General features: G+C 46.0%; 3 protein-coding genes and 1 long non-coding RNA gene across 27 annotated transcripts in view; 1 reads left to right on the top strand and 3 right to left on the bottom strand.

Moving 5' to 3' along the window:
- ACRBP (acrosin binding protein) overlaps nt 1-3,632 on the bottom strand; it is a 17,549-nt gene extending 13,917 nt beyond the window's left edge. Inside the window, exons 1-2 of the mRNA XM_021396361.1 lie at nt 3,525-3,632; nt 2,994-3,206 (exon numbers count right to left, since the gene is read on the bottom strand). Of these exons, the coding sequence (XP_021252036.1) occupies nt 2,994-3,206; nt 3,525-3,576 (265 nt within the window). The 5' untranslated portion in view covers nt 3,577-3,632. The remainder of the gene's footprint in view (nt 1-2,993; nt 3,207-3,524) is intronic.
- Nucleotides 3,617-6,871, top strand: LOC110398585. 3 transcript variants are annotated; one of them, XR_002438484.1, is made up of 3 exons: nt 3,617-3,680; nt 6,021-6,127; nt 6,289-6,866. It is a non-coding gene; the product is annotated as an uncharacterized LOC110398585 (long non-coding RNA). The 3 variants fall into 3 exon arrangements; XR_002438485.1 differs by lacking the exon at nt 3,617-3,680 and adding an exon at nt 3,733-3,815 and having other exon boundaries at nt 6,218-6,871; XR_002438483.1 differs by lacking the exon at nt 3,617-3,680 and adding an exon at nt 3,733-3,815 and having other exon boundaries at nt 6,289-6,865.
- Nucleotides 13,137-28,601, bottom strand: ING4 (inhibitor of growth family member 4). Of its 3 annotated transcripts, XR_002438477.1 has the most exons (9): nt 28,490-28,601; nt 16,273-16,344; nt 15,922-16,088; nt 15,628-15,742; nt 15,204-15,312; nt 14,722-14,869; nt 14,264-14,325; nt 13,836-14,009; nt 13,139-13,741 (listed from the first exon to the last, which is right to left on the bottom strand). XR_002438477.1 is itself a non-coding variant. In XM_021396349.1 (8 exons), exons 1-8 carry the CDS (start codon nt 22,835-22,837, stop codon nt 13,970-13,972), a joined length of 729 nt encoding a protein of 242 aa, XP_021252024.1. In that variant the 5' UTR covers nt 22,838-28,442; the 3' UTR covers nt 13,137-13,969. The 3 variants fall into 3 exon arrangements, 2 of the variants coding, with proteins under 2 accessions (XP_021252024.1, XP_021252015.1); XM_021396349.1 differs by lacking the exon at nt 28,490-28,601 and adding an exon at nt 22,822-28,442 and having other exon boundaries at nt 13,137-14,009; XM_021396340.1 differs by having other exon boundaries at nt 13,139-14,009.
- ZNF384 (zinc finger protein 384) lies at nt 31,611-59,690 on the bottom strand. 20 transcript variants are annotated; one of them, XM_021396282.1, is made up of 12 exons: nt 59,279-59,690; nt 58,879-58,927; nt 58,108-58,262; nt 57,833-58,022; nt 55,007-55,077; nt 54,614-54,854; nt 53,951-54,281; nt 41,652-41,876; nt 40,817-40,999; nt 39,929-40,007; nt 38,921-39,079; nt 31,611-38,767 (listed from the first exon to the last, which is right to left on the bottom strand). In XM_021396282.1, the coding sequence occupies exons 5-12, from the start codon at nt 55,070-55,072 to the stop codon at nt 38,492-38,494; spliced, it is 1,560 nt and encodes a 519-aa protein (XP_021251957.1). In that variant the 5' UTR covers nt 55,073-55,077; nt 57,833-58,022; nt 58,108-58,262; nt 58,879-58,927; nt 59,279-59,690; the 3' UTR covers nt 31,611-38,491. The 20 variants fall into 20 exon arrangements, with proteins under 20 accessions (XP_021251957.1, XP_021251865.1, XP_021251888.1 ...); XM_021396190.1 differs by having other exon boundaries at nt 55,007-55,073; XM_021396213.1 differs by having other exon boundaries at nt 55,007-55,073; nt 59,223-59,288.

Genomic DNA, 70,646 nt, shown 5'->3' with positions numbered 1-70,646 from the left:
AGGGCCCCATCCAACCTGGCCTTGAACATCTCCAGGAATGGGGCATCCGCAACCTCTCTGGGCAGCCTGTGCCAGTGCCTCACCGCCCTCTGAGTAAAGAATTTCTTCCTAATATCCAACCTAAATTTCCTCTCTTCCAGTTTAAAGTCATTCCCCCTTGCCCTATCACTACCTGTCCATGTAAAAAGCTGGTCTTCCTCCAGCTTATGAGATCCCTTCAAGTACCAGAAGGCCACAATGTGGTCTCCTCAGAGCCTGCTCTTCTCCAGGCTGAACAAGTGCAGCTCCCTCAGCCTTTCTTCATAGGAGAGGTGCTCCAGCCCTCTGATCACCTTCATGGCCCTGAACTTCCCTTGTTTAAAGCACAATGTAACTGCTTTCCTGAGCACCATGTGTGAAGAAACATGGTCTATACTCATGAATGCCAGGACTGTGCAGGTCCCTGCAGGCAGTGGCTAAGCTGCCTGTGTGACTTCAGCAGTGGGTTCCTGCTGCAAGGGAGATGCAGGAGCCTTCAGAGTGAGCTGGATGGGGACCAAAGAGGTTGATCTATAGACACCAACCCCTGCTGACATCAGGGTACTGGAAAGTGAGGGGCCCAGAGCAGAGCAGCAGTGGAAATGTCTCCAACCACTACCATGGTGGCTTGGTGGTCCACAGTGCTGGGCACTGCCTGTAAGGGAACAAGCAGCAGCCCTGGCTGTACCTAGCTCCTCAGCGTCATGGGCTGCAGGTGCTAGCGTTTGAGGTGGGGAGCCCAGGACCTCTCCCTGGATCTGTTAGTGCAGGATGGGAACAATTCCCCTTGCACAGCTGCAGAAACAAGCAAGAAATAGTTGCCCTCAAGCTGCAGTCCAAATAAGCACAGACATTTGGATAATCATTCATTTCATTGACGTTCATAGCTAAATATAAAGACATATTTTTTTATGAGAAAATTGCTCCTATTTTTTTTTTCTCAGAAGAAAAATACAACAGAAGTAGTCCCAAGTTTTTCAGCTGCAGAGATATAATTATGCCACTTAAATTCTCTGATGCAGGGGTGCAGGAAAAGTATGATTGCAGAGATTTAAAGGGTGCTGTTGCTATGGCACTTTCTGAACTGGGATGTTTCTTGGCTACAGAAATGTTAAACACTTTAAAAAGCAGCTTATCAGCTCAAGGTTTCTTAAAGGCCTATGAGGGCCTTCTGCATTAAACCCTAGGTCTAGCTGGAAAGTGCTGTTCATTACAGCAAGGGTAACCTGGGAGGAATACAGAGACACTGCAGAAGCATCCAAGGATGAGGTTAGGAAAGCTAAAGCCTAGATGGAACTGAATCAGGCCAGAGATATCAAGGACAATGAGAAAGGCTTCTTTAAGTACATGGGTAGCAAAAAAAAACAACAACCAGGGATAATGTGGGCCCAACACTGAAGCAGATGGGGGACATAGTTATGCAGGACACGGAAAGGGCTGAGGTACTGGATGTCTTCTTTGCCCCAGACTTTGCCAGCAAGAATAGCCTTCAGGAATCCCTGGTCCCAGAAAACAAAGGAAAAACTGAGGCTGTATTCTTGGTGGAAGATGATCAGATCAGGAAATACTAAAGTGAACTGGAACCATGGATCTCAATGGGATGAACCCTCAAGTGCTGAGGAAGATGGCAGATGTCATCGTGAGTCTCCTTTTGGTAATTCTTGATCAATCATAGAGACTAGGAAAAGTGCCCAAAGACTAGAGGAAAAGCAAATATCACTGCTATTCTCAAGAAGGGTGCGAACCTTGGGAACGACAGGCTAGTCAGGCTCTACTTGATCCCTGGGAAAGTGCTGGAGCTGCAGTCCTGGAAACAATTTCCAGATGTGATCAACTAGAAAACCATCAGGAGCCATGCTAGACCAACAAGATAAGGTTCTACAATGCAATGACTGCCCCAGTAGATGAGGGGAGAGTGGTGGATATTGTCTACCTGGACTTCAGTTAGGCCTTTGAGGCTGTCCCCTAGGATCCTCATAGAGAAGCAGTTGATGTGTGGACTGGATTAGTAGACAATGAAGTGTGTTGAAAACTGACTGACCGGCTGAGTCCAGAGGGCAGATGTCAGCAGTGAAAAGCCTACTTGGAGGCCAGTAACTGGTGGTGTACTACAGAGGTCAATATTTCATCCAGTCCTAAACAACACCTTCATTAATGGTTCACTGAGTCCAACAATGGGCCACAAAGATGATTGAGAGACTGGAGCACTTCTCCTACCAGGAAAGGCTGAGAGAGCTGAGACTGTTCAGCCTGGAGAAGAGAAGGTTTGGGTAGATCATTAGTGTCTATAAATACCTGATGGGAGGGTGGATAGAGGACAGAGCCAGGCTCTTTTCAGTGGTGCCCGGTGTCAGGACAAGAGACAATGAGCACTTTCTGGAACATAAGAGGTTCCAGCAGGCAGCACTTCTTTACTGTGGGTAACAGAGCAGATCTTGCAGGTATTCAGAAGCTGCCTGGACATGGTCCTGGGCACCCTTGCTGTGGATGTCCGTGCTAGAGGAGGGGTTGGACCACATGAGCTTAGAGAATCCTGTCAACCTCAACCATTCTGTGATTCTGTGAGGAGGAGATGGAGAGGTATTATAATATCAGCCCACAATGACTTGGAGGAGAGCTAAAGAACAAGAAAGAAAAAATCTTCTTGGGTTGCCAAATGAAATAAGAAAGAAAAATCTGCAAATTCCTGCCTGAGAGGCTCAGATTGGCCACTTTTTTTTTGCAAGAAAAGTGGCACAGCACTGGAAGCACCCAGAGAGGCAATCAGACCACCCTTGGAGGCTTCCATAACTTGTCTGCCCAAAGCCAGGGTGATCTAGTGCTGAGATTGTAATGCTCTGAGTCTTATTTTGGACTGCAGACCCCCAGAAGGCCCATCCCACCACCATTCCCACAGTCTGGAGGTATTTTGACAGCTGCTGCCTCTGGCGGTGAAGTGATCCCAGCAGCACCCCGAGGTGTTCACAGTGTCCTACCTTCAGGGACATGGCCATGGTTCTCCTGCTGGTCCAGCTGCAGGACTGCGGGGCTGAGGCAGCCATGGGTCTGTCGTAGGCGGCAGGATGCGTGGGCCTTCCAGGTGGGCCGCAGGCTGGAGAAGAAGAGCTGGTACTCATCATCAGACAGGGGGCTGCCCACAGGAGCAGGCACTGGTGGCGCAGCAGAGGACGTCAGCAACATCAGCAGTCCTGGGGAGACAGCAGGATGTATTTCCTCTCCTTTGCCTTCGGCTGGGGCCCCCCTTCTCTCCTGCATCCCCTGTACTGCCTTCCACTCCATATCCTGTCTTAGAGCCTCCAGATCCCACACTAGTTGAGCAGGACTGAGGGCTGGAACAGAGAGCAGGCCCAAGACAGTGGTCTTGTGAGAGGCATGGGGCCGGAGGAGGTGTGGGCAGAAGGAACAGCAGCAGGCACTTCTAGCCCCCACCCCCAGCCTAGGTACAGTGCCCCAAGGCCCTGCTGTGGGTCCTGGGAGGCTGGGCAACAGCCTGGGGAGTCACTCACCCAACAAGGAGGGCAACCTCAGCATTTCTACCCCTTGCCCCAGCACTCCCATCCTGCTGGGCCTTCTGCTTGGTGGCCATGGCAGCAGCGGAATGAGAAGGGGATGGCATCACAGCTGGAGCCTGGAGGGACACAAGCCCCACTGGTACCAGTGAGGTGGGAAAGTCTGGTGGGAGGACACAGGGACACAAGATGGGAAGGGCTGGTGGGGGAACATGTGGACACAAGTCCTGCTGGTACTAATGAAGTGGGAAGGGCTGGTGGGCAGACATGGGAACACCAGCCCTGCAGGTACTGAAGGGGTGAGAAGGGCTGGTGGGCACTGGGGTGACCAGTGTAGGAGACTTGAGGCACAGGCTCATGATGTGGGGGTGTGAAGGGGCTTTGGCATGGCCATACCACAGGGAATGAAGGAGATGATGCAGAGAGCAGCTTGCTGGGGACAAGGGCACAAGACAAGAAGAAGGAGCAGGAGCCAAGTGTGTCCCTTGTACCTTTAAAGCATGTCATGCTCTTCTGCAGAAGAAAGGATATAAAACTGATTCCTTTTCCACCTGCTGAGACTGAAGCTCACCTCGTGCCTCCACAGGGAGTGTCCTAGCAGCAGCTTGCTTCAAGAATTATTAGGAAATCGGTGCCATCTCTCCTGGGCATCTGTGCCACTTTGTGGATGCTTGGAGTCAATGGAGCATCCTCCAGAGGGAGTGCCCCAGGCAGCAGGGAACAGAGCTGTGCTCTGGACATCAGCACCTCCCTGGAAAAAGGAAGAATGATGTCTGTGGAGCTGGCAGAGCAGCACTGGTACAGCCTGTGAGCATGGAGAGGCCCAGGGGCGCTCAGCTACCGAGGCTGAAGCCCAGGGAGCAGACACAGTGACCATGAGCACACGGCGTGGTTGATGGCCAGCAGTACTTGGGAGAGCCTCCTGTGGCTGGGTGCCTTCTGATGTGACAGGGAATGACCGCAATCATCATGGGCAAGGAGCTCTCCAGGGTGTCTGCAAAGCAATGTCTGGCACAGCAGCCCCAGAAACTGCATCCATAAGCAAAAAACAGGGTGGCATAGCAGCTTTCAGTACCCACTGCAGCACTACACAGCCTAATCCGATGTGAGAGCTGCAGGCAAAGCAGAGTGTTGGACAGCCCAAACAGCAGGAAGTCACTGAAGATGTGGTTTCTAATGCAGACTGCAGGAGATGCAAGCAGCTTTGCTTTGTGCAGCAGCCGCAGAGAGAACTGCAGATGTGCCAGCTGCCCTTGCAGGGCATCAGCTGCCAATGAACAAAGTGGCCACACAGGCTGCCAGGGCAAACCACTGCAGTCAGGCACTACAAAGGCATCTGGCAGCAGCACAGAGCTCTGTGTCTCCCTGCAGGAGACAAGCTACAGTTTGCTCCGAGAGGTCCTGTTGACAGGCAACACTTACAAGAAGCTTGAAGGCCAACCATTTAAAAACAGCACTGAGTTTTAGGATGCTTTTATGGCATCTTTCAAACACAGTGAGCAGGAGACATTTTCTAGCTGTTTCTTGCTACTCCCATTAAAACGGGCAACATAGCTGCATCTCTCAAGTTTTTTTCCATTTCTTCTTTTTCCATTGCAGAGTTTGAGTTGCATTTTAGACATCTCTAGGGCCTTCAGCTTCTCAACCTCATGAATCACCTCTGCTCCACAGTGACAGCCAGAGGCCAGGCTGGGTTCTGCCATCACTGAGCATCTCCCTGGGGGAATGTAATGCTGACCTCTGTGGCTGATAGAAATTCACGACTGAGGAAAGCACACCAATTTGGCACGTCACACAGGGTTATCACAAGAGCTCCTATTTATGGCATATGGAAGAAGGAAACAAGAATGAGAGGGACAGGGTCCCTGAATGTACACTGGGAACTCAAACATGAGGAATATGATGAAGGAGCTGACAAAGGAAACATCTTTGGTTGATGTTCTAGTAGCAGATCCTAGGGAGAGCTACTGTGTATTTAGAAAAATTATGTTTAGTGATGTGAGGACAGGTTGGCTGCTTTGTGCTTCCCACGTACCTAGAGGCTTGCTGAGGCTGAGTCCATCCTACCTCTGTGAGCACCGAACCCTGGGTTCGGTTCAGCTCATCAGCATTCCTTCAGGGAGCTCTTATGGTCCAAAAGTGCACTGAAAAGCACTGCGCAGTGTGCACGAGGCAGGGGGATGGTGGGTGCAGGGGAAGCTGCTTGGCTATGATTGTGCCAGCTGTGACACTTATGCTGTATATTTCTGCAAAGAATATTTCATCTTCGGGGCAAGGATGAGGACAGGATAAACATTTCGGGCAGAAGTCATCAATACAGTGAGCTGCGGGGGCTGCTCCCTGCTGCGGGGTCAGCAGTTGTAGTGGTCTGCAAGGTGCAGCACAAGAGTGAGGTTAATTCCAGCATTTCCTGATATAAGGGCTATCTTGGCAATAGTAAGGTTGCACCACTGTTGCCACACTACAAGCTCTATCATTCATTCCCTGGAGCAGATTTGCAGCCTTGTTTTCAGAAGATGGCGTTTCCTGCAGATACGTTCCTGCGCTCGTCCGAGTGGAGCGGGCTGTGACCCCCAGGCCTACAGCACATCCTGCAGCAGGTACGGCCAGCAGCAGGACAGCACCGTACTGCTGCTGCTTGGGAAAGCACCTGTGCTTTCCACATCACTATCTGATCGCTGTATCCCCAGACACCACTGACAGCAGCAATGCCTGAAAGCCCAGGAGCGTAGGTCACAGACCCTTCCTCCTCTGCTACCAGGGAACAGTGCCCCTTCCTTGATGAGGCTGATGGAAAACATCACAGGATGGAGGTGAGCGCACAGAAGCGTGCTGGACACGATGTGCTGATGAAGCCTGACCAAACTCCGCTGCGCCGTGGTGGCTCTGTGAGGCACTGACGGCCTGGCGCCAAGCGGGGCCCTGCCTCTGCTGGGCAAAGGACCTGCGGGGAAAGGAGGAGCACAGAGCCAGGTCAGGAGTGGGGAAGGGATGTGGGCACCAGCCCATTGTGAGCAGGGGTGGCATCTCCAGAGACAAAAGCACGAGGCAGTGTGATGAATTAAACCAAAATGATACAAACTGATGAGTTTAATAACAGGTTACCTAATCTTCGCTCTGAGTTGCACTTTATCTTTGTAGGTTTACTGTCACTGACGGAGAGCTATTCAAACGTGCTAGCAATTATAGCCTTTACATTAAGATTAGCACTCGTTTTAACTTGGTGGATGCGTTAATCTATTCACACTTCTACGAGCACTGTACACTTATAATGTGCATTAATTCCGATACCTGATTTACATTTTACTTTGTTAGGAAATAATGAAGTATTTTTTTACTCATCATTTAGAAAATGGAACATTTAATTGATTGCAAAAACAGCATTTAAGAACGGTTTCTCGAACTAATAATACAACCTAAAATGAGGTGGATTCTTAAAAGCTTGCTTGAATGACCTGCTCTGGCCTTTTAGGAGGGCTGGCTTAGGGCAGAACAGCCTGAGCACACCAGCCCAGTGCGAGCAGGGGGCTGGGCAAAAGAGCTCCAGAAGTCCCTCCCCACCTAAATCTTTCCGTGGTAACTAAATAGCATCATTCAGGCTTTCAGAACAAGGAAATCTCACGGTCTCACACTTTTTCTGAATGCTTGTCATCGATGTGTAAAAACTAATTCCAGCCTTTTCTCCTCCCAGCCTTGCTTTCTGCTTTGAACGAGTTATCCCCTCAATGGCAGTGACCCAATCCACTGAAATTAAATTGTACAGAAACTAAATTGTGCAGAAAGCAAATCTGCAAAAAGAGACCAAAGTGGGCAACTTACAGAACATTTTCAAACTAGGTTGTAGGAGCTTAGTGTTTATCACAGGTTTGCCTGTCCTTGAGACACAGGCAAAAATGTCTTTTTTAAACTGTTTATTTTTTTAATGCATTCAGAAGAATATACATAAATTAGCATATATTAATCAAGATGCTTGACTATTTTTATAAATGAAATGCATTTTATTTGATAAAAACATCTATACGTCTCCTGATACTGCAACTACTAGGCAACAGAATTGGAGGAACTTCCTTCAGTTGTATTTGGAAAGAAAGGCAGGACACTGTTTTCTGTCTTGGTTTTGATAGTCTTTAACTCTGTTAATGCATTACTTGAGAAAAGTTAAGCACTGCAGGTCAGTTTGCAGGAGGATATCACCTCCCCATTGGAAATCCACCGCTGGAGAGGTAAGAAGCTTGAATCACCCAGCCACATGGAGTGTGTATGCTCACTGCTTATCAGTGCATTTGGAAGTCAGCCCTAGAGGTCCCTTCCAACCTGGAGCTCTGTCCTTCCTGTTCATAGCAAGTCCACATGTAGTCAAAGAGCCACTTGGAAAATTGTCTTGTGGAGATAGCAGAGTCCTTTGATTTCTCAGCAGTGGAAGTGATCTGTGAGACTTTGGTTCTGGACTTGCGGAGGGAGAGGAAAAATCCAAATAATTAACAGTGTTATTAACCTCAGAAACACAAGATCCACTTTCTGCTCGGGCATAAAATAAAACCCTTTCCACACACTTTATGCAAGCAAGGCCTTCTGCAAGATCCTTAGCCAGAAATATAAACTATCACTGACAAGACTAAGGTCTTATTTAAAGCACTGCAGAAATGAGATTGGTGCAGAGTATTGGGAGTTAATAAGGAAGGAATCTGAATCAGACAGTCATGAATAATCACAGCCAGGTCTGGTATACTGGAACATTAGGACAGGACAGAATGTAACAAGGCCTGTTTGGCACCAAGCTGGCACCAAGGCATCCTCCTACTTCACACCAGAGTTCTGAGCTTCAGTGTTTGCCGGTCCCTTGTGACCAACCCCAGCACTTCTGAAAGCATCAAGTTCAACACCAGATCAAGGTGGTCCCTCTTCTTACTGTTGCCCAGCACCAGGACACGAAGCAGTGGGCACACACTGGGACACAGGAGGTTCCCTCTGAACACCAGGAAGCACTTCTGTGCTGCGCGGGTGATGGAGCACTGGCACAGGTTGAGCACAGAGGCTGTGGGGTCTCCTCCTCAGAGATCTCCAGAAGTCACCTGGACGTGGGCTTGGGCACCCTGCTGTGGGTCTCCCTGCTGGAGCGGGGCTTGCGCCAGATGGACCCTGAGGGCCCTGCCAGCCTCAGCCATGCTGTAACCCTGACATAGCATTGAAACATATGACTGCCTCTGAAATTTTGCAGTTCACCCCAGTGCCTAATCCTTCTTGTGCCATTGCTACAAGGTGGGGATCTCCCTATCAGAGATCTGCCTCGACTTCATTAGATAACGGCATCTCCACTGAAGCAAGTTTTAAGCCATATACTTGTGGTGTTCCCAGAAGGCATGCAGCCCTGTGCAGCATTTTCTGCTGGGGACACTCTTTGTTCTTTCTTAGCTCTGACCCAAACAACTCTTCTGGCCAGATGAATCACCTTTACACTCTTTCGTTAGAGCTACTCGTCCACTTGATAAGGAAAGAAATTCAGCCCAAGTTATCCAGAGAAGCAGGAGGCTTTTCTCTGAGAGCTCCTCATACTGTCCCTTTGAGGAGAGTGCTACAGCCCTTCTTGCTTATTCCTGCTTCTTTAGAGCAGTCAGACATTGCATGTTGCCATTCACTTTGTCAGCTCCTCCTGGTTCACATGGCAGGGAGAAAGTACACCCACGGTAATTTACCCAGGACAACTGCTCAGGGACTGCTGAACCAACCAGGTCTGCTTTGCTCAGGGCCCTGGTTCCAAGTTCACTTGGAAGTTTGGATTATCACCTTAGACAATCCACCAACACGCACTTGGGACGTGAGCAGTGTGCCTTGCCCTGCTCCAGCAGAAATGAAACATCAGCGATTCCATCGCCACTTTACGCGGTGACTCACTGTGGCTGTGTTGCAGTGCTCAGTCACCTCAGCGCCCTGCACACTTTCAGTGAAGCTCCACTGAGCTGAGAGACACCCTTCACGTCCCCTTCTGGAACTTGGAGAAAGCATCACCCATTAGTCTGCAGATGCTGGAGGGGAGAGATCCCATCATCACCTGCAACTACCGCCTCCTGAGAAGGTGCATCTGTGCATCTGCAGTGAGAAACATCCTGGGAGAAGCTGGTCTTATTTTCAGCCATTACAAGCAAGCTATCTCAGGTAAATATGTTTTTCTTCTCTGCTGTCAGCTTGAGATCTCCTGACTGATTTGGCCAGCATTTGAATCAAGCCCTAAGCTCGTCAGCAACATCACCTTTCTCTTGGAACCAGGCACCTGCCACTTCCTATCTAGCTTGCCCTGCTACAGCACCGTACCCACACACCCGACCTGCCTGAGGACTGGCAGCAGCACGGCTTTGAAGGGGAAGAGGAGCCAGGTGACCTCCAGGTGTCCCTTCTCATCAGTGTTTCCAACTCTCAGATATGTATCTTTATACAGAGTCATTTTCTCATAAGAATTCTTCCCCAGCAATTTCAGTGAACGCCACCAAAGTCTGCACTCGCTCTGCCACCTGGGAACGATGCCCACTGCTAAGAAAATTGCATCGCGAGAAGATAAACAGGTCGTTTGTGTGCATGGCCAATTCTTATTAGTAAATGCGCTTACAGAAGCCGGCACAAGTCCTAACTCTCGGAGCGCCGCGTGGCTCCAGCTACTGAATCTCAGATTTGAGTTTAGTCATTAACTATGTCATTACCAATTGCTGCAAGAGGCATTTCCTCCAGCTCCGTTTCAGGTGGTTATGTTGTGCTGACTGCTATTGCAATGAATCTGCCACCTACCCAGCTCTCTTTAGAGCAGTTTGTGATGACTCAAACATAGTTTCTCCCCTTTTAAAGCATTATAATCAGAATTTTGGATGAAGCAGACTTTTTGGATACTTACCCAAGTGATTATTCCCATGGCAGGTAACTATTAAAAATGACCTTTCAAAATAGTCATAACAGATTTATTTTTTTTTTCCTAATTCTGGTTAAAATGTTTTTACTGACCTGGAATTCTCACTTGTTTTAAAGAGAAGCAGTTTCCTTATAAGTTCTGCCCGTTTCAAATCTAGGCTGGTAACAGCCAGCTGACCCGTGGCAATCCTCTTGACATCCCAGAAGTCCAGCACAGAGTTGCTGCCTTTGCAGCATTTTGAGCCTTGTCTAGAATTCCAGACCCCGACAGAGCGCAGGCCACGGGCACCTTGGGCAGCTTTCACAGGGCTATGAATTCTACTTACTGAAGATTACCAATCAACGTTGTTCTTCCCAGTAGACGCCGTTTAGAACCCTCCTTACTGTTTGCCTGGGAAATATATCATTCCAATATGACACCAGCACCAACACATAATAAATATTTTCAGAACACTTCCCCCTCCTCTCATTACAAACAATTCTGCTATCTGCAGTTGGTAATGGACATGTGCCATGTTCAATTACACCAGAAACAAAAGACATTCTAAAGAAAGCTGCTTGTGTTTCCAGCCCTGTCACTTGCAGGCTTTGTTTCCAATGGCTTCAGTTTTCTTCTTGGTCATTTCTAGCTTCCACTGATTCTATTATTTTCCCCCTTTTGGTGATTACATTTTGCACAGTTAGTGTCTTCGTTCCTTCTCTTTCGATGTTAGTTTTTCACATCCTTTTGTTGTTATCTGTCATTGTAAGCCATTTAGAAATTCTTGGTTTTCACACACATTTCTAAATTCCCACTTTAAATACCTCTCTAGCCCACACTTCCCAGAGCGCTTCCAGCTAAGGCCAGTCATCACAACCCAGAGGCCTATCTCACCAAAAGCAAATCATTTAAAACAGCTTTCGCATCCTTTGTCATTCTTGTACTTGGCCCAGATGCAGTTTTCAACTACACACCACATCCTCCCTTTGCTCTGATAGTTCAGCACTCTTATGGTCAGCGGACAATGGAAGAGCCCCTGAAGTCATCTGTCAGGACTTAGGGGAGGCCCTGACAAGCTGCCCCATAACATCCTTCTCTCCAAACAGTAAAGCTACGGATTTGATGGGTGGACTGTTCAATGGATGAAGAACTGGTTACGAGATCATACCCAGTAGTGGTCAACAGCTCAATGCCCCCATGGAGATCAAAGACAAGGGGTACTCCTCAGGAGTCACTAGTGAGACCACTGCTCTTTAACACTTTCATCAATGACATTGACAATGGGATCAAGTGCACCCACTTCAAGTTTGCAGATGACACCAAGCTGTGTGGTACAGACAACAGACCCAACGGATGGGATGCTATTCAGAGACCAAGACAGACTCAAGCTGTGGGCCGAGGCAAACCTCACGAGGTTCAATAAATCCAAGTGTGGGGTCTTGCACCTGGGTCATGGCAACTCTTGCTATCAATACAAGCTGGGGGATGTAAGGACAGAGCACAGCCCCGCCATGAAAGACTTGGGGGTACTGGTGGATGGCAGCTGGACATGAGCCAGCCGAGTGCCCTCGCAGCCTAGAAAGCCAACCGTACCCTGGGCTGCATCAAAAGAAGCGTGGCCAGCAGGGTGAGGGAGGTGATCCTGCCCCTCTGCTCTGTGCTGGTGAGGCCTCACCTGGAGTACTGCGTCCAGATGGGGAGTCGTCAGTACAGGAGAGATGTGGACCTGTTGGAGTGCATCCAGAGGAGGGCCACAAAAATGATCCAACGGATGGAACGCCTCTCCTACAAAGACAGGCTGAGAGAGCTGGGGCTGTTCAGCACAGGGAAGAGATGGCTCTGGGGAAAACTGATAGCAGCCTTTTAGTAGATGAAGGGGGAGTACAGGAAGGAAGGGGACAGACTCTTTAGCGGGGTCTGCTGTGACAGGACAAGGGGAAGAGATTTCAAACTAAAAGAGGGGAGATTTAAATTGGACATATGAAAGAAATTATGTACAATAAAGGTAGTAACAATGCACTGGAACAAATTGCCCAGAGAGGTGGTGGAAGCTCTGTCCTTGGAGATGTTCAAGGTCAGGCTGGATCAGGCTTTGAGCAACCTCATCTAGCTGTAGATGTCCCTGTTAATTGCAGGAGAGTTGGACTAGATGACCTTTAATGGTCGCTTCCAACTAAAAATTCTGATTCTAGGAACTGATAAAGGCCAGCTTCAGTAAGGAACATCTCCTCACCTGCAGACATTACAACACTTTTATTAACAGTATCTGGAGATTCCAGCAAAGTGCTCCAAGGTGAAGGTGACTCACTGGGGAACAAGCTAACAGGAGATCTCAAAAACTTGTCCAAATTTTAAGATACAAAAACTTTGTCCTGATGACTTATTTTCTTGGCTATACTGCCAAACAGCCATAGTGAGGGCTGGTCATCTATGTCCTTCCTCACTCATTTAAGAGAGGATGACTGATGAAAAAACAATCCAACAAAAATGATTATAAGCATCTTCTCATTTGTGGGGATATGACTAAAGAGGCAGATGTTTTCCACAGACACTAGAAAGCTTAGTAATTCTTTCGCAAGTGTATTAGGTGTATTTTAAAGGATGACTTTGGCAGAATGTTCAGGATTATTACATGAAAAGGCTGTGCTGCATTCATCAGTGGAAAAGCTGAGCTGAGAAAGAACTAAGAAAGAGACCAATTAATTACTTTGGAGATGACAGCAAGACAAACTGAGCCTTTGCTTGAATGAACTTTATTCAATTCTGTATTATACAAGTGGGATTTGGATCCCCAAACTTTCCATCATCAACATAATGGAGAAGCCCCACTGTACTAAAGGGAGGGAGAATTCTGGAGCCCGAAGACAGGCTAGATGAAACCATTTCTCACCACATGGCCAGAAATTCTTCTTCCTTCATACTATGTGCTTCCCAGGCCAGCAGGTTTAGCCCAGGAGTAAGAGATAAATCTAGCTCTAAACACTCCTTCTTCCTCCTCGCCCCAACAAAAGAGGCTGCTCAATGCCAGACAAAGTAGCGGAATGATTAAAGATAGGGAGTACACTAGGTTTTCAGTTTCTTAACCAAGCTACTAGATTAAGCAGTGGCCTGGTTACTCCCTCTCTCCTGAAAAAGATCCAGGAAAATAGAAGACCTAAAATGCTGAAGACTTACCTCCTTTCCTTCCCCCATCTCATAGCCTTGTTCTCTAAGCAGAGAGTAGGCAATGAACTCTGAGGAGGCTGAAGGAAAGCCAAGGAAAATCAGGGGCTACCTGGAATCCCTGGGAATCTGGTGGCTACCCTGGTGCCCTCATTCACTCCCTTTGAGGTTCAGAGACCTGTTTGGAATGGTACACAGAGAGGGGCCTCCCTTAGGGATTCGGAAGCAACCAGGGATACAGAACACGCTGGAACTGCCGTGAGGGTACACACCATTCCAGGGATGGCCCAAACCACAAACAGGGCAAGACTCCCCCTAGCCAAGGTCCCAAGGGCTGGGGGAGCTGGGACGAGGCCCTGGCAGGGGGAAGAGAGCTCCTGCAGCAGTATTCAAGGCTCATGGGATTTTACTTCTTCTTCCTCTCTTGGGAACAGCGAGGGCAGAACCTGGCAGAAAGGAAAGCAAAAAGCCAGCATTTATGATTTGAAACGAACCCTGAATTTACAGTACCAAAGGATCTTTTCCAAGATACCAAAGCCTTAATTCAAATTTTCCTTCTGAAGAAGTCTTCTAAGTGTGTGTGTGTATACATATATATATACACACACACACACACACACTTATTTTCTATTCTGTCATCCAGGACCTCCTCTTCCCAGAGACCAATGGGCCCTCCAGTATGTTTGTTTTAATCACTCACCATTTTCCTCTTGGTTTTGTTGTCAGACCCACACAGGCAAAATGAAACCATTCGATGGAGCACTGTTGAGGTGGAAAGCAGACAGTTAAAAAGCAGTTCTCTCTTGAAATCATTGTTTCTCGTCTGCTGAAACTTCCCAACATTTAATCACAAATTCTGAAATCACTAGTAGCAATCATAACAGGATCTGTCAGGAAACGGAGTCTCATACCCAATCTATACATTGTTAGTAAGCAGAACTCTCCCTTGCTGAGTATGGGGCCAAGAAAACATCTGTTATATTAGGGAAAACCCCAAAGAAAGCTGCACTTAACTGGCCAGTCCACTGCTCTTCCCAGCTGAGATAAGCCCTGCTACTGTCACTGCTTCTACATCAGGCCCCACCCAAATAGGACAAGACTTTCTGTAGGAGACTCTCCACTCCCTTCTCCCCCACTTCCATCAGTGCAGGTTCTTACATCAGGGTTGTCACAGCCAATCATCTCCCCGTAGGAGACCTGGTGGCAGAGGCAGTAAGTAGGCTCGTTGGGGTCCACAGGCATATCCAATACATCTGAAGGGTGCACATTTCCAAATGTGACCGAAGGCATCCCATATTCTGTGCTACTGCAGGAAAGAGAAATACGTCAGGTCAGTAAATCAACTAGCACTGGTTCCCTTCATGTCTCCCATTATAATGCCTTCGCTTGCCTGAGACAGCCACTCCTCTTTTTTAAGCATGTACATCCATCTCCACTGGAGTGATCTGTCCCGTCCCCCCCCCCCCCCCCCAACACTCCTTTAAGACAACTAAAAGATCTCCTTCCTTTCTTCCCTAGGAGAAAAACTCAGGATCTGGTCTGGGTGGGGATCAAATTCTTCATAGGGAAGTCTGGTTAGGTCTCCCTTGGTCTGATTTGTAGTGCTGCCCCTCATTCCACCACGTATCTCAAATGCTTACGTGCGGACAAGCTTTAGTTTCTTTTGGGCAGTCTTTGGTGCCTCCTCATCAGAATTCTTCCCTTTAGAGCGTGCACGTGCAGCTTTCTTCTCTTTTTGGGCTCGGCCCTCTGGTAACAAGAGAAAAAGTTAATGCATATCCCATTCTGTCAAAACAGACACCTGACAGTAACAACCTCTTCAGTGCTAAAATGCACGCCTACTTCAGAATGTACATTGGCTTTGGGCCACGCACGTCATCTTAATTTTATCTAGTGGCCTTGAATACGCTCACACAAGAAGAGCCCAGGTCACCATCTTTTTACCTGTCCTTCAGATTCCAGCGTAACAGTCTGTACCACTTCAGTGCCTGCCTTCATCCCCACCACTTCCACAGTCACTTGGCTGCCTCCTGTATCAATCTGCAGCCCAGTGGTGGTACTCACTCTTCTTGCCCTTGCTGGAAGAACTGTCATAGTCACTCGATTCTATCTGCTTCTCCTTCAGGTCTGCTTCAAAGCGAGCAAGATCTGTGTCCAGCCGCCGGATATGCTTATCGACCTGCAAAGAAGCCAGTGACCAGGAGTTACCGCAGAACACAGCCCAAGATATCAAAGAGGAGAGAGCACAGGGCTCGCACTAAGAGCAGAAAAGCAAGCGTGGGTGAGGCTTGAAAGAGAGAGATCGGGGTCCTCAGCACAGCCTTTCATACAACAACCACTAGACACTTCCCTTCATACCATCTCATAGGTCTGCATAGCCAGCTGAACCTTGTCATCCCCAAATTCTTTGCATTTCCCGTAGGCCTCCTGGATTTGCTTGAGAAGCCCCAGTTTTTCCTCCGACGACAAAGTCCGTGCATTGCTGATATACTCCGTGGCCAACTTATCGATCTCCGACTTGAGGTCTGAAACAAGTTTACCATTGAATACATAAATACGTGTACATACATACACACTGCAGTGTCCTCTGTTTAGAAAGATGCGGGTTTCCTTCTTTTCCCTGAGGTCCCAGTGATGAAGGCAAAGGAAGAAGAGCCAGCCAGGCTGCACGCCTCCTGTCTCATCACAGAAACCATCTCTAATCCTCACCTTCTGTTCTCTGATCCAGATCTCGCATGAGCTGGAAGTTTCTCTGCAGTTCAAAAGGCAGATTCTCAATACCTGCAGGGAAAGGAGAATACACGGAGAAGTCAAGTGCCTGTCTACCACGTCAAAACAAAGCTAACTTAAACAGTACTAACACACACACACCAGTCCAGTGATTCCCAGAACCCTCTCCTAGTTCACGCTAGCGTGCCTCCAGTTGCTGTCAACCATAAAGGAGACGGGCTATAAAAACTTGCTGCATTTAACCCAGGAGCACAATTCTACAGCACCACATTAGTTAACAGAAAACTGCCACGCAGAAAAGCATGAATTAAAATAAGCAGAAAAGCAAAACTTGTAACGCAGTCAGTCATTCTAATGCAATATATCCATCCAGGAACTCTCTTTGCTAATAAACAAAAACCAGCACAACAGCTGGTAAGTAACGCCATTCAGTTATTTCTATGCAAAGATGTCAAAACTAAAGCTGATCAAATGCTAATTCACTGAAAAGTGAGTCAGGTTTATTATTTATTTCAACAGGCAGAGATAGGAGACTCTGCAGAACCACAGAACAACTGTGAGACAGGACGGAACAGTAAGTGGCAGCCTTAACCCCCTGCTCCTCGTTCTGCCTTCTACACCAAAACCTCAGGATGGTTCTGTCCCGCACCGGGAAGGATGCTACGCATGGTGAATGACAAAGCATTTGTACATCTCTGAACAAGTAACATGAAGCTGATAGCCAATTAATTTCCAACGCACTGTGCCACTCAGCCCCTAGTCAGCACCAGATGCTCAGCTGACAAAGCTGATAAAAACGATTCTTATTTGGCCATGCCTGTCTAATCAAACTGAGGTCTACTGTCACCACATTAACCTGCAGTCTAAGCTTGACTGTCATCACCTTTACACCTAATAAATAATTTTAAACAATCTCTTGCAAGTCATCGCTGTTGTTATTAAAAGAACAAACAAACAAACAACAAAGGTGCGGAGGAGAATAGGGCTGTGGAAGGAAAGCTCTTCAGAAGCACAACACAAGCACTTCTGCTTCCTGAACCCACTCTGCAACACACACTGTGCAAATGAAGGCATCCCTGCCCCTAACCAAGGCTGTCTAACATATCAGCCCCAGCACTGGTCTCTATTTTGCACCGCCACATGTTTGTACAGCAAGAGACATTTCTGCGAAAAGCAATCACCCAGCAGGGAAGGTCTGCACGTAGGGGAATTTATTTAATTAGTTATTTTTAAGCAAGTACCATTCACACGCCACAAAATTAATTTCAACAAAGGGTAAAAACAACCGTGGCCCTCGCTGGGCTTAGAAGATGCTTCTTTAACAAATAAGTTAACAAATAAGTTTCCACACAACCAGAATGTAATTATTTACAGGGATTTTGTATGTAACTTACTAAACTACTATTTGTGTTGCCATTTCTATTTTAAATATCTAAGAAATGCTCAGATAGCAGGGGTCCTTAAGTACGCAGATATATGACCACACAGCGCGTGGGTATTACTTCCCCGCATTCAAGGTTAATAGTGCAGGATCAAGTTCTCAAAAAATGGGGAAGCAGCAAAACCAAGGTTGTCTGCATATTCCTAAATTTCGTACTTCCTTGTCTGCCCGGTACGACAGCCTTCACGCAAGGCTCAAACAGCCCACTACCAGATTATACCCCCACAGCTCACAGAAAACCAGCTCAGAAAACAACGGGCACACAATACTGAAAACCATCATTGCTTACAAAGGGAACTCATGGCAGGGATGAAATTCAGCTTGAGAATCTCAATATCACTCCTTTTTCTTCTGTAATGCCCGGCCTCACCGACTGCAAACCTTTCAATTTGTACAGCAAATGGAACATGGTCATGCAGCAGCACGCTATTTTTCACTCCTCTCCTCCAGGAGACGTATCCTCTAGAGAAAAACAGCATTTGTTCTTGCATTGTGCACAGTATGTCAAATATGCACAAATCCTAGACCATCTGAATTCTTGACTTGGTAGTTTTTTAAAAAAGATCGATGTAATTTCCTTTTTCTCCTCTGAAAAAGGAGCTCACAAAAGCACACGTTCCATCACGTACAGTTTTCCCCCAGCAGGGCTAGAAACTGTCAGGTACAGAGAACAGCTCAGCTAGCACAAAAACCGGTGGGATGCTATTCTCTGGGCAGAACAACCCTAAATGAGGTTACGGCTCCATTTCACACTGAGGCGCTAGCTGCAGGAGAAACTCAGACCTGGCCGCTGTTCCAGAACCAGAAGGGAATCATGCCCTGGTTTTTACAGGTATTGTTGCAAAAAAAAAAAAAAAAAAGTGTCTCCCGCTGTCACACACACCAGTACGTGCCCTCACCTGGAAAGCATCCATTCTCCTTTCACCTCTACAAGAGAAAGCTGCAGCTAAACGAGTTTTAACTGAGCAATTTCTATGGTAGGTAGTTTACCTATGTATGGGGAAGCTTTCTACTCTCTGCAGTTTAACCCAAAAGCTCTTATCTATCCTTAGAAACAAAAACACTAGTAATAAATAAATAAATGCTTTTCATCGCAGTATTTACCAGTGGTCTGAACGCCTACTAAAATTGCTTGGCCTTCGTTGTGATGGCTATCAGAAAACAACGCTTTAACAGTGCCGTAAAAAACAGGTATCTTGGTGGCCTCTCACGATGGAGTTACAGCATCAGTGGATAAAGGAATAGCAACTGATGCCATCTACCTGGACTTGTACAAAGCGTTTGACACTGTCCCACATGACATCCTGGTCGCTAAATTGGAGAAAAATGGATTTGATGGATGGACCGCTTGCTGGATAAGGAATTGGCTGGATGGTCACACTCAGTGAGTTGCAGTCAACAGCTTGATGTCCAAGTGGAGACTGGTGATGAGTGGCATTCCTCAGGGATCAATGCTGGGTCCAGTGCTATTTAACATCTTCAAAGGCAACATGGGCAGTGGGATTGAGTGCACCCTCAGCAAGTTTGCAGACGACACCAAGCTGAGTGGTGCAGCTGACATGCTAGAGGGAAGGGATGCTATCCACAGGGACCTGGACAGGCTTGAGAGGTGGGCCCATGCCAATCTCATGAAGTTCAGCAAGGCCAAGTGGAAGGTCCTGCACCTGGGTCGGGGCAAACCCAAGCACAGATACAGGCTGGGGGGAGAATGGCTTGAGAGCAGCCCTGAGGAAAAGGATTTGGGGGTGTCAGCTGATGAAAGACTCAACATGAGCTGGCAATGTGTGCTTGCTGCCCAGAATGCCAACCATATCCCAGGTCACATTCAAGAGAAGCATGACCAGCAGGTCGAGAGAGGCAATTCTGCTGCTCCACTCTGCTCTCATGAGACTCCACCTGGAATACTATGTCCAGTTCTGGGGCCCGCAACACAAGAAGGACATTGAGTGGGTCCAGATGAGGGCCACGAAAATGATCAGAGGGCTGGAGCACCACCCCTACAGGCTGAGAGTTGGGGCTCTTCAGCCTGGAGAAGGCTCGAGGGGGACCTTATATTGGCGTTCCAGTACCTGGAGGGAGACTCTAGGAAAGCACGGACTCTCACTGCAACTGCGCTCATTTGCACAGAACACGGAGAGCAATGCACAGCCCCCTGTGCCCACTGCATTCCTGCCACAGCTCAAGATTATCCTTGATATCTCCTGCTGATGCATATCAGCACACGTCTCTGAGCCTTTGCCTCCCCTTCCTTTTCTTACCTTTTCATTCTTTATTACAAATTAAAATTTTCTATTCCTTCCACTTTCCCAGATCCTTATCCCTTCATCTTCCCCATTTTTCTCTCATCCTCCATCCTCTCCCCTTGCCATTCCTTCCACCACCCCTGTTCTTCTCTCACCACACACAGGCAACCACACTATCTTTTCCCAAAAGAACCACGCAGACCCTTAATTTTCACTCTCCAAGAACTAGAATCCATCACCACCCTCCTTCCTCCAATTTAAAACAAAAGAAAAAAACAAATCAATAAAAATAACACATGAAGAGTTGTCAGCGTAGGCAACTGACATTTAAACTTCAGCTGCTGAACTGAGATGTTAATTGACACGCACAAGCAAGCCCGTGAGCCCATGGAATTACACAACCTGGTAACTTTCACTGTCCTTCATCCTCTCATTGTACATCTTTCAGCAGTGCCAAATAATGGGTTTGTACCGCGAGCGTCCAAATTCCTTAAGAGATCCATGGCACCAAAGTACTACACAAATACCTGTGCCTTTCCCAAGACATCCACTCATCTACCGTGTCCAGATATACGCTTATATTTCTTATAAATGTCAAAATGCATTTTAAAACACAATCACAATGCTTTATTAAACAGTACAGATTTCAACAACCAGCTTTAACACTACAGTGCTCTGTACTCAGCCCTAGTGAGGCCCCACCTCGAGTACTGTGTCCAGTTTTGGGCCCCTCACTGTAAAAAAGACATTGAGGCCCTGGAGCGTGTTCAGAGGAGGGCGACGAAGCTGGTGAGGGGTCTGGAGCACAGGCCTTATGAGGAGCAGCTGAGGGAGCTGGGATTGTTCAGTCTGGAGAAGAGGAGGCTCAGGGGAGACCTCATCGCTCTTTATAACTACCTGAAGGGAGGTTGTAGTGAGCTGGGGGTCAGCCTCTTCTCTCTTAGAACTAGTGACAGGACGAGGGGGAATGGCTTCAAGTTGCGCCAGGGGAGATTTAGGCTGGACATTAGGAAATACTACTTTTCTGAAAGAGTGGTCAGGCGCTGGAACAGGCTGCCCAGGGAGGTGGTTGAGTCGCCGTCCCTGGAGGTGTTCAAGAAACGTTTAGATAGAGCGTTGAGAGACCTGGTTTAGTGGGGTTATGTTGGTGGTAGGTGCATGGTTGGACTGGGTGATCTTGTAGGTCTTTTCCAACCTAGCTAATTCTATGATTCTATGATTCTATGATTCTGTGCTGACAGCAATTAAGAAATCCCGCTTGTGACAGACTGGCAAAGAAACGCAATAAGTTCTTTGCCCTCTGGAATGAAAAATTGGCTGAGATCTCATGAGAGAAGCACATAGGACTTTTCAGTGCTATACGATTTCAGAATTTTGTAGCATTTGAAATATAGCGCAGATCAACTGGCTTATGGTAATCTCTAGCAACTTCCTTGCTTCCTTATTAAGTGGAATGATATATCCCTCCATCCCTCCCTTTAGACAATGTAACCCTTTTAAAGTGCCGCTTCTACTTTGTTATTAGCTTCCTACACAGTTCATTAAAATCTGAGCCTGAGCATAATGTACCTTTCTCTCCATTCACACAGCGCTCAGCACTACAGCAGCATGTGCAGCCTAACCTGTAACAATATCCTCACCAGCACCTCTTAAGGGGTAGCGCTACAACATTTTTACATAGGGAGCACGCAGGCATCCAGCAGACTGAATCGTCCAAGGCCACCCAGGAATTCTGCAGCATTATATATCCCAAGTGCTGGGCCAGTGCACGGCACGCCAATCCAAGGCATAAAGAAACAGATAACAGCCAGCAACAACAGTCGATGTAGTAGCCACGGAAACCTAACAGTCCCCAAAAGAGAGTGTACCCTTTCCTGAAGGGATAAAGGGTTCTTTCTGACTTTTCAATACTACACTATCCACAACCAAGACAGCAGGCAGTACTGATAGTCTCACACAAGGGAACTTTATCCCTACGTTAAAGATCAACCTTGATTTCAGAAGTGTGCAGGATGTGGAAGAGTGGCACATCAAATGAGACTTGCAACACTCCAGGCATTCCCAATCTGTCACAGATCGCCAAGGGCACAGGCCACCACCAAAGAGACCACAGCGCTGCCTGACAAAATGGTTGCATCAGATTTGCTTTTGGTAAAGTGAAGAAGCATGGAGAAAATGCCGAACGTTTTGTCTTGTAAAACCATTTTGTGTAAGCTCTGAAAAAAATTACCAGTCAATAACAAAATCTATTTTAAACCAACTGGCCATTAACAGTAATAAAAGTATTAGCTTAGTGTGGGTTGTGCCAGTAGCTTTCACACAGAAACAAGTGATGCCTATGAATCACCAAATCCTCTCCCTTTCATGAGATCTTCTGTAATTTTCCATAGACCATATGTGCTGCATCACAGATGCAACTAATCCAAAGCCTCCTAAAGGTGAAAGGCATCTTTCAGGATGCTACACTAAAACAATGCTTAACACAGAAACCATTTATAAAGAGATGTGTGTATCTGAAGCATAATGTGAGAAGATTTATAGGTGGGAACTGAAGGGTATGGCCACGTCCTACATTGGGGAGGGGGTAAGAGACATTCCCATGCCATCTGCAGGGGAAGGAAGATGACTTTCAGGAAGGTGCACGCTGCTGCTGTTGCTCTGTGCTTATGTGGGAATAAGTTTTCTCATACTGACAAGCCTTGAACCAGCACATCTCCGTGTGCCAGTAGAATACAAGGAGCAAAGGAAACTTGATGCCTCCCTAATAAGAATAAATAATAATAAATAAATAAAAATGAAAAGGGAACCTCCCCAAAAATGACTACACAGTACCAGTTAACTTACCAGCTGAGGACTCCATCTAAGTGTGCAGTCTCCATCATCCTCCTCAGTGAAGCAGCTATGTCTCAATGCCTACTCCTGGAACAGGTCCTGACTGGTGGCCTCCAAGACAATGGGATCAATGTCAAGCAGCCATCAGAGCAGACAGACCTCCGACATCCTTCTACGTCTTGAGCTCACCAGGGCTACTAGCTCTCAGCTGGTGACTCTCCCAAGTGTTTAGACCTAATTTAGACCGAATGTTTGCAGAATCTTGAAACTTAGAGGTCTAGGGTGGGAGAAGCTGGAAACTTTTTTTTTTTTTTAATTGTCCCTTACCATCATTTTACACTGACATTTATTCACTAACTCAACTATAATGAAAATTTGAATTTTCTTCCATTCTGGGGCACGCCTCCCAAATGGAATGATAAAAGTTTACATTCAGCAAGGAAAATAAAGCAACAGCCTCATCTGTCCAGATGGGAAAATATGTGGTGGGCAACGACGGCTGGAACCAGCAGAGAAGGCACCATTTGATTTCCTAAGGAATGCACCCACAGACGTGACCCTTGCATTCACCTTAGCTACCTGAGCAAGTAGGCAGACATATCCTTAGCAGGAGATCACAGGGAAGCGAGTAGAGAGTTCAGTTCATAGTAAATTCAGGCACTAGACAGTCGGAGAAAGGTACATTCCTCAGTTGTGTTGCCATAAAAGATACATTTTTGTGATATCACTACCTATAACTTTATTCTGATGTCTTCTAAGTAAATAAAGACATCCACTGACATTACTATAAAGTCCCTACAATCGTGACATTTTCACAGAGACTCACAAAAAAACTCACAGAAAACCGCGATTTTCCTCTACACATATATTTCATTGATGCCTACTAAAAGCCCTACAATTCTCTTGAAACATCTAAACATGAAGAAAAACCTGGTGTTTACACCTCGTCTTCTAGAAAATCTGAATTAGTCATCCTTCCTTTCTCTCCCTTAAAGCTTGCACTGCATATTTCTAACTCTGTAAGAGAGCAAATACTGAGCCAAGCACAGTACCTTGAGTCTGACCAAGCACAAACTCATCAGAAGAGTTTTCACGCACATGCAATCACAAAATACCACGGTTTTCTTCCTTCTTATTCTTCCTCCATCCCTTTCCCCATTTCTAATTCCTTTGCATCCAAAGTTTCCCCCAAACTGAAGTTATATTCCTTTCTTGGCATGGAGGAAAACACTTCAGTGTCTAGCTCTCTCTGCTCAGAAGCAGACACTAAATAGTTCAGAGACCATTAAATGTTTTAGAGAAGGAGGACAGTATTTGAAGAGATGGAAAACTTTTTATGCTTAACTTCAGTCACTAAAGGAAACTGAAGAAAGGGCCGCACAAATAATCAAAAAGAACAGAACTGGAACAAGAAACATTCCTCCTCTCCCTTTAATTATTTGGCTCATTATTGTCATCGAAGGGACAGCTTTGGTTTGATGAAGGAAGGAGATCAGAGTAGACAAGATACAGAGTTCCTCTGTGAGGAGGTTCAGCACAGAAGTAACACGGACATTTTTTCTGCCACAGGAACACCTGCTGGGAGCATAACGTATTTCAGACAATTGAGCTTTACAATTAACACCTTAAAGCAAAGGCATGGAAGGGCGTGTCCAATCCTCGATCTAAAATCAGTTTTAAATTACAGTAAGGACTTGAAAGCCACTAAAATATCAGGGCTAGGAAGCTGCCAGACAATTTTACTCAGAACTCTGTTGATAACTTGGCTAGCCCACAAAAATCTCCTGGAAAAAAAATCTCGAGAGGTCCAAAATAGAGGACTCAAAAAGTTACAAGTTGAAATAACTAAGCCTGTATGTACAGGTTTGTCAGATTTTTTGTGCATTTTAACATTCAGGCTTTGGTTACCACATGGAATTTTCATACAAGCTGTTTCTCATACCAAACAACTGACTAGTGACTGAAAGTTTTATTTTATCCTTTTTGTTCAGTAAGAGTCATCACATCCACTATCCGAAACCCAATCTGAAACCCAACCTGGCAATCAGCTTTTCAAGGTGCTCATTATTATGACATGAGAATGCTTTCTCACAACACTGCCATGGAATAGCCTGCTTCCTTCACCAATGGAATGAAAAACTAAGATAAAAATGCTACAGATTCTCCCAAGTTGGAACTATCTGCTCAAAGCAGATTCCAGTTGCATCTGCGTGCGTTCTTCAAGTCTACTTCTCTAACTACAAACATTCACCCAATTTTAGGGCAGAATAATCTGTTCAAGAAGAATTTGTAAAAAGCGCATCCTAAAAACAAACACAGACATCAAACTCATTTTGGCAGGGTGGTATTCAACTGCCTCAAACATGAGACCACCTTTTTTCTTCTTCCCACAACCTTCTCTTCATTCATCATACATCTTCCTTTCTTCAAGGATTTGAAGAGGTCGTACAAACAACTGCCGTCTTTCATCACACACTGCCACACCACTCATACATCCCCTGAACAGATCCAGCCTGTAAACCACATGAAAGAGATACGTTGTGGGAGGGAGGGGGGGGGAACAAAAAACAGAAAACTATGTCTATGTTAGGTGCTAAACAAAAAACACTCAAAGAATTTCATTCAAAGAAGGAAATGCAAATATTAGACATTTTTAAAAGACTTAAACAAACGTTCTGGACTATTTATTTGTATCAGTTTTCAGGATATTCTGGAACATTACTGCTTTTTATAAACTGTTAATACTGAAATAATATTTCCGAAGAAAAAAAAAAAAAAGGAAAAAAGGAAGGAACGAGGGAGAACACAGTGCCCTCAGGTAGGTGTGAAGCCACAAAAAGAAATGGAATAGCTGATCTGGGATCACCTCAAAGAATTCTGTAAGGGTGCTAATATGGACTAAGTGAGGGTAGAAAACCTCCACAACTTTTCTGATGAACTTGTTTTTTGCATCATTAGTGAAAATATTGTTTTAAATGATTAAGCTACAGTTTGCGTCAAATACTTGATGTGGTATCAGAAAGCATCTTGCATCTATAACAACAATACAAAAGCATAAGATATATTAAAATGAGCTTAAAAGGCTACATAAGGCTTTTGAATGCATTACAGAGAACTACAAGCACCACTCATGCAAATCACATGTGAAGTAGGCCTTGACGCATACAGACTGGAAGAACAAAAACAAAAGGAACGGGCCACTAGGACAGTAACACAACACTCTAACTGCTGATACATTCTATCTAGTTTTATGTAGGGTAATACATTTAGGGAAGAACAATGTAAGTGATGGATGAAAGACACCAGAGTCTATTTCCAAGAAACAGAAAGGCTTGACTATTATGGCAGATAACTGCCAAATATGAACTTCCAGCTGGAACACAATGGCCAATGGGGATAAGGGCATACTCGGCATAGGAGCAATAACCTGACTTCTTTAGTTAGTACCATAAAGACTGGTACTAAAGGTCTGTATGCATTTTCAGAGAGTCAGAAGTTCAAGTATGTTGACAAAAGATGAGAGTAAGCTTGGAAAAGAATAACATGGATAATTAGAGAACTGAAAAATGTTAACAAAAGTACTTTTTTTTTTTTTTTTGGCTAAGTTACCAGAAAGAAGATCTAATTAATTTGAATCTGCACAAGAAAGAACCTTTTAATAAGGGGGCACTTCAATGTGGCGGGTAGAAAGCATTATAGGCGCAATGACAAAATACTGGAACTGTGAAATGAACTACAGACAAGTCACAAAACTGTGACAGGAAAACCTATCAGTAAACTAACTCATTGAAGGATAACAAGTATTCTCTTCAGCACTAAGTATTAAAATCTACACGGATCTGCTTTTCTAAATGAAACTCTAGACTGAGCTCAGCAGCTCTCTTACAGTTAGCTAACAAAGGAAAGCTGCATATGATACAGAGGATACCAGACAAAAATCAGAGAACACAAAGCCACTGTAGCGAACACATTGTTCCTCCCTTTGTTTTTAAGTACTACTAGGTTCTAGATTGCGCACATCACTTTTGTTTTTTTAAAGCAAGACACATTAAAAAAAAAATAACAGCACCATTCTATTAATATCTACCTGCAGACCACACATCCTGGCTGCGACACAAAATAAAAGTAATTTTTGCTGCATGTCTGTATTACAGGGGAAGAGTTCCCATGGAGTTCACAGACTTCAGCTGACAGCAACAATGAAATCCCGAAGCTCTTGGCATTGATGGGAGCACTCTAGCCACCAAGCTCATCTAAAGCTTTTTTCATCTCTGACTTAGTGCTTGCCATACATCACTACGCTCAGTACCGAATCTTTCTCATCCCTGTCTACTGGTTGTAAAACTCAGTCTTTCACTACTTCATCTTTGCAGCTCTTAATATATACTTGTGCTCCCCACAGCAAGGAAACACTGCATCCCCCACGCACTTACTCTTCATCTGTCTCCTTCTTTCCTCTCTTGCCCAGCCCCCATCCTCCCATCTACTAGCTATCTTTGTCTCCTTGTCCAACTTTTCTTCCTGCTTTTTACATTCTCCATCTTCACAGCTCCTAGACCAATATTCTCGCCTGTTCACTGACAGTATCTCTTCAGCTTTTCTGACAAAGTATTGTTTATTGTGGTTCATGACCTTCCTTAATTCACAATAGGTTTCCACTCATCGTAACACTGGGACCACTGCAAACATGAGGAACCTGATCAACGCCGTATCAGCCTGTTCCCACACAGCAGCGCTGTGCTGGAGGAAACCTAGTTCAGCACAATTCCTGAAGAACCATGCTCCAGACCTTCCAAGCATATGCAAACAGATGGCAAGAGATGTAACTTGGCCAAGTAGACTGAAACAAAAGATACGTATTGGTAATATCCTGCTGTAACACACCAAACTTTTCCATTTCTAATGCTGACATCAAATCAGAAAATGTGAAAACTGCATTCAAAGAGGAGACCTAATCTTAACCTATGAATACATTTCTTCAAGAACTCCTCCAATCAGTTTCCTTGTCTATTTTAAGAACACTGAGGGGGAAATATATTTAAAGTCTCACTCCCCCAAAGGACAGAATTTGATAAAGTTATATGCAACTTAAAGAAGCGCAATACTGTAGAAGGGCTCTATTAGCATTACCGATATCATCATATCACCAAAATAAGGCTGCATTTCGAAAACGTCAGCGAAGGAAGCTGCCATAACTATCTCCCTGCAGACACAGAAGTTGCCCTCGGCTTCGTTCCGCCAACACTGCGGCACCACCGAACCCAGGCAGGCTCCCGAAGCCGAGCGGCCGAGGAGCAGCAGCCGGCACCTCCCCCAGGACAAACCAGAGAGTGCGGCACCGCGTCCCACGGCCGGAGCGGAGCCGGGCTCTCGCGGCAGCCCCACTGAGCCCTGCCCCGACGGGAAACTCCGAGCGAGCGGCCGTAGCCCCTGCCGTCGTTTCTAAGCAGTCCCAGGACGCCCCTGCGCAGCGACGAGGGAAGGAAGGAGGAAACGCGGCCGGGAACCCTCACAGCTCCGGGAAGCCTCACAGCCAGGCGCCGGGCAACGCTGCCGCCCGCGGGGCTCGGGGCAGCCGCGGTTCGGTCGGCGCCCAGGCAGGGCTCAGTCCCCGCCCCGAGGCACGGTCTGCCTGTCCGTCCTCAGCCGCGGCCCTCGGCCCCGCCCCGGCAGCTCTTACTGTCCAGGTAGTGCTCCAGGTACATCCCCGCCGCCATCTTGGGCCCCGACACACTGGCGCTTCCGGCAGGAGCCGGACACCGGCGCACCCTCCCCCCCGGAACTAGCTCCTGCCCGGCTTGCGAAGCCACTTCCGCCCTTCTTCCCATACGCTTCCGCTTCGCTGCTGTCGCCATTTGGGGCTCTGTGGGGCTGCGCCTGGCGGGCGGAGCGCTGGCTTGAGGGCTACGGCACGGGGGTGTGGGGAAGGGAATGGTCCTGTGCGACCTTTCGCCGCCAGAGGTAAACGCGTGCATCCTTCACCTCCGTGCATCAATCCTCGTCGTTTGGTGTCTTACCAGAGGTCTCTCCTGGCTTCGCATAACTTCCGACCACCTGTCTAGGCGCTCCTGCTGGATAATCTGGGTGAGGCAGTGCTGCTGGTTTGTAGTAGCACTGTGTTTTGCCATCTGCCGTACTACTTGTCAGCTGTGAGTAACTGCTGCTGTATTATAGAGTTGGACTTTGCTGTACAGTGACAGCGGTACTGACTTTAGGTACCTAACACACCACCAGAACCGTTACATCAAGTTAAACACGTGAGCATGCTCTTTTTTTCTCCACCTCGACAAAACCACTTTTCTGACTGTGCACCACCAGGTGTTACTTCCAGGTTACAGACCCTTCTGCTATAGCCTTCAGGACTCCTTCCCTGAAGGGCCCTTTGCCAGTGGCTGCGCACGCAGCATGCAAGGGTGAGAAGATGAGGGCACAAGTCTGATTATGAAGGGACAGAGACAAAATTATCTTATTTCCTTTGGTCTTTAGGATTTACGACATCCAGGATTGCTGTTTCAGGAGACTGAGGTTAACTTTCTATGACGCACCGTTGAGGAAATGATGAATTTCTTTGGCAAATGTTAAATTTCATTTGCCTTTTTACTGCCTTTTGTTTTTTCTTTTTTTTTCCCTCCTCCTTATTCTCCTGATAGACTATAAAACAACAGCCATTGTTCAGGGTACTTTGTTGCTAGATACCATCCATGAAGAAAACTGATCAGACTTGTTTCTTCTCGTTCCTCCTAAAAATCTTCCCAGGCACCATACCTTTATTTATATGGACCTGCAGGGATTAAGTATTTTAGCAGCCTGCTGTGACAAGAATGAATTGCAGCTGTTCAAATTATTGACCATTTTGCTGATAACGCTATTTGGTTAATTCTGAGATCCACAACGTTCTGAAGATACAAATAGTCCTGTTCCTGTAGTCATTAAAGTTACTCAATATTTTTAATCAAAATCTTTTCTTACTCTTTTTGGTTCTCTTGTGAAGCAACTGGTTTCAGTTAAGCTGAACATTATTGTTAAGCCTCACTTTGTTTTGAAATACTTCAAAATTGTTATATAAATTGCCTTACATTCTTGAATTAAAGAGAAGGATGTGGCTGTTACATAAAAATTGTACTTCCTATATCCTGTCACAGCACTAAACCAGAAACCCCTAAAAGCATTATGTTTGCAGTTACCATGCTTGAGGGAGCTGATGTTACAAAACAGACATTCTTCAGCATTCCGAATTTGGTTAAGAGAGTACCTGGGAATCTCAGCTTACCCTCCAAGCCAAGGCTAGGTATATGTCAAAACACTAGTCCACTGAAATAGAAAGAAAAACACCCTCTGGCTTTGTTGTCACTGCTGATATGAAAGACAGAACAGTACACCTTTGCCTAAAATCTAAATGGTGAACCTCAGCAAAGCATACAAATGAATCTTTAACCTCATTAACTACTGCTGTGAAATTACAGAAAGGAGAGGGAATTTATTAACCCACATGGCATCATGGCCAGAAGTAAAAAAACTTTGAATTCAGCAAAAAACTAGTTCCTGAATTGAGAAGCTCTGAATTGAGAAGTTTGCTTTCTTCCTGTTTATGCTTTCCTTAAAAAGTCAAGGTGCTGACATTAATGGAGAAGTATGTCTCTCAGGGTTCCAGAAGCATCCTGATCTGCAATAGGGTTATCACTGTTGTTACTGCTGAGAGGTGTGATATGTTTTAGAGTGAACACTTCTATGAGTGAAAGTACTGTATCAGTGTCGGGTGAGCTGTGAGCTAACAAACCTCACAGTAAGGCTTTCTCGAGGTTCTGACACCCTGAGCTGTGCTAGGACAGGTGCCCAGTGACTGCGCTGGAGTTGGTCCTCTGGCCAGGTAGGAACAGGGGCAGAGAATGATCTTTAATCTCTCTCTGCTTTTCTCTGTTACATTTTTTATTGTTTATTTCAAGTGTCCATCACATATATCCTTGCTGATCCTCACAAGGAAGGTGATTGTCTGCTCTGCCTCATGAGGCCCCATCTGGAGTACTGCATCGAGGCCTGGGGCCCTCAGCGCAAGAAAGATGCAGAGCTGGTGGAGCAGGTCCTGATGAGGCCACGAAGATGCTCAGACCTCTCTCCTATGAAGAAAGGTTGAGGGAATTGGACTTGTTTAGTTTGGAGATGAGAGTGTTCCAGGGACACCTCATCGCAGCCCTTCCAGTACTCAAAGGAAGCTTATAATCAGGAGGGAGAGCGACTTCTTACATGGTCTAGTAGTGATAGGACAAGGGGGAATGGCTTTAAAGTAAAATAGGAGAAAATTAGGTCAGATGTTAGGAAGAAATTCTTTACTCAGAGTTTGGTGAGGTGCTGGCACAGACTGCCCAGAGAAGCTGTGGATACCTCATCCCTGGAGGTGTTCAAGGCCTGGTTGGATGGGGCCCTGGGCAGCCTGAGCTGGTGGGTGGCAGCCCTGCCTGCAGCAGGTGGGTTGGAGTTCAGTGATCTTTAAGGTCCCTTCTAACCTAAGCCATTCTATGACTGACCCACGTAATTTTACAGGAAGATGCTTCCCTGGCTGGAATACGTTTGAGGCACAAGATCATCCACTGCTATCCCCCACCCAGCCTCATATATTGATAGCTGAGTAACTGTAATACATGCTTAGCCCCCATGGTTATTACCATCCTCCTCACAGGAGTTTACCATTTCAATTACATCCTATTGCTAACACGGTAAATACCTCCTAATTTGATTCAGGATCTGACTGTATTCTACAGAAGGCTTGCACAGCTCACAGAGGGAAGCTAAACAGCCCACTGAAGACTAGTGGTTCTCAGCCTTTATTGATCTACAGATGCCTGCATATTTTCCCTTGGAAATGTAAACACCTGCATAAAATGTAAGCCTCCAGTTTTTCAGTTACCTTACAGACCTCTTAAATGTTGTCCAGGGACCACAAGGTGAAGGTCAGTACTTGAGAGTGATCGTTATGCATACCCAGCAGGTAGCCTACAGTTTCAAAGCCTCTCGCTTAGTTCCCTGTTTGCTGAAAAGGTACACGTTCAACTCTTCTTGGAGGTCCCTGCTCTGCATTTCCTCTGCAGGAAAAACTAGATATACCCACGCTTCATTCTCACAAACATCAGTTGATCCGGACCGCTTTCCCCACACGTGGTAAATCAGCTTTGCACATGAAAGAGGATGCCAAACGCCCCAAACTATAGCTGTGTCCACAGTCCAAAAACATATCCTAATTGAGCAGCAAAACTAGGCATAGACTCTAGTTCTTTGGTGTCATGATTTCTTGCAGTTTTTTTTTTTTTTTCATTCATTACATAGACACTACATGAAATCGAAATGTTTGTTGGACCAAGTCACTACATCTCTCGAGTACTTTGGTGTTCTACTACACAGAAACAAGAAACCATGCACACAAATTTAATCTGTTGTACCTGGAATGACGATTGAACAGGTACCTATCATATAGTTAACGAAATGTACAAAAAAATTTCATTCTATGTTCAGAACTGCACTAGTAAACTTGGGCAGCTTTCGGGTACATTACCTGCAAAATCCTAGACAAGATATATATCCTTTTGTTGATATAAAGATGATAAAATAATTGATAAAAATATAGAAGACAGGCAGAATCTCCTAATTATATTCTATATTATGAAGAAAATTGGATGATGTAGACAAATCTATGAAGTAATGAATTATTACCTATTGCCAATGGTATTTATGAAGATGTTTAGTTCTACCCATAAAACATCCTAGAAGTTGCATAGCTAGAAACTCACAATCAAGAATTTTGAAAGAATTATCTGGCAAGCAAATGGAAACAATGGGCTTTCCTTTCAGAACAACTTTGGAGTTTGAGTGTATTCCAGAAGACCAGTAAATACTTTCATTTTAAAAGTATTTGAAAAATAAGAGGGATCATCCAGGTTGCTTAGAAGCCAGTTGACCTAATGCCGATTTGGCAACATTAGAGTGTAATCTATTTGGGTTACACTCAGGTAAGACATAAGAAACATAATGGTATTTGATTTAATTGAATGAAAAAGATCTCATTAAAAGAATGACATATCCTTTTATGGCAATGTAAGTTTGGTACTGCAAGACAACCGTCCAGGAATAATGTAGCAAGACTTGCATCTAAGTACCACACAGCCTGGTCCTTTTGTAAAGGAAAAGAAAGGCAATAGGTAAGTGCTACGTGACGGAGCCAAGCCTTACCGGGAGACACCTAAACCAGCTCAATTTAATTTAGCTATTTAGAAAGATGAATACAGCAGCTTGATCATGGTCTGTAACTCATTGGAAAGGAAAAGATTTTTGATAGCAGAAGACTATAATGTACTGAACAAAGGCATAATAAGACCCTATGAGAAGAAAAAAACAAGTAAAACAGAACGGCAATTTCAATGGCAGTGAGAACCAGCAAAATAAGGGACATGGTTGATCAACCATAGGGCTTTAAATTGTGCAAGTCTTAAATTTTTCTTGAAGATTTATCTGAATTATAGCCCAGCAATACTATCATTAGTCATGGCTGAGATTCCATTACCATGTTGTGGGTGACTTTTCTAAATGATTTCCAGCCTACATGATGTTTCCTTTTAAAGCAACGAGAATTTGCAAAATCCAGCTAAGAAGTGACAACTGATTCAGTAAAGGACAAGGAGTGCTGCCACATTCCAGCAAAGACTCAAGATGCAAACTAACACAGAACTCCAGAATCAATATTAAGTCCTCTTGGGTACAGACATACAGGAACAAATGGATCGGCATCATGAAGAAAATACAAATTTAAAGATTTCAGGAAGCTGAAGAGGAAGGACCACAAGATCTCGTCAGAGAATATCCCATTCCTACAAGTGGAAGTTAAATAATCAAACTGTTGTCAGCTTGAGAATTCAAAGCTAAAAAAGCTGCACTCTGAAACTGGAAGCTTCCTCTCCGTAGAGGGTAGCTGGGTATGGATGTTATGTTTTGCATCCTGCATGTACCAGCTATACTTTTTAAACTACCCTGCTGCACTCTGAATGTGTTGAACAGCCTCAGAAATTCAAAGAGGAAGACCTGATAAAAACTCAACTAGGTGACAATGCAAGTAAAGTATTTTCCATTATTTCTACACCAGCAACAGGAATCTGGGTAAACAGAAATAAGAAATTCAACTGATTGGGGAAAAAACGTCCTGGAATAAAGTGGCACTTCTGAAACTCGATAGGAAAGCTCCTTAATAAAAGCCAGTTTCTTCCTGTGTCATAGTAAAAGTTACAGAAACAGCAGCAAACTGCACAAACACAAGCAGTACCTTTGAAATAACTGGTAACAAAAAAAATTGTACAGCCTTAAATACACAGACATCCCCGTGCTTGGTAATAGATTCCAAGAAGAGGAAGGATAGAAGACATAAGTAAACAATGCATCAAGCAAGGGAAGGTGATCTCAAGCACCTTTAACGCAAAACAAACAAAAACAACAACAAAAAACCTGACAACACTGCAAGAAATTTTAACTTGCAAGAGATTCCCCAAGGAATTCAAGCAGTCAGCAAAATATCCTTCCCATTTTCAAAATTAATTTCCATAATACTAGACACTGCACCCAAAACAAGTCGATTTTTTCAGACTTCAACATGATGCATACAAGACACGATAATGTGAGTGCAAACTGGCAATTTTCTCCTGTTCATATTGAATATGGGCATGTGGAGGACAGCTACAAGCAGCTAAGAAACCTATGCAGAGTCTGTGCTTCACAAAGCAAATTTCCAAGGTGAGCAAAATTGTGAACTGAGTTGTCTGTAAGAAAAAAAGGTAAGGCAGGAAAATGTGAATGAAAACTATTCTTTAATAAAAAACTATTATATGGCCAAAAACGTCCCAGTTCCACAAAGCTCTGGGTAAAAGCTTGTTCTGGGTTCAATGAGAAAGTCTGAGAGCAAGAAAAAACAATTTAAACAAGGGAAAAAAAAGATAAAAGGCCAAAATACAACACATGGAAAAGGGGAAGGCCAGACAACAAATGAGATAAAATAGATATTATTAAATAGAAAAAAAAACTAGTAAGGAAGGATTTGTGGAAAGCAAAACTACTGATAATAGGAAAGGGATTTTGGATCTTTCATTTGTTTTTGTTGTGTTTTTGTTGGTTTTGTTTTTTGTTTTTAAATAAAAAGCAAACAAAGAAATATTACTAATAGTACTGATGCATGCTAAATAAAAGTGATTAAACCGCTAGTGACAGAGAATAAGGAAAATCAGTCAACAAATACTTCTAATCCCGTAGTCAGAAAGAAACAGAACGTGGCAGTAGTATGAAAATAGCAACTTCTCTTCAGTACCGTAGTATCAAAGCAGGAAATCAGACAACATCTACTGGGGACATATATTTTTAAGTCGGTAAAGAAACAGTCCTAGAAGAATTGACTAACAAGCTCTCTAGCCCGACAATTCCAATTGTAATTAAACGTGGGATATTAGGGAAATACCGTAAGACATTCGTGACAGTATTCCCAAAAGGCAAATGAAAGGGCTCCGTGTCAAAATTAGTCTCAGGCAAAATAATGGAAAAGTTGTTGAGATGAAGAATGAATGAACGAGTGAAGAATAAAACCTACAATCCAAAGGTTTATGAAATACAGATTTTGTAGAGGAAAAAAAAAATGAAACCCTGGTTTCATTCTTAGATGACATCACTATACATTTGGTTCAACAAAGGGGACTGCATAGGTGCAACATACTTAAATTTTCGTAAGGCATTGACCTAGCACCAGAAGTCAAAAAGATTGACTGTACATAATCACATACTAAGAGGATTAAGAAATGCCTTCTAGCCTGCAAGTCTCAAAAAGAAGCTAATAAAAAGTTGCACTGAATGATGCTTTTCAAGTTAGTGTAGGTCAGATGGATCTGAAAGTAAAAAGCAACAACTGATACAGTTTGTGGGTGTCAAAACTGGCAAAGTGGCTTGTGACCTGGACCACTATAAGCCAGGTCAAACAAAGTGGACTTTGAGACATTCTCACATTAAACAACCAGGAAATAAGAACTTGGGAGCATCTCTATAGAAAGGGGGAAAGACTACCATGGGAAGCTGAGATTTCTGATGATGTAGGAGTTGCACCAGATAAGCAGCTAATGTGAACTCCTGTATAATGTTGGAGAAAAGAGAAAATGCAATCCTCTGCAGGCTTAAGGCAAAGGGAAGGGCAACCTTGTCCATGGCACCAGAGCTTGAACACTTAATTTTGAAATGAATGCTTTCACAAGATACAGAAAAATTTGACAAGATGTGGAAATAAAAGATAAGAATAATTCACAGGCAGGAGGAAATCCCTTATAGTGGAAGACTGAAGGAGTTCCCTCTATTTAGCTCATTAAAAAGTAGATTGAGAGATGTTAGTGTTTAAATACCAGGTCAGAGGAGAAAGCTCCACAGTGCTCTAAGGTTCTCTAAATCAGCGGGATGGATCTGAACTGGAAGCCAAAGCCAACCAAATCCAAAAGAGAAACCAGATGTAGATATTTAAAGAGCAAGAACACAAAGCCCTTGCACCAGGTTACCACTGGAAGGGATTTGCTGTGTCCCTGTGCCTCAAAATCAAGCCAATACATTTTGTGAACGTGCACTTGAAATACACTTTAGTTACCAAGGCTCAGTACAGGATAAATAGGTTGAAACGTCACCTGTAAAACGTAGGAGTCAGTCAGCTTCTTCTAGCCTGATCTGTGAACCTACAAAGAACTTCAGCCACTTGCAGCCAAGCCTGCTGACTAAGCACAGGTGCAGAGCTCCAACTTTCACTGCGCAAACCACAAGGCTGCCTGAAGACAGGGATGCATTACTCACGGTGCTCAGTGCTTGCAGCAGCAAGATGCTCGTGCTGCATCTGGTGCGTGGGGAAGGAACACACGGCACAGGGGCAGGCTGCTTGCAGCAGCACCTCTGAGGAGCCTTTTACACAGTTTATTTCTACACAAGGTGATTAAAAAAAAAAAAAGCTCCTTCTGGTTGTTCATACAGAAATCTGCAACTATAGGCTCTGAGTGGGTATTTTAAATCCCAATAACGCATGCTTTTTTTCCCTTGCCTTCTCATTCTCTTCCGAGTCAGCCTCCATGATCCAAAGAAACTAAGAAGTGATACACAAGACCAGTAGTCATGTGGACCAAAAATTAAAAATAAAAATTAAAAAAAAAAACAAACCAAAAGGGAAGGAGAAGCGAAGACGAAGAGAGAGGGAAAAACAAACGAAGATTGAAAATAAAAATTCGCCAGGATAATGCGTTTTATAAACACAGAGATAGAAACAGTTACAGCAAGGACAGAGCGGGCCAGGGGTGGGGAATAGATATTTATATATATATATATGTATATATATATAAATTCACGGGGCCTTCAGTTTATTCTTGTTGGCTCCCCGTTCTCTTTAGATTGGTCTCTCTGCGGGGATCTTCATCCCTTTCTCTCCACTGTCCACCTTTTGGGGATTCTCTCCCATGATCAGGGTCCAGAAGAGGCCACCACTGCCATGTGAGTCCAGCCCGTCTTGGCAAGAGGAGCCTGAGAGAGCACTCTGGTGGGTGCTGAGCAGAGAAGCTAGCCTTTCCCTACCACCCGCCGGCTCCTTGAAAAGACTGGTCTATTCCTCCTCCTCCTTCCCTTTAGGAAACGGGGCAGGACAGGGGCGCGAGTCAGAACTGCTGTTGTTCCACCTTTCGGGAAAGGGAGTAGAGAGAAGGGCGATGATTATTTTGGCAGTCTCTCACCCTCCCCTCCATTGCTTTTTGGTTTGTTGTTGATGCCTGCAGGCTTTTCTGAGGAGGTGGGGGAAGCAGGAGGGAGAAGAGGAGAAGTACAAGCTGCTAGGACATCATCCACAATGGGCAGGAAGAGCAACGAGCAGGAACCCACATTCCTATGGGGCCTTGGCCATCACGCTGCTCAGACAGCTGGGAGAGGCAGCAGCCAGTTCCGACAGACTCCTCTCTATTGCTCTCCACTAGGGGAGAAGAAAGAGTGCAATACTCCATAGCCCCCAGGCAGTGCAGGCACCTGTCCAGCCCAGAGAACATGCCTCACCTCTCCCCCACACTGGTCTCACTTTCCACTGGGGAGAAGGTTTCTCCCATCCAGTCCCGGGGGCAGGACGATCGACCCCTCCTCCCTTTCACAAGCAGGAGGGACAGGAATGGATATTTCCCTCTTAGACACTCAAGGAAATCCTCAAAAAAAACCTTCCAGCTGTGAACCCTGCCACATTCTTCCGTGGCTCACTGAAAGCATGTCCAAGCCCCTGTATGTACTAGGACTCCATTCCATCCACCACGCATGTCTCAACACCTCCCCACCCCCTTCATATGCATCCTACAGTGAGAGAAGGCAAAACGGAGGCCTTTCTTTGGGTTTAAAAGGAGGGGCTCTTGCATGAGGAAGTGATCCCAGCACAGGAAGGGGGCTCTTGCACAAGGAAGCATCCTCCTACCAGGCAGGCTGTTGCACAGAAGGAGCACCCCCTTGATAAAGGCTGTTATTCAAGGGGCTGCCATGAACAGGGTTACACGGCCAGAAGAGGCTGTTGCAGGAGGAGAGGCCAGAGACTGTTGCACGAGGAGGGCCACTGCACAAGCGGTGCCCCTGGGCGCAGGCTATGCACAAGAGGCTTTCTGCTCCCTGGCTTGAGGTCTCTCTAGGAGCTGGAGAGGTGCTCCACTTGGATGGCGCTGGTGCTGACAGTGAGGCAGATGTCCTTGTGATGCTCTGAAGTCTTGTAAGGAGTCAGGTCAAAGGAGCACTGGGGGGGAGGGTTGGGTTGGTTAGTGTCTCCAGAAGGGCCCCCTGCTGCCCCACCTCCCTGCGGCTGGAAGTGCTGCTGCTGCTGAGAGGCCTGGGCTTGGGCCTGAACCACCTGCTGCTGTGGATCAGGGATGTTGTGTTTCCGCATGTGCTTCATCAGGTACGTCTCCTGCAATGGGAAGAATGGCATGAGAGGTGGGGATGACTCACAAAATACAAAGGAACAGGGAGGGATACAACAGCTCACGGGGCTGCTCCCACAGGACCTACTCCCCGGGGAAGCGTTTCCACTTCTGATACCTCTCAAGGAGCCAACACTCACCGAGGTGTAGGCCCGGCTGCAGATGGAGCAGGTATAGACCTTGGCATGTTTCACCGTGTGCGTAGCCAGGTGTACCTCCAGCGAGGCAGCATCTGTGTATGCACGGTGGCAGTTGTGGCACTTGAAAGGTTTGTCTTTGTTGTGCTGCCGTCTGTGGGACTGAGGGATGGCAGCAGGGCAGAGGAAAGAGAAAGCACGTGCAGAGAAAGAAGTGAATATTAAATACTGGAGATGTCTTTACCTCTAACACTCCCTTCCAACCAGGCTCCAATTCCCCCAGGGCCCAGTATGCTGAGCGAGGTACACCTGGCTCCTAGCACAGGACATGGTGCTTTTCACTCCAGCCCACTGCGTCTTCCCCACAGATGCCTTATTTTCTCAGCCCTTCTAGGCATTTGAAGAGCAGCCTCCTAACTCTCTGCAACATTCATCTTCTCAGTCTCAATGCAACTCTTTCAGCTGTTTCCTGCCCTGCTTCTCTTCTGCCTCTCTTCACATTTACTCCCCATGTCTATCAACTGTCAAAGCAAGATCTTCCTCAACTGATCACAGGCATTCTGCCATTTGGTATTTTCTACAATTCTCTTCCTCTGTGATACTGCAACAGGACATACTACCTCTGCTTCCCTAAATCTCTATTCTTACGCTAATTCCATTGTAAAACAAACAACAAAAAAAATCAGATACTGAGATTTTATTCCACTAGTAACATTCAGAAAATGTATTGCCCCAGCTGTGTTAGAGAACTGCAGAACAGATGGGAGGAACGTTACTAAGGTCTCGTCGCTTTCAAGTCAAGCTCATAATTTTACAGGATGCAACTGTTTTTGTGACTTATTTGGGTCACTAGTGCCACAAGAGCCACGAATCTCTTCCGTGCCCAGCACTTCAATAGCATTTCTGTACTCTTTCACTCTCCTCCCAGCTGCCCCAATTTCTCCACCTCCTCCCGCCTGACAGCTGTATTTGCCACCCGCACTGTTGAGCAGGGCATGCCCAGCCTCTTACCTGCAGGTTGGAAAGCTGCGTGAAAGCCTTTTCACAACCAGGGTGAGCGCATTTGTAGGGTCGGTCCCCGGTGTGGATACTGTTAAGGAGGAAGAGCACAAATGGGAAGCAGTGAACAGACAGGCAAGGGAGACTGCCAGGGCCTGACGCTGTGATCAAATCTCACAGCCACTCAGGAGAGCAAGGGTAGGGATGATGTTGCCTCCAGCTGCTGTTCTATCTGGACAAAGAGAGCTCTGCCCAGCTCCCGTGTCCAGCTAGAAGTTAGAAAACATATGCAGTCAAGCAGAGTTCAGAACGTGATTAGGACTGAGGAGTAAGACCTTACGAATGGGTGGCCAGCTTGACACGTGGGCCACCTGAGAATGGGTGGTTAGGAGACTGGGGGTCCAGGCTCCCTGCCTCAAGCTCAGGAGAACCAAGAGGAATCCATTCTCCTGCTTCCACGGTATCAAGAAAGCAGCTCTGCTCCTTCTCAGGATACACACTTCAAAAATACTCCCTTTATATTGTCAGGGAAATGTGTTCACGTCCCTGTACCCCTGCAATGCCAGGACAAGCTTCCACACACTCAGTCCAACCCCCAGAGAACCGGGCTGGGATCCCCTATGGCCAATGCCTCTCACTCTATTGCTCTCTCTCTGTACCCCCCGCGGTGCCAGACCAAGGATCCCCAGGGACAGCACATGCCCACTTCTGCCCTGCCGTGGTCAGTGTCTCCTGCGCAGTCTCCACTCCGTCCACTCTGCTGGGCCACCTCCTCCTGTGGGTGCAGCCGGCCGCATCCCCCGCCCGCCCCCCGCATGCTTGGCGCGCGTGTGCTCCACAGGTGCATGCCGGCAGCGCGGGGGGGCCAGGGCCGGGCCCCCAGCCTCCTCTGGCCCTTACCGTGTGTGCTGCTGCAGGTGGGAGAGCTGGCGGAAGGCCTTCTGGCAGTAGCGGCAGGTGTAGGGCTTGGCCCCCGAGTGGATGCGGAGGTGCTGGGCCAGGTAGGATGTGTTGGCGAAGCTCTTGGAGCAGTGAGGACACTTGTGCGGCTTGACAATCGCCGTGTGGAGCTTGGAGTGGATCCTGCCGAAGAGGAGGAGGAGCAGCAGCAGTTGGACACGACCGCCATCTGGCTAGTGCTGATGGAATGAGGGCACAAAGGGGGTGGGACAGCACCACTATCTGCTACACAGAGGAACTCCAAATACGGCATGAGCTCGCTCAGCCTCAAACTGTGCTCCCCTTGGATTCGAGAGACCGTGGTCTGTCCGCACCGGGGGAGGATCCAGAGAGAGAAACTATAGAGTTTGGACCGAGGGGCATTGGCAGAGCTGTGTGTGGGAAGCCTATGGCTGAAATAACAGGGGGCTGCAAGCCCGGACTGAGTTGCTTGGCAGAACTATGCTGGGTGACAGGGAACAGTTCTTCTACGTGTACACTACTCTAGTGCTGGCAAAACCAGCCCTACCTTTTGTCAGAAGATGTTGTTCCATTGCAGATACCCCTCAGAGTAAGCAACATTAACTTCCGTGCACACCCAGCCCCTCACAGCAAGCAACAGGTCTTAACGTGTCAGATACCACGACTGCTGGTTGGTTGTGTCTGAGACGTGACCAGCCCATGGAGATCAGCAAGGTCTCCCCACGCAGTCACCCACTGAGGGTGCTCACTCACAGCATGCTGGGACGACGGCAACATGCAGTGCAGAAGGCCCCCAGCCTACTCTGGCCCTTACCGTGTGTGCTGCTGCAGGTGGGAGAGCTGGCGGAAGGCCTTCTGGCAGTAGCTGCACGTGTAGGGCTTGGCCCCTGAGTGGATGCGAATGTGCTGGGCCAGGTAGGAGCTGTTGGCGAAGCTCTTGGAGCAGTGAGGACACTTGTGTGGCTTTGTCTCCGTATGGGACTTGGAGTGGATCTGCATCTCCGACTTGGAGTAGAAGGTCAGCGAACACATCCGGCACCTGGGACCGGGGTGAGGGGAAGAGACAGCGTCATATGGGGGCAAGCCCCAATACCTATCAATTCTAACTGGAAGGGCTGTTCCACACTGAGTGAATAAGGGATATTTTCTTACTACGTGATTCTGGGGAGGTTTCACCTGGGACATTGTGCTCAGCTGCAAGTGCTCCAGTCCCAGAGGAACAAACTTAAGCTAGGAACTGGCAGGAGAGACCAAACTATACTTTGCAGCCAGACAAGTGAAGGTCTTGGGAGAATCAGAGATTAATTTATTCTGCTTACAAGGAAGACAGGGCAGCACTTTGGAAATTTTCCAACAGCAATCTGTAGGGGACAGGAACAACAACTCCCAGACAAAAAACATTTTGTTCATCTATGATTTATTTCAGTCAAAAAAGTTGGAAAACCTGAAAATCTCAGGTTAAGGTTTATCTTCACTATAAAAGTTAATTCCACGTACTGCAAACTCTGCAAAAGCAGTTACGACAAAACCATTTAATTCTGTTCCCATTTTTGGAGAAGACACTTTTTTGAAGACAATGCTGAAAGTAACAACAGTGCTGCCTTCCTAGCGGGTCTCACAAAGATACTCTGCATATCAAATCAGATATTTCACTGGTCTAATTGGCTTTCACCATTTCTATCTTAATGATGTTTTGAAATGTTTTGTCTGGGAGTTTGGACCCATCTGTTCTCACAATGATCAGAAGCGTGTTTGATAACACAGACTCTTTGAACAGGGAGAAGCAGTGGGCATCTATCTCCGATGGATGCTGATGTTAAAAACCACCCTTCCGCCATAATACCAGGTTAAGAGAAGATTGTGCTGTTATAAAATTAAAGATGGTAAAAGAGTTTGTACTTGATAAAGTGACAGACAGATAGAGGCAGCATCCAAATTACTGGACTTTTTTTTTTTTTTAAATCTTCCCTCAGAAGTGCATGCCAACAAGTGGCAGAGTTAAGGTTTCTCCGAACTTAAGTTTTTCTACTTACAGACTCGTCAATTAAACAAGACAAAATGGAACCTGTACTTGGAACTTCCAGGGTCACACCTGAGGGAAAAATTCCACTAAGACCACCTCTTTTGAACCTGCTGTGGTGTGTTAATTATGTTTTTGTCTGGGAATTTCCTTAAGTTTTACAAGCGTTTAAGAAATTACTCAGTGACAGAAGTCTCTGCAGCTATTGCACACAACAGAGAGCTTATCCTGCTCCTTCCTATATTCCAAGTATTTCTCCTCCTCCTAGGAGAATACCACACTACATTTACTACTGTGGCTATTTACGTTGGAGCCAGAAGCCTTTATGAAGCATGTGGTCTAATTAGCACATGTAATGTAGGCAATATTTATCCAGAACCTACCTTAACTTCCACAGGCCTTTCCAAGCCACAGCTTGATTTCGAGCCATTTAACTGGAAGCCATGCCTCCCCAGCGAGCACTCTACCTCACACCTGCCGTAACATTTTTCTTCTCTATCACTGTTTCTTTACATTCATTATTATCTCTAACAGTTGTTGCCAGACTTTCTGCCTTCACCTTCCTCTTATCTCCTTTTAACTGCACAACTGAACACAACACATCAGTTAAACACATTCTTATATAATTCCCCCCTCACATACACACAACCATCCTTTCTAGAATCAACAAATAGAAGCGAACTCACTGTTTATCCCTAGCCCTATTAGAGATGCAAGGAGCAAGAAAGAACATCACCTTTTGGAAAAAGCAGGTTTTGGTTAACAAACCTAAGCATCTCTAAACACTTGTCCGGTTTGCTCTAGACTTTATGAAACATTTAAAGCTAGACTTGAAGACAGCACATGTACTTTGCAGATATCAAGCCATATTTAGAGAAGGAGAATCGTACTCCTGAAAGAAGCAACGCTAAAAAGAACTTTAAAGTGAACACTGAACTGAAAAGTATCTCCAAGCTCCAAGTTTAGAGCCTTGCTAATGCAAGGAATTAAGCTACAACCCCACGCATGACTTTATCAAGCTCCTTCTCAATGGATGCTTGTTGCCAGTACTCTTAGTTGAATTCTGCTCTGCAGTATCACTCAAATGAGGAATCATTCAATCAACAACAAGCTTCCAGTGCAATGTTGTGCTAGCATGGCTAATTGAATCAAAGAGGAACAGCAGGTATTGTATTTGTAGATATGAATTGTGCGACTATTCTTGCAACAGCATATCTAATGCTGAAGACTAAGTAGTCAACAGTTACTGAAATATCCAGACAAGTTCGGAGAACTTAAGAATGATGTTTTGTGGAAAATCTGCTTCACAGTAAAGATTCACTGAGCCCAGTCTATCTAGGCTTGGAGGAAAGGTTAAAAGACAACTTGGTTAATATCCATTTAAATCTATGTAGGGGAAAAAATATAAATTATTATGGGTTTGGTTTATGCAGCAAAGTATCATGAGATACAATAGTTGACAGTACAAGTTAGAAAAATCCAAGAAGAAACAGGATCATTCCAACCGTGAGAACATTGAATCTATGGAACAACGTTCTGAGGCTGTATTATGTTCTCAATCACTTGGCAACTACAATTACTACTTTTAGAATTCAGCTACCTGCCTGAGTGCACTACATTGCTAGACGTTTAGCACTAGTGTACATACATTGCTGGGAACTGACACCTTCTCCGCTGTTCATGACCATGTATTTTAAACAGCCTATTCTTTTTCAAAAAAATTAACAAACTTTACTATGCCATCAAATCTAAGCACTCCCACTCATTAAGTCTCTAATGACATAAAGCCATCTAGTTTATTTTTCAAAATATCTGCGCAGCAATTCCTTTACTTATTTGCTTTGTCAGGTATCTGCCTTCAGGTCAGAAATTCCCTAGAATAAACTTCAATGCAGGGAAACAGACAATGTTCTCCATTTTGACAATAAACACGTAAAGAAAGTATTTCAAAGCCTCCCTGGAACCTGCATGAGAATGGAAGATAAACCTCAATGAGAGGAAGAACAAAACAAAACCGAAAGACCCCACACCTACCTACAAAACAAAAACACCCTCCAAAACCCCCAGAAGATAAAACCAAAAAAGAAACCAAACCTCACCTGTCTGAATTTAGCAGCTGTAGAGTCTCAAAATTGTTTTGAAAACAATATGAAAATGTATTTCATATATATGGACTCATTTTCCAATAATCTAACTAGCATCAGCCCAGAGAGGGCAAGAACGTTATGTAGCATTAACAAATTCATGAGCCTCATGAGTTGAAAAGGCCCTGGAATACAGCAGACAGCTGCATTTCAGAGTTTTGCATTATGTGGTTGCAGGCATTTTCATGGGAACAAACGATCTATTTAATTAAGGGCTTTGCATTTTGCCTCAGACTACATCTAATATTAAAGGGGAAGATGCAATCACTCCTCCAGTGGGTAAATGTGGATTAAAAAAAAAATGTTAAATCTATATGGGTAATGAGGACATGGCATCTGACACTTTCAGTGTTTCAGTATTCTACTTCATTGAAATTCTCCTTGCTGGAAAGAGGAAAACTAGGGAGTGCTGTTTGCTAAGCATGAACACAGCGCTATATGAAATAATTCATCTTTTTTGTCAATATGCATTTTTAATCTTTTCTCCCCATTGTGCTTCTGAACTACTACTACTACTTCCACTGTATTCTGAAAGCAAGTAACAGAAATGAATGCAGTATTCCCATTGCGAGTGTAACAAAATATCCTATGACTGTTTGTTATGGCTCTGCACATTTAGCCTAGGAGAATAAACTCTTAATAATGCAGAGATGTGTTTCTCCATATCAATAGTTTTATACTCATCAGTATACTAGGGAACAGAAGTAACACCTTTCAATGTTTATAATCCTTTCTTTTTAAAGGGAAACTACAGAAATAAAGCGAGACATAAAAAGAATACATGCATGGTAAGACTAAAACCCTCAAAAAAAAATCACGAAATGCCAGTAGAAGTTGGATACATAATTCTAATTCTGCTCCCATATGAAAGTCATCATGATGAGTCACAAACAAAATTATGCTTGTAGGAACTAGACTACAATAAGGCACACAGTGCCACGTTTTTGCTCCTTTTCATAGAATGTTTTGCCTCATTCATCAGATTCTCTTATGAGATAAAATACCATCTGAAATATCATCTCATAGTAAAATCTGCCTAACGTGGATGAACAGCATTTTTCAATCAAGTGCTTAATTAATTGGTGTCACAGTTGTGAGAACTGTAAGCTTTTTCATGGCTTTCAGAATTCAATTTCCTATTGAGATTGGTCTTAGAATTCAACTGAGCCCTCGCTCTGTTAGATTTCAAATAAAAGCTAGATCACAAGTTAAAAATAATATTAATTAAAAAAAAAAAACAGATCAGGAAGATCTGAAGTTAAACTAGCTAAGTTTAGGCTTTCTGAGTCAACAGATATTTAGTAAGGAAAGAAATTTACTGCCTTTGCAATGCAGAGTTAATGAAGTAACTAATGCAATCATAGCACAGTAATGGATGCACAGTGCATAAGAAATGCTGATTTAGCCTTCAAATTATCCAATATTTTAAAGCTGAATTAAACATTTCCTCACTAATATTTTGTAAGAGGCAAGGGGAAGGAGATAGAATACTTAAGGTACACAGCTAGAAAACTTGCCTAAGACCTAAATAAAACCAGAGCATATGAATCCAAATGCAAGCTTCTGATAATTGTACACCTGCTTCCATTTGCCAGCTTGCACTATTGATGTGCATACTATCAAATCCACCAATTACACAGAGGTCTTCATAGACTTATTTCCACAGACCCTCCGTTGCTTGGTATTGTGGTAAGACTACAGAAAACAAATACGCACCATTCTCTCTGGCGAAGCAGTGACTATTTTAAAGTGCTCTCATCATATAGCATTTCTCCAGTCCTCAGACTTATGAGGTGATTCCTGCATTTTGTCAATTTTTCCAAATGATCTTAGGAAAATGATCAGACCCAGAATTTTGTAGCATTTCAGCATGCTTCACAAGTTGCCTGTCTTCTTTTAATCACTTTGGTATTTATGCTTTCAGCAATTGCATTTACCATATTTTGTCAGAGCCTCGCACTGTGAACTCACGTGATGTCATTCAATTTCTAGAAGTCTTTTGCACTGCTTTCCAGGATACCGTTTCCCCATTACTCACATTACTTATTTTTTAGATTAAAGATGTTGAACTGCAGCCAATAGGACACTTCCTAGAATCACAGAATATTCCGAGTTGGAAGGGAACCACGACAAGGATCTCTGAGTCCACCTCCCGACTCCAATTCTATGCAGCCCTAAATTATTGTTTTAAATCGTGTCTGAACACCTAGGTCTCGATCCCTGACTCTGCTGGAGAGGCCACACTGTATTAACTAAGTCTTCCGTTGGGCTGTACTAAAACCCCATTTTGCTTGAACAGTTCCAGTTTTACAGCCACATAAAACTTACTTTTTTTTTTTTAAAAAAAAAACCTACCTACCAGTAATTGCTTCTATCTGTAAATAGTCAAAAGATTTTCTGTTGACCTCAAAAAACCACTGAACAACATCAAGCTCAAGAACTCTATTGATTTCTGAAATCAGTAACCATTAGAATAAATAACCAGCAAGCAATAAAATACAATAAGGTGTTTCCTAGGAACATGATAATATCCAACGCTAAAATTAAAAGAACAAAAGCCCCATAAGAAACACTAATAAATTTGGAAATATCAGAAGTAAGGTCATCTGTGTCACCACAATTTGGCTCTGCAATGCAGTCACATATTCTAATACAGCTTTATTGACTGTTTCCACAGAACTGCATCCTCGTTATGCTGCACAGATAGATACTTAACAAGCAAGTGGTCAGGATGCTTCATCACCATTGTGATGTGTACAGCATCAGCCTTGTCAAGCAAGTGCAATTCCAACCTCAGAAGGCGGAATCGCTCCTCTGTTGGACCCCCACAGAAGTATCAGTGTTCCACAGACACTCATTTGTCCCCACAGCATCCAGTTCTTATTTCCTAACGGTAGGAAGTGACAAAAGACAGAGGAATGAATAAACAACTAGTAAGATATACCCACTACCTCTGAGTGGCTAACCAAATATCTGCAAACACTGATTTTCCTTTAAAGGAACGTGACAGTATATACACATTTAAATCACAGCCTCCATAAGATTTCTGCACTAGAGAGAAGATACTATGCATCTGCAAAGCAAAAAAGGATGCAACATGTAACAGAGGACTATTCAATGGCACTTGAGAAGGGATTATGGTTTTGGGAACACCAGATATTAATTATTTCAAGGTAATAGTCTACAGACACTTCTAGCCTGCAGCAAATGTAAATCCACTGAAAGCTAGACCTCACTTGTATTTGCACAATGTGACCTGAACCACGGCTTAAGATACGCTATGAAACCTGTGGCACAGACAAACATAACCTACAAGTTCTTCACGTTAGCAGTCAAATGCCTTCCCCAAATCATCCTTCTCAATTCTGCAGCACCGTGCCATTTTGGTTTTTTATATCGTTCCTTTTTCCTAAGTAAATACGCAGGACTCTGACAGGCTATCAAGCACACTATAACTGTAAACACATAAACAAGGATGGTAGAAAATTGCATTGACTCAATAGGGCCAAATGAAGGTGTGACCAGGCAGACAGACATGTGACATAAGAGTTCTGATGTTCTCTCTCTCCAGCTGAAATAGTAACTCCCTCCCTTATTCCCTTGCACACAATCGTTCCACTGACAAGCAAGTAAAATGCACTAAAATTGAAACTCACGACTGCAGAATCCTTACCGTTCTTTTTACTTTGCACTATGATGAACTACGATGAGAACACATGCGCACATGCAAACACATAGTTACACCACAATAGAAGGGAGAGAACTTACCATAATCCAGGTTTTCATCTTATTATATCCTGAGACACACGGTCAGTCTTAATTATCATTTCTAACCTTCAAACACAGCACTCTTATACAAAGCAAAGCTTAACAAAAACAGGGTGTGTATATATAGAAGTACATGTGCACCTGTCCTCCTTAGAACTTTGAAAGCATAAGCCAATTTCAACCAAATCCGAAAAAGGGGTAAGAACTTTAAAGTCACTACAAGTGTCACAAAAATATGCAGCTGGAAAAGATAAGAGACCCTCTTGGAGCCCCCTGCTGAGGGAAAGGCTAGTGAGCTCACCCTTGAATAGACATCAGAGAATCCACACAGGAGAGAGACGCTGGAAACCAGGCTTCATTAGTTCCGCTGCTCACGGAACTACTTGTTAAAAAAAGCAAACAGAAATTCCAACATGTGGCATCACACTGATACCCACGTTGGTCAACAGCAATCTTAAGAACCTCTGCACAGACTCTGCCACCACAGCTAGGACAATAAATAATATTAATAGTAGTTTGTTGTCTTTCTCTAGCATTGGAGGGGAGTGAGGCTCTTTGCCTTAGGAGGTCATATTAACTAGTGCTGACAGCAGAAACATGGCAAAATTTAGGAATACTGGATTTAACATTTCTAGGCTTTGGAGGGAATGTGGTCGAACTTTCTGCCCCATACTCCAATCTCTATTCCTCCTTTGCCCCTTGCCTTCCATCCTGTTGCAATCCCATCTCCTGCACCAAGACCCAGCCCCAGGCCCTGTTCCCAAATGCCCCAGCCTCCTCATCCTCAGTTGCCATGACTCCTCCCTGTTCATTAACATTTATCTCCTCTCCCGCATAGTTCCATTTGTCTGTCCACACCCCATGCTCTTTTCCCCATCTGTTCTGTTAATTCTAGGCATCTCCCTCATTTTCCAGCTCCTCACAGATCTGCCTCTTCCTTCCTCTTTCAGTCTTGACCCTCCCTAGCTTCTCTCTACACCTTGCAAATAGGCTCTCCGTCACATCCTCTAGTTTGTGAGGCTCTTTCCTCTCTTCCTTTCTCATTCCCATCTCCGCCTTATCAAGCTTCCAGACATCAATCAGCTCCAAGCCCTAGCCATATCTCACTCCTGTCCCTACTGTGTTGGAATCAAGCACTGCCTTCTTCCACCTTGCCATTGCGCCCACTAGAGGGGGAGGTTCCCGCCAACACTGAGCACAAGGATTCCCTTCTGAAGCAGAATGAGGGCTGTGACTGAAGGAAAAGCAAGTCTGGCCCTTCAGCACTAATCTAGAAGACGCTTATCACAGTACAGAGAGCACACACATAGCACAGCCTCATTTAAGCACAGAGAGGTCAGAGCCTATTTAGTTCTTCTGTGGAGACAAACTGTCTGGTCAGGGCCTGGATTCACGTAAGCCTCAAATGCCATCAAAAATGATACAGTAATCTTTGCATACTTCATCTACTAAAGCATACAGCATCTCAGAGCATGCTTAACAGATAATTTTCAAAACTTACAACTTGACCAAGTTTTCAGACAGATGTTGCTTATGAAAGCCATAACCACCAGATTTCAAATCTATTAAATAACAACAACAAAATCATCACAAGGGAAGGTCAAACAGCGACACTAAATCCAGTATAGTGCTGGAAAAAAAAAAAAGGCTGAAAATGAGGACACACCCCCCACCTACTGTATTCAAGGCACTGGCTCCTCCTTATGTTCCTAATTTCCACCATCCAGATTTTTCCCCTTCCACAGCTTGTCTCTGCTTCTTGCCAGGCCTTCTAAGGCCTCTGCACGCCTTCCCTCCCTGGACACACCTCAGAAGCTTATGTCTCTTAGCTGCTTACTGTCTCCCAAACTAAAACTCCCTCCTGTTCTCAAAGCCCAGAGAAAGTAAGGAAACTCAACAATGAAGGTGGGAAACAGAGAGCTCTTTGGTGACAGTATAATAGCAAGGTTCTTCTCATGCCTACAACTTTTCTACGTGTGTCCTCTGTTCAAAAGCAGAGCCTACAAAACCATCCCAGACAAAAAAACTGGTGTTTGTCCTAGCCATTACAAACTTAATATAAGTCTTGCTTTATAAATGCCAATAAAGAGCTTTCTTCCTCTTGCAAATGCAAGATCAAGCTATCTGGAGAATTGTTTGTCAGAGAAAACTGATGATCTGGGCCAGAGAGGCTGAACCATTTCAACCACCTTGTCTACACCTAACACCAGAAGCTTCAAGAAGTGCATTTGTACACGCACTAAAACGGTACTGAAAAATACCACTGTCTCCAGGATCTATGCTCTCTCTTCCTCGGTACCTTTTAAAGTTCTGCTTAGAAATCACGTGCTTCACACACTGACAGCATCTTAGTAGAAACACTCTTGATGCTGATCTCTTTTTCCACAGGAAAAAAAGTAAATTCTACTAGGATGTCAGAGGACATTAACAAAGAGCTGACAATGAATCCAGACAAGTCTGAAATGACATTATTCATGAAGGAAAATGCTTCACAGAACTGGTTTAGATGCTTGTCCCCTGCAGGTACAAGCACTCTTCTAATATCACAAAGCAGAACAACAAGGACTCTTGCCAGACTAATCCTAAGGCTAGATGTGCAAGCAACAACATCATCAGTAAAAGCCTCACACCTTTTCTTATAAAGAAAAACCTAGTCATAAAAGATTGTTGCACCACAGCCACAGCACTAACTCATTCTAGAGATGGCAGCGAAACATCTGCCAATTGCCGGGGCAGGAATCGCTACATTCAGTGTGCTGATGTGCAACATTTGTATCACCCTCGCGCTGCAATCCCTTCCAAGTCTGCCTGCGGGGCTGCTCATTCAAGGCCTTGCTCTGTCTTCACTAATACACCAGGAGTCAGGAATTAGGGAAATCAGCCACCTGCTCAGACACCCACGACAGAAGAGCTCATGGACCTCAAAATAAAATTAAAGAAAGAAAGAAAAAAAAAAAGATTAAATATGACAAAAAAAATCCAGATTCTAGAAAACGGCTATTAAAAAAAGAAAAAAAAAAAGAAAAAAAGTAGTCAGATTGATCAATACAGTGTAACACCTTCCAGGCATCTGACTAGACTGTCCTTAGTGTATCAGCATGCGAGTCAATGCAATCATACAAACACATTCATGCCTACCACAAGCCAACTCCTTCAGCCCAGAAGGGAGCAAGTTCAGAAAAACCTCCCACGTAATCCTAAACTAGTTAGAATACGTCTGCGTACTGCAGTAATGGGAACTGCCCAAATCATTATCAGCTAGAACAGAGAAAGAACCCAGGAATTCTCAAAGGTTTTAACCTATGCATATTACGTACAAAGATCTTTCCCACAGCTACAAGAGCACCGATTATTTTCCTTTATTTCTGAACAATTCTTTTTAGTTCCAGACTTGCACATGGAAAGTGTCAGCCAAAGAGGAAACTCCTTGGTGGTCTTCAGTAAATACCAATTTAGCTATCTTGCACCTTAATACCGCTCAGAGTAAGTGTGGCTTGGGATGGGAACTGGAAGAAGAGGCAGAGGTGGACAAAACATGAAGATGAGAAATATTCCTGATTACATGTTCCTACACAAACTCATTGGTGTGGGTTTTTTTTCCTCCTGCAAAGTCTTTTTCATGATCAGTAACAGAGACTATGGGTGTTCATAAAGTTTCTGCTGAGTCACTCCACATGGTCATTGGCATTTTTTTTTTTCCAAACTTACATGTAAACAAGGAGCTATAATTAAAGCTTTGGTTCAGCTTTAATTCTAACGTTCACTGCCAATTGTGTCCCCTGTAAATACATATTTAACAACCTAATTAGCAACCCAGACTGTAAGCAGCTTGAGTAGTGTGGAATTGTGGCTAAGGCCCAAAATAAATGGTGGACTTAAAAATAGCAAGCTACCTAACACTCCCACCCCTCTTCACCATACGCTGATTGTATTTTCTAAGTGGAAAAACTGGGACATTGGGTAAGGGAATAAAAGGACTGTTCCAAGCTCTAGCTTTGTAGCCATTTAACTGTACTAATTTAAAAATGTTTACATTTTAAAAACGCTGTAGTTAAAAATGAAACAGAGTCTGGGATGGGTGCATGGATTCTGTATAGGTGCCTTCATATTCTTATGACTTAATTCCAGAAAGATAACTAAATTGGTACAAAAAAAAAAAATAATAAGAGCACCTAGAATGGTAAAAGGGAACCTGTTTGAGAAGGATTCATGGGCACATAGTAGGGAAGTGAGATGGGCTGCAAATCACATATTTCTGCTTTCATCTGGCTACTACTTTGACTCATTGATCTTAATCATCCCTCAGAAACACGCATCACTAAATACCCATACTCGCTCCTGCTTCCCAATCAACACAGACCATCACATTCCTACCTTAGCACTCATCTGCTCTGTCCAGCTGCCACCTTCTCAAAAATGTTCATGCCCCTTATTACCCTCTGCTTTAAGTACTTCCTCCTAGTTAACCTCTCTCCCTTTCCCAGCACTCACTTGTAGAAGTTCCTTAAGCCACATCCCTCCAAGCTCAGAAACCCAACCTCAGGGCTCAGAACACTCTCCCCTCCTATCCAATAACCTCTGGGCTCAGAAACACCCTTTCATCTACTTCAGAAAAGAACTTCTTTCCTGTTTTGTTGGGAATGCTGAAACTGGAAGAGATCACTTGGGGCAACGCACACAGGAACAGATGCTATCACCACGATTCACTTCCAGCTGTGTTTCTCCAGTACAGAGAATTTATACTGGACAGACTGGAGTCCTCGTTCAGGGGCATCCTGGTACACTAGGGATCTCATCTACACCAGAAGTGCTCCAGGTGCAGCAGATAGTACTGCACTGTACAGTATGCCAGCCACACTATCCAGTTGCGGCATCAAGGATACGGCTTGGCCTCTGAACGAGCTAACATTAGCTAACCGAGCAATACTAACATCTGCACATTTAGGAAACTGAGGCTGTCCACTACGAAGGAGATGCTTAGTTTTGGGTCAATCCACCAGCTTGCAAACATTCCAAATTATCAAGAAAACTCAACTCCCTCTGCAGCTGAGAGTTTCTCTACTCAGGGACTCTACAAGGAAGAGGCAAAGATCTCTCCCACCCTCGTGTAACACTCCAAAGAGCTAAACGTACCCCCATCCCCATGCAATGTCACAACCATGGTTTAAACCTGCTCCCCACCTGTATGTCTTGCCATCCTTGTGCTGGTCCTCATCATCCTCGTTCGATAGCACAAAGGGGTCACTCATCTCTGGCAGCCCCGACTCCTGCAATCGTTTCTTCTTCCGGCCCCGGGGCGGCTTGGGGGCAACTCCCCCACCCCCGCCTCCCCCCCCACCTTCGGAGAGGGTGGTTGTCCCCTTCTTGGTCAGATCAGGCACCACCTGGAGGGCTGCCTGGGAGCCAGGGGGTAGTGCGGAGACAATCATGGGAGCTGAGATGGGAAAGGTTTGTGCAGAGGAGGCTGTGGTCACCAGGGAGCCTGATGGAGAAGTTATCACGAGACCAGGACCTGAAAACAAACAAAGAGGCAGGTCAGGTATTACGTTTCTAATGACCTCCTCATCCCACAGAAGTAAGCTTTATACATCTACATTTGAACACAATTCAAACAGAAGAGTAGCTTAACTTCTCCAAAACATTCTCACTCTTCACAGCTAGAAGTCAAACCTCAGTACAGAGGATAGATGAATAGACCGCCTAGAGATTCACAGTGAAACAATGCTTAGGGCCAAGGCAGCCTACACCATCAAAAATGCTCAGGATAATCTATAGTCCCAAGAGGATTCTCCAGAATCCTGTGCTACACATATCCTGGCATCCTCCTGTTGCAGAGTCCCCTACCTGCTGTCATGAGCCCAGCAGACTGCACTGGCACCACGGTGATGTTCTGAGTCACAGGGGCTTGGCTGTGTGGTGTCAGCTGCTCCGGCTTGGTGTCAGAGTCCATGGCAATGCCAGTGGGTAGGGCCACTGAGGTGGGCACTGTCAGCAAGGCAGGGTAGTGGGGGGGAGCAAGGCTGCAGCCCTTCTCTGTGGGCAATAGCTGCTCCTTCATCTTGTTAATAAACATGGTGTTGTCAATCTAAACAGGTGGGAAGAACAGCTTTTAGAATACTGGGGTACAGCCTCTCCCAGCAGTTGGCTGAGCAAGAAAACCAACAGAAACATGCATCATTCACAAACTTCTAATGTGAAGCAAGATCAGCAAAACGGGTTGGAAGACAAAGATCTTACCTGTCCCGAGACAGTGGGCACTGCTGGCCAGAAGTACGGGGAGGAGTTGAAATGAGATTCTTCCATCCTAGCTGGGCACAGGGGGGAAACAGGAAGGGGAAAGGGAAGACAAATGGAGGAGAAGGAAGACAGACAGACACACACACACACACACACACAAAAGGAATATTAAACCCAAAAAGATTCCAACAGGGAACTGCCTCAGTCTAATGCTGTGACAGTTCCTTTATCCCCCCTTTCTTACTTAAGTAGTCGCTCCCCACTTTTGAGCTACCTGCCCAAATCCTGTTATTTTCAGGGAAAAAGTTGTCTGCTATTCCCATAGATTTGGGCCCATACTTCTTGCCTAGTAGTCCTCCATGCAAAATAATAATAATAATAATAATAATAATAATAATAATAATAATAATAATAATAATGACTACATCTGACCCAAAACACCTCTAATGTTCCCCAACTATCATCCACCCAAGTACATGGCATAAATGATCAAGTTTGTGCACGTGCAACCTGGCAAATACAGCTGAAAACCATATTTTCACTGTCACAGCCAGCCTGATCCCATAAGCAATGAAAATTCTGGGCCCTGCCTGTCCCTCCACCCCAGCTCACTACGGACCCAGATGCAGCAAGGGCACATTAGCATTATGTTACACAGGAAGAAGGACAGGCAGAGAGAGGGAAACAGACTTGACCAAGATAACAGACAGCCACAGCAGACCAAGCAGTAAAACTCAAGGCTCCTAACATCCTCTTGCCCACTGCTCTGACCACTCCAGCCACACTCTTGTAAGAAAACCAGAAATGTCACTCAATCCTGACTGACAAGATTCACCTCTCTCATCCAACAAGACCACAGAGCATGGAAACAACCTGACTACCCTGCTCCTGAGACACCATATTTCCAAGTGATATCGTGTCAGGGCTCTCTACTGACCATTACAGTCCTGTCTCTGGGACAAGAATCTGTAGGATTCTGCCCCCAGTCAAGTGCCCACTGATCAATCTCAGCTCTCCACAGACAAGTTAGGCACCAGAAGACAGCCCTCTGAAGACAGAAGCTTAATCTCTTTAGGATCACCTAGCTGAAAGAATCTATTTTACTACTTCTTCCTATTCCAATCCTTTCATTCCTCTGTGTAATATCATTATCGAGAGAAGTCTGCAACGCTCTGTAGATGCTATTGAAAAACTAAGATTCACAAAACAGTATTTTCTAGAGTAGAAGATGTGCCTGTTTCTGAACAAATATAGCAAAATTGGCGGGTAAAATAAATGCAATAAAAACTGTGCTCAAAGAACACTACGTCTGGCAGAGCAAGCTGCTTAGATAAAGCAAACACTGTAGGTTTGCAGCTATCTGCAAATTGTACCAGTCCTATTTCTGTTATGATGTGGCAGTAGACTAATTAACGAGTAAATATTGTTTCTGAAGGACCTATCTCAGTCATCAGATAAGCTAAGGAACGTGCCCCAAGAAGCATGAAACACTTTCCAGAAGTACATTAGGACAGAATAAATACATGTGGAATTGCTGCATATGAGCCAAAACGCAAAGATAATTTTCCTCTATGTAGAGAAGCAGTATTTAAATGAACTAAATTACCTGTTAATTTTGGTTTTATGAATTGCTCACGCAACGGCAAAGCCAAGTATTCCTGCCTTACTCACTCACTACAAATCAACCAATAAACACACTTAAGGATGATTTATTTACCTTGCATCGGTGGCATGCAGACAGACTGCTAGCTGCCTGAATTACTCTGGATTTACATTGCAGCAATTCAATCAGAATCCAGTGGGGCACGTATCTTTCCTTTGCTTCTTTTTCTGAGACAAATTAACTATGTATTCTGCCAACAACAAAGCCCTATGTATATAACGCCTAACTACACGACTGTTTTCTTCCACAGAAAGAAAACACACATGTAGAGATAAGGCCTTCCTTGGCAACTGAGCACCACCTGCATCAAGAGGTTTCTTTGGTTGGAACGTAGAAAGGTTTTGTTGTTGTTTTAAATAAGGCCCTATTTGCTCGGCTTCCACATAAAGAAGAAAAAGAAGCCAACCCTAAGCAAACCTGGCTATGTAAAAACAAAGTCTCATATAATAACCACATACATTTTTCAAATAAACTTTGCAATTGTCCAGTCTCTAATCCCTTAGATTCAACTGTAAACTTCAGCAGTAAAATGCAAAGATGCCAATTTCAAGAAAAATCTCCTATCAACTTTCTTACTTAAGGAGCACAGAAAGGCGCCTCCATCTTCAGACTGTGAAATCCAAATGAGCACAGGCGGGGGCACTCAGTGGCCTCCTGCTTCTATCTAGTTCCTGCCAGACCTTCACAAAGCACCCAACTTTTGTTTGTTTAGTTTACAAAATGTCTAAGTCTAAAACCAAAACAAACAAAAAAGCTCACGCGCCAAGAAAAAAAGACCGAAAACCAACCAAAGAAGTTCTCATTGATTCTCAAAAGATGACTACACTGTTTTCACTAAACTCTCTATGAATCCTTCTCCCCATCCAGCAGTGTTTATGCTTGAGCAGATATTGGGACTAAAAGACTTGGCTTGAAAGACTGAGGTGTAATGAAGTTACAAAAATGTCGAGAAAAAGGAGAAACAGTGTAAGAGTCAAAGCTTTCATGCAATCTCACTAGCAAGCCAATCTTCCAAAGGGAGAAAACAAAGATAAGATTCCTCTACCAAACTACCGTTCTAATACCCGCAGATGTCCCTCCCCTGTCCCGCTTTTAGGCTAAAGGGCATTTGGAAAACATGCACCCCTATTCATAGCCCCCACTTTAACACCACTCACACTTACTTTACCAGAACTCTGCACGCAACCCTTCCAATTGCTCTATAACTATCCCACATGGGCTGGAGCTTCAACCCTGTACCACAGCACGTTCCCACTGCAGTGCCTTCATCATCCCAGCTTCCACAAACGGGCCAGAGATGGGACCTTCTTCCTATTCACCAGTCTAGTATCAGATAGATGTCAGTGTACCCTCCTGATATAAACCAAAAACACCTTCTGTGTACAAGCCACAAATTTACATGCACCAAATAAACAACTGAGCGAACTAGAGAACTCACAAGGGACAAGGAATCTGAAGTTTAGATCTCAGAGAACTTCACAGAATCACATACTTAATGGGCTGGGCTTATACTTCTTTGCAGGTCATCACTTTAACCATAAACACACAGATAAAAAGCACGTGCAAGTAAACGGTGAAGTAGAGGCTGCGTTTCTGGAAGGTATAATCAAGGTTGGATATGCAGATATTTAGAGATTGACTTTAATACAGTTTCCTTTATTCTCCAGATACTCAGCATTTATTTCTACACAGCGTAAAGCCTTCATTTGACAAAACAATTATTTAAATTGTCGTTCTGTGTCTGCCCAGGAGCTTTGGTCAGTAAGAGCGAGCTTTTGGGCTCAATCGCTGCAAAATACTACAGATGCTGAAGGCCACACAGGATATGGGACCAAATGCCAAAGTGCCTCCCCTAAGCTCCTCAGTACCAACAAGTTCAAGCACTGCTACGCCTTTAGAGCAAGCACATGTGAATAAACATCAAGATCCAAAGAGGACGAGCAAACCCTGCACCCCAGGCCCCCAGCCCACGCACCACAGCTACAGCAACTTTGGTACCGTACCCGACACCGACGCAGCCACCACCCCAGCCAACCGAACCCGGGCAAAAGCCACTGCCTGGCTGGGACGCGCCTGGCACCCCACCGGCCTCATGCCGGCTGCCCTCCCCTCTCCCGCCCCTGACCCCGAGGCCCGGTCCCTCAGTCCTCCCGCCGCCCTCCGGCTCTGCGCGCCCTCAAGCACCGGGCGCTCCGCTGGCACTACTTACCCCTCTCACTCTCCTTCCTCTTGCATTGCTCCTCCTTCCAGGGCCGTCTCTGCAAACAAACCGCCAGGGTTACGGGGCTGCTCGGAGGCCCCCATGACGCGGGCCGCCCCTCGTTTGCAGCCCCCCGGGGACGGGCCATGAGCGGCGCGGGGCTCCCCGCGGGCACTGGCCGGGATCGGAGAGGCCCGCACCCACCTCCCCCCGCAGGGCCCCGCCACCGGGACGGACGGACGGACGGGCGAGCGGACAGACAGGCGGCCCACGGCCGCTTCCGCTTCCGGAGCGCCTCGACGCCGGAAGTGCCGCTTCCCCGGGCCCCCCCGGCCCCGCACCCGCCGCATTACCGAGCACCACCCCCCAGCGGCGACCCCAACCCAGACTCCGGCGGCGGCCTCCTCACCGGAAAGAGGAGCGGCGAGGCGCTTCCGGATCAAGAGGCGGAGCGCGACTCAGCTCTTCCGGGGCGCCGAGCGGAGCGGAACGGCGTCATCGACGGCTTCTCTTGAAAAAGAGGCGGAGCGGTAGCGGCCGCCGGCCCGGGCCGGCTTCCCGGCGGCGGGAACGCTGTGGGCGGGCGGCTGAGCCGGAAGCGGGGGCAGAGGTGGGCGCGCGCCTACCGGAAGCGCGGGCGCCGGCGAGCGGAGAGCCCGGGTTGCGGGGAGGGCGGAAGTAGCTGTGACTGCGCGGGCGGCGCGCGGCGCTCCCCAGCCCGGCGCTGAGACCGCTTCCGGCCCAGGAGGCCTCCCCGGCGTGACGTGCGCCGTGCGGGAGCGCGGCCCTCGTGAATATTCATGAGAGGTATGAATATTCATGAACGGTCCCACCCCTCCGACGGGCTCCCGTCCGCATACCGTCACCTACCTTCGCCCGGGCCGGCCGGCGGCTTGCGCCGTGTGTCTCTCCTGTACGCTCAGGGCAGGCCCCTGCCCCGCGCTGTGCCGGCCGACCTGGCGTGCCGGGCCGGGCGCCGGAGCCTGCCCTTCGCAGGCGGCCGGGTCAGAAGGCCGCCTGTCGCCGTGTGAGCCGGGCCCCGCAGTTGCGCCGGCTCTGGCACGGCCCCGGGCTCGTGGCGCTGACGCGCTGGCACCCAGCCCGGCTTGCAGCAGGGCGGTTTTCTGCCAGCTTTGCAAATCGGAGCACCTCAGCCACATCAGTGCTGTAGCGGGCAGAAGGGCAAGGCCGGGCTTAAAGGAGGCAGAGTAACCTCTCCATTCTGCAGTTGCACACAGCATAACTGCACCTATACGCTATTTTTTTTATTATTATTATTATTTGTAACCATTCACAACTTGACCCCAGGCTCGCAGTTTGACGGCGTGGTTTCTCAGATTAAGCCCACCTAAGTTTGGGCTGCTGCTCATGTTGCTGCGCAGCGTGCGTGGCTGCGCACAAGGCAGCAGCACATCCTTCAAGCCCTAGCGATGGCACAGGAAGAGGCATGCGGCTGTTCCTGGGCAATGCAGTGCGCCTTGAATTGGAGGTGCAACCTCCAGGTGCAACCCCACGCAATCATGAAACCAAGCTGGCTACTGCAGCCCTGTCCTACCCTAAACTCTTGTAATTTGGGTGCTGACAGACCTTTGAATATTATCTACTTCATTCCATATGTGCAGCAGGACTAACTTTGGCACTGGGGCCACCTTCCAGGTTAAATTAGGTTCCCTTCTCAACTATGTTACTACTCACCAGGCATTTGGCCGAGCTGTTTCAGTGCTCTGACTTAAGAAATAACTTTTTTTTTTTTAATTGTTGTATGAGTTTTGTGCCAGCTTGGCGTGCTGAAACAGCTTTTCAGAGCCAGCATGAGTAAGAGGGTGGGACCGGGGAGCACATGGCTGTAGCAGCCAGCGGTTAGGTTGGCTAGGGTGATCATGAAACCACAGCATCCGGAGTGCTGGGCAAAAGGAAATCTCCTGGTGGCCAAGAGGTAGCGCCTGCCTCTCCCCAAAAGGTGCTGGGACAATGGTCATCCCAGGCAATGCAAAACTTCCTCCTGTGAGGAGCCAGGATTAGCTCTGTTCTTAGCAGCAGTCACATGAAGGCAATTGTTGATTTATTTAAATAAAAGGAGTTGGCAGACTAATCAGTTTGGGAATTAATTTCCTTGTTAATTTGGGGGTTTTGACTTGCTCATGAATATTCACAGGCGCTCATCTCTTTTATTTTTTTTTTCCTCTATGTAATTTATTTTTGTGATTGTCAGATCACCTCTGAAGGTGACATTTCTCGTTCTGCAACGCAGCAAATTAATACAATCTTGTGTCTCGGAAGAGGAACTTTGGCCTGACGCCGGTGTCTCTTGTGCCTCTTCTTTGCCCCAAAGCCCCTTGTAGCCTCTCTGCTCTCCTCGTTCCCTTCTGTGCGCTGCCTAGAAAGAAATTAACCTGAAGGTCTCAGAAAAAAGGCTGGCCTAGCCTGGGTATCTGGGAGAGCTTGTCAAGATGTCCTATGCCAGGCAAGGTAAAGCCATAACTGCCATGAGGAATGGGACAAGGTAGTTAATTTTCCCTTACTGTGCATGGAGTTTCAGGCTTCCCTCCCCCAGCACTGCAAGCACCTTTCAGCAGCACGTGAAGCAACGTGACTAACATCTGTCACAGGCACTTGATTTCTCCTATCTCCTTTCCTTAGAAGACAAAGTAAAAGAAACACAGGTCTATTTCTCTGGAGAGTACACCTGATCTCTTTGCCTTATTTCCCAGCTATTGCTTGCCCCCCTGTACTTATCCTACCTGTCCCTGTTCCTTCTGTGCACCACTAAAAAGTATCCTGGCCTCCGTCTCATGCTCCTCCCTGGTGAGTTGTGCTCATGTCCCACGTGCTTGTCCTTAGAGCTGCTGGTGTTTCGTAACACCTACCAGCTGGGCTAGTCTGAGGATGGTGCTGGTTGAAAACCCAGATAGAACCACTGCAAGGAACTCAGTAAGCACAGCAGAGCCTCCCAGAGCCTGCATTGAGACAGATTTGATACAGCCTCCACCTATCCAATGTCTTGTCCTTGGGAGGACGGAGTGCTCTGCAAGGGGAGATGGCAGCTGCAGGTTCAGTTGGCACCAGGCCAGGCTGGTGAGTGGGTGGAGGGCGACTAAGAGGAGCTGGCAATTTTGGGGCAGGACAACAAACAAGCAGAGACGTACAAGAAACTGCAGGAGTTAAGCGAGACCCAGAGGGGGTGTAGGCTAGGGGGCCTTAGTCCTGGGAGAGGGCACACAGCAGAGCTGAGCACCCTCTGCCTCTGAGGGACCAGCTCATAGAATCGTAGAATGGCTTGGGTTGGAAGGGACCACAAGGATCATCAAGTTCCAGTGCCTCTGCCACAGGTAGGGCCGCCAACCTCCAGATCTGATACTAGACCAGGTTGCCCAGGGCCCCATCCAACCTGGCCTTGAACACCTCCAGGGACAGAACATCCACAGCCTCTCTGGGCAGCCTGTTCCACTCTCTCTGTAAAAAACTTCCCCCTGATATCCAACTTAAACTTTCCCTCCTTGAGCTCATGACAAACTCAGAAAAGAAACTATGTGGAGAAAGGCACCTGAGACAAAAGCTGCCACAGCAGTTGCTCTCTCACAACCTCCGTCACAAGTTTTTCAGCTCAGCTTTGACCTACGAGAGAGGCGAACACAACTATACACCGCCTGCCTGCTCCATCTCCCGTTATTCCCTCCTGTCACATCTGTTTGTCACATTCCCTTCTCAGCTCTTCTTTTTCTGCTTCTCTGATGCCTTCATCCCTCTCCTTTTTCACCGCTCTAACACAAGACACACCTACCTCTGGACCTTCCGTAGTCACTGCAGACCACCTGCTTGTGGCACCACTGTATGCTCTGTGTTTGTTTTCTGCCTGCATATTAACTGTGCTGGTCACAGTGGCCACCCCATCAATATAGTGTTAGGCTGCACAATGGGGTCCTACTGGGCTGGCTTCTAGGGCTGGCAGACCTGGCCTGATCTGTTCTGTAATTTACCTCTCTTGCTGCTTGAATTCATTGATGGACAAATGGGCTTGGAAGGAGTCGTGATATGGTGACATCCATTTTAAGGATGGAGGCTGCTTGTTCTTGCCCAAATTTTCATCTGCTTGTGGGACAATGTTAAGTTTATCCGAAAGCCATTGTTTTGTATTCACAAGCCAGGGAGTACATTTCTCAGTGAGGAATGCTGTCCTCACTCTTTCAGGGAACTGACACCTCTTTGGCAATAGGCTGATTAATTCCCCTGGCTGTGCACACCAGAGAGCGTTTCAGCACGTCATTTCTGGCTTTCTTTCCACTGTGTGGAAACAGATTGCATCTTTCCCTGCTTGGTAGCTTCTCTAGTTAGTGTTGTAAGGTTTGAGTAACTGGGTTGTAGCATTATCCTGCACACACTTGCCCTGAATCATGGCATTGCAGTGGCATCTACTCTTTCAGAGGCAAGAAGCAGAAACCACACATCTGGAACGTACTTTGGAACCTAAAGCACACACAACAGCGATGTGCTGCTTTTTTACTGAAGGAAGCAGGCTGCTCTGGAGTGGGGGACACCAGGGCCCCTTGAGCAGAAACATGGTAACTCAGGGCTCTCCTGGGATTCATCAACCTTAGCCACAGACTGTTTGTTTGGCCACTGTGGTAAGGGCAATTATTTACCAAACTTCCTGACTAACGTGTCATGAATACAAGTCCCATAATTTGGAAGGAGGAAAAGGAATCACTGGATATGTCAAGAAAGGCAGAAGGGCTGTGCCTGAGTACCTTCAGCGCAGGAGAAAAACCACAGTCACATCAGCAGCGCCTGAGGGGGATCTCAGTGGCATGGCCACGGCCAAAGCATACCAGACATGCACAGGCAAAACCTGTTCCAGTGGCGTGATAGCTTCTCTGTAGCAATAACCTCAACAGGCTTAAATCAAAATTATTTTTATTAGATCACCTCAAAAAGTCTCAAGTATTTTGAATATGATCCAATAGCAAGCTTTTCAAGCGTGAAAGATCCCTGCAACCTAGACTGCATTAACAAAAGTATATCCAGCAGATGAAGGGAAACTATTATTCCCAACCACATGAGATGTTTGAGGCCACATCTGAAAGATTTGAGCTGAGGTTGCAAGATGCATGTTAACAAACTGCAGCATATCCTGCAAAAGGGCCCCGCAATAGAGGGCTGAAGCAGACAGTGCACAAGGATAAGGGTGGAGGAGCTGAGGGAAGGCCAAAGGGGCATCCAGTTGCTGTCTGCCCCTTCTTAAGGGAAAGCTGCAGAGAAGATGGAGCCAGACTCTGAGAAGGAGGCACAGTGAAAGGACAAGAAACAAAGGATGCAAGTTGCAACAGAAATTCTGAACAGAAAACCTCTCCCCTTTGAGAGCACTTCAGTAGTGGAACAAGTGCCTACAAAGGCTGGGGAATCTCCACCCTTGGAGATCTTCAAAATATGGGGAGAAAAGCCCTGAGCGGCTCGATCTGGCTTTACAGTTGTCCCACTGTGAGCAGGGGATTGGACTATATTCTTCTGGAGCTTCCTTCCTGCTTGAATTTTCCTGTGAGTTCATGATTTGATCTGTGCTGCTGATCTGCCGTGAGCAAATGTTCAGTGTCTTCACAGTGCTACAAGCCAGAAGGGCAGTATGCTTGTTTGACCCTGTGGAAATGCATCTATGTTGACAGCAGCATTGGCACTGGCAAAGCCCTGGTACATGAACATCTCCTCTCCAGCTGGCTTGCCACCCTGTGTAGCTCTACTCAACCTATCCTCCTTCTGTTCCAAGTACAGGGAAATCTTCTAGCAGCAGGACCAGCCTGGTTTGGGGATGACTCCTTAAGCTGTGACATCCATATTCCTCTGAACAGTAGCAGTCACAGAAATGTCATTTAAAACAATACTGCACGAGAGCATACTTGTGGGTGCTTGGCTGATGCACTCCTCACACCATCTTCAGTGCTTGCCAAAGTGCTGCTAAAGCGTCTCTGGGTCTTTATAGCTGCCTTGTGCCATTTTTGAACAGGAAGGATGATGCTGAAGAAGGTGGGAGGAGAGACAGTGGAGAACAGAAAGTTGTATCAGGGCAGAAGCAAAACTCAAGAAGCATCAAAAACAGAGCTCACCAGCTCACCTCTATATTTGTGGTTTTACAAAACTGGCAAGGAAACTGCAATTTGGGGAGCAAAGATTTGCAACAAAATCCATCAAATTCAAGGTAAGTATGCCAGGACTGGAAAAAGGGAGCTATATTTCAGGAAGAGAGAAAACAAAGTACTCAGGGCCTCTGCAAACCCATTAGTCTAGTCTTAATAGAGCGTAAGGTTAAGAACAAATTACAGAAGGAAAACAAAATTAAAGCTACAGCGGTAAGTGGAAAATGGAATCAAATACAGGATGGCTTTATCAACAAAAGCAATATGTGCCCTTAACTTGATCTTTTTCTTTACCTCCTTTCCTTTACCTGGATGAAAAATAAAAAAGAACTCGGTAGAACCAATCTAGCTGGATTTCAGTAGGGCGTTTGCTACAGTATAGGGTGGAAGGCAGACAGACGAGCTGAAATGACAGGAATGGTTAGGAGCATTTTAGGTGGGTAAAACACTGGGGAAAATGAGGCGATGCGTTGAGTCAAAAGGCAACTGCCACCATGGAGCAATTTTACTGGCCTTGGGAATAATTCTGTTTGCAGTAATGGCTCTAGCTCAGCAAAAAAAAGCAGCATGAAAAGGAAGTTTGCTGATTAAATGCATTTAGAGGAATTACTCACAGACAGTGTGAGGCCCTGTTCTTTGCTCCTGCTAACAAGAATTTTTCTTATGTAGGGAGATTCAGTGGTTAGAAATGACAGAAGAAAAGACTGATCTGTGTGCATTCATCACTCACGAGGTGATTATGAAGCACAGATGTGACGTGGTCACAAAGACAACAGCCTTAAAGAGATCATTACGTGAATCTTATTGAGGATGGTGTTTACAATTTGTCACCCGTATTCAGAAGCAGACTCAGAGACGGCAGCAGTGCAAAGGAGCTGCAGCAACAGAGTCTGCCTCTGTGCCTCCCCTGCCTTCCCTGTGAGGGGATGGAGGGAGGTTGGCTTCTTCAGCTGGGCAGAGGGCTACTCCTTCCCCAGAGCTTTTCTTTCAAGGGTAGGAGATCAGTCCCCAGCCTGATATTCTTAATGCAGGAGATTGCTTGGTGCCTCTCCCACACGACATCCTCTCCCAGAAGCCTTCATAGGGAGGAAGTTTAAACCTCAGGATCTTAGAAAAAGCTCAGTTCTCTGGAAAGGTACAGGAAAGCCCCTCTGAACTCAGTGTGTGACATGCCTGTTCAGACAGAAGACACGACAGTTTCATCTTTGGGTTTTCAGCATCAGGAGAGTTGATGATGGTTTATACCTGGTTAGTGCTGGACTAACACCTGGTTTGTGAGGAGGCAGTGAGCAGAGCTTGCTATGGCTTGCTTTTGTCAGTGGTTTCTGAGGTCTGCTTAATTTAATTGAAGGAAATGAAACTGGGGTGAGACCTCAGGCAATGATCTAATTCATCATCCTGACCCAGGGACAAGATTAAGTAAGCACAGCTCATCCCTGACAGATATTTGTTGAACCTGTTCTCAACAGCCTCCAGTGACAAGACTCCCTTGGCCAATCTAGTCCAGCATTTTACAGCCTGAGAGTTAAAAAGCTTTTCCAACCAGACAGCCTTCACCAACGAAAATGAATCTGCTGATTTCAGATGCCCCATTGGAAATGCCTTTTCACTCCACTGGCACAGTGTTCTTGAACCAGCTGTAAACACTCTTGGCAATTTCATTCACCTTTTGGCAGTTCCAGATATATTTCTTTCCCTTTTGTTTATGAAATTCATGCCTTCCTCTGTATCAGAAGTCTGAAAGTCAAAACCTATCACATCTACTGCATCCCCTCCAGTCTGCCAGGCCAGTTACCCTGTCAGAGAGTAAAGTTAGATGGGCTTGATGTGATCTTCCTGATGAATTGACATCAGAGAGTTCTTTTCAGGTTTGAAATATACATTGGGTAGGAAGCTAATTTATACACACTATTGCTGCCTGAAAGGCATGAGAAAGAGAATTAGGAGAGAGGTGTCTGGGGCTGTGGCAATCTGAAGGGACGTGAGGCAAAAGGATAAAATGCAGGAGTGAAAAACTGAAACGCAGTAGTGAGCAAGTGAAATGCAGAAGCGAAGAAGCAGCCTGCTATTAAGATTCTGGAGCTGCCAGGAGCCCCTCAAGTAAGCACCAAAAGCTTGGAGGGATGGTCTGTAAACGCTTTTACACACTGTAGTGTCACTGAGGCATCATATCTGTACCAGGATTGCCTCTGAAATTCATTGCAGATTTTGACACACCAAGAGGCTTTCAGAGCAACACACTCGGGCTGCATCACTCTGAACAGCTTTTCATGTTTCAGATGCTCTCACACCTCTACCGTATTCCAAAGCTTTCCTAATGTCTGGAGCACATCCCTTGGGCAGGGCTCCCAAGTGTCAGGTAAGCATTGTGTTCAAGGAAGTAGTTCTTCACATGTGTTTACAACATAATCTGGGAAAACTCATCAGCTGCCTTGCTTCTTCGCATTGTACCGCGGACAGGTTATCTCACAGGATTATTTCCTCCTTCTCCTTGTGATGTATTTCCCCAAAAGCTAAGCCCAGCAGCAGTAGTGTTACCTACTCACAGCACATCTTGCAAGCTTTCCATCCTTTCTCAGTCCATATCACATATCTGGGCACTTATTTGTCCTTAGCAGCCAATGTGTGTAGTCACATGGTAGGAGATTACAGGTCCCTATAGGAGGCAGGGCAAGCTGTCGTGTCCTTCTTCCCCATACCAGCTCCATCCCTTCACCTGGAACAGGGAAGACACCTTGCCCTCCTTGTAAGAATCACAGAACCATATAATATTCCAGATTGGAAGGGACCCACAAGGATCAATGAGTCCAACTCCTGGCTCCACACAGGAGCATCCCAAATCAAACACTATATCTGAGAGTGTTATCCAGATGCTCCTTGAACTCCAGCAGTTCAGGCCATGGCCACTGCCCTGGGCAGCCTGTTTCAGGGCCCCACCACCCTCTGGTGCAGAACCTGCCCTAACCCCCAGCTGCCCCTCCCCTGACAGCTCCATGCCCTTCCCTCGGGCCCTGTCACTGTCACCAGAGAGCAGAGCTCAGCGCTGCCCCTCCGCTCCCTGTGAGGAGCTGCAGCTGCCATGAGGCCTCCCCTCAGTCCCTCCAAGCTGAACAAACCAAGAAACAGCCACCTCTAGAGTTTTTGTGGCAAAGCACACAGCCCAGGCACCAGACTGAGCTGGGGCCTACAGCCACTCTCCCTGTCACACCACTGCAGCTGTGAGGGTGGCATGCTTCAGGGACAGTTCCTAGTGAGTGCGTTTGCTGTGGACCTTTTGTTTTGGAGGCAAACAGATTCAGCTGTTCACACCTATGGCCATGACCTGTCTGTTTTGACAGAGAACACCATCCTTTTTTAATTTTATATGCTCCACCTTTATGTTCCTGACTCTTCACAGTGCAGCCTGGTTTCTGGGTAATTGTGCACCAGACAAACTGAGCACACTGTGGTTGTGAACTCGTTCCTGGGTGCTCTTGACAGACCCAAATGCTGCGCTGACAGATGAATTTCTGTTACTGTTTCTCCACGTGGTAGCACCTCAGGCTTTCCAGACAGATTTAGAGAATCCAAGAGTTCCAGGTTTCTGCCCAAAGGAGTGTGAGCCGCAGGGGCACATGTTTCCATTTACTGCACTGCTCCTTGGAAGCAGTGGGTCCTTGGGGCAGTCTGGGTGAGTCGGGCCCTGTAGCAGGCAGCTTCCCACAGGCCAGGTGCCTCCTGCCTAGCAGGCTGAGCAACTCCTCCCAGGTGGGCTGAGATTACTATCTTCACATCCTCAGGGCAGTTGTTCCTAGAAACTCTTTTGCATCATCGCTTGGGCTCATTTTAGCAAGGTTTCTCATGTTTTCCAGGGACTCCTTCAGCAGCGTGGTCACCTGGGGTTGTTTTCCAGCCTTACAGGCAGAGTGAGCATCTGTCACAGGAGCCCTTGGCTCTGTCTGGGGAGCAGCTGCCACCTAAGAAATTGCTCTGCACTCATTCCTTCTCTCCTTCTGGATCAGAGCCTTCCAGGCCTGCCAGATGAAAGCTCCAGCTTTCCCTGACTGGCTCCCACCATCTGCACGTAATTCCAGGCATGCATGTGGATGCAAGGGAACTGTTCTAAGAAAAAGGGAGGTCCTGCAGAAAGTCCACATGAAAAAAAAAAAAAGCCTGGAGAAACTAGGCAGTAGATTTAAGAAATACTGCTCAGCACCCCAAAACTATTAGAAATCAGGAGTCCAGCATGAAGCCTGGTGGGACAGAAGGACACGGAGCAGCCCTATCAGAGCAGGACCTGATGGGTGGCTGCTCCTCAAGCTGAACCTCCTGCAGCACACTGCTTGGCGTGTGCATACCCAGCAGCAATGACTGCAATAAACTTATTTAAACAATTGGATTTTCTAAAGCACTAATGGCTTAATGGGTGAGAGGAAGATGAGCTGAAAATGGCAGCAGTAACTGGGGATGAGTGCCCAGAGGGAGTCATTCTGACCATTCTTTGCTTCTGTGCTTGAAGCTTCTGCAACCGCTGTGTTTCAGAACTGCTGTAATTGTATGTTCTGATTCTTGTGCGTTGTGCACCTCTGTGACCTGCTGTAATGCTGGCCTGAATTTCCTGTACGGAGAGTCCAGGACAGGGCTGGAGCTCTCGGCAGCCTCCTTGTGTCCTTTGCCTTAGACAGAGCAGCCTCTGTGGCAAAGCAGCATGACTGCAGCTGCACAAAAGGGCCAACAGCTTGCTGCTGCCAGGAAGCACGCGGCCCACCCAGCTGTGACGGGGTGCTGGGCTAAGGGCGCTGCCTGCTGGAAGCGGCTCTTGCCCACCTCTGAGACTGCAGTGCAGAGCATTGGGATGTTCCCAGCAGGCGCTGCACTGCTCTTCTGGGGGCCTGGCACTACAGGGATGCGTTTTTAGAAGCAGACTCCTAGCAGAAAGTTTTGCCCCTCAGTGTTTTTGCAGAGTGGAGAGTGCCTGGCGAAATCTTTGGCCTAGGGCATACTAATCACCTGCCATCTCCCCCTGTCCTTGGAAGAGCTGCACTGAGTGCCTGGGTATCTCATGGCCAGAAGCAATCTGCTTTCATCCCAGGCTGGGATCAGGTTTGTCCCCCAGCATACCCCCAGGGGTCTGGCACTCCCCTGCCTGTGCATCTTCACCATGGCAGTGGGCTTCGTACCTGACAAGTGAATACAGCTGGAGGGCTGGCACCTTGGGTGAGCAGAACGAAGGCAGCCTGGGCATGCATCTTAACTCTAAATGTCCTGTTTTTCCACCAGTTTGCGTTTTGATGAACTCAATGTTCTGGGAAGGAATGAGCTATCACCAAGCAACATTAACTCTGTGTTAACAAAGGGCTTTGTCATTGAATTTAAGCTTAAGGACAATGCTGGCACAAGAATGAATTATTACAGGCTGGGCCATGAGTACACCGAGGCTGGAAATGAGAAGGAGCTTCGCACCTGACAGTGCAAGGAGCTGGCACAGCCTCTGGAACAGCAGTGCTGAGGCCAGGAGTCTGAGCTTGTTTGGAGACTGGGAGTCCCTGAGCAGGAGTAGATGATGGCGCTGCCTGCCACAGGCCAGGAGATCTCTGCCAGCCCTCTCTTCTTATGGGATTGCAGGACATTTTCATAATGTCTTTGCTCTTCATGCAGTGCAAGCCAAGTAGG

This window comes from Numida meleagris, chromosome 1, assembly GCF_002078875.1.
Source record: "Numida meleagris isolate 19003 breed g44 Domestic line chromosome 1, NumMel1.0, whole genome shotgun sequence".
Lineage (NCBI taxonomy): Eukaryota > Metazoa > Chordata > Aves > Galliformes > Numididae > Numida > Numida meleagris.
This window is presented reverse-complemented; position numbering and strand designations above follow the sequence as displayed.

What these genes read in the sequence shown, in the direction of transcription:
- ZNF384 (XM_021396190.1), bottom strand. Translation starts at nt 57,885, where the DNA reads ATGTGGGATAGTTATAGAGCAATTGGAAGGGTTGCGTGCAGAGTTCTG. An exon ending in CACCTGCAGCAGCACACACG is followed by an intron (nt 41,000 to 41,651) that starts GTAAGGGCCAGA and finishes CCTCTTCGGCAG; the next exon opens with GATCCACTCCAAGCTCCACA. An exon ending in GCAGCCGGGCCTACACCTCG is followed by an intron (nt 38,768 to 38,920) that starts GTGAGTGTTGGC and finishes TTCCCATTGCAG; the next exon opens with GAGACGTACCTGATGAAGCA.
- ING4 (XM_021396340.1), bottom strand. Translation starts at nt 28,526, where the DNA reads ATGGCGGCGGGGATGTACCTGGAGCACTACCTGGACA. An exon ending in TCTGGATCAGAGAACAGAAG is followed by an intron (nt 16,089 to 16,272) that starts GTGAGGATTAGA and finishes AACTTGTTTCAG; the next exon opens with ACCTCAAGTCGGAGATCGAT. An exon ending in TTGGCTGTGACAACCCTGAT is followed by an intron (nt 14,326 to 14,721) that starts GTAAGAACCTGC and finishes CCACCTCAACAG; the next exon opens with TGCTCCATCGAATGGTTTCA.